The sequence below is a fragment of the Lepidochelys kempii genome, chromosome 21 (assembly GCF_965140285.1).
Source record: "Lepidochelys kempii isolate rLepKem1 chromosome 21, rLepKem1.hap1, whole genome shotgun sequence".
NCBI classification, from domain to species: domain Eukaryota; kingdom Metazoa; phylum Chordata; order Testudines; family Cheloniidae; genus Lepidochelys; species Lepidochelys kempii.
In genome coordinates, this window is record NC_136400.1 from 163247 (window position 1) to 235335 (window position 72089).

General features: G+C 46.3%; 1 long non-coding RNA gene across 2 annotated transcripts; it reads right to left on the reverse strand.

Moving 5' to 3' along the window:
- Positions 1 to 11319: 11319 nt before the first annotated feature.
- On the reverse strand, positions 11320 to 22383 carry LOC140901246 (uncharacterized). 2 transcript variants are annotated; one of them, XR_012155811.2, is made up of 3 exons: positions 22223 to 22383; positions 18736 to 19599; positions 11320 to 11761 (listed from the first exon to the last, which is right to left on the reverse strand). It is a non-coding gene; the product is annotated as an uncharacterized LOC140901246 (long non-coding RNA). The 2 variants fall into 2 exon arrangements; XR_012155813.2 differs by lacking the exon at positions 22223 to 22383 and having other exon boundaries at positions 18736 to 18876; positions 19334 to 20193.
- Positions 22384 to 72089: the final 49706 nt, after the last annotated feature.

The window sequence follows — 72089 nt, forward strand, 5'->3', positions numbered from 1 at the left end:
TTTTCCTCATAGAGCAACAGTGACGCTTTGTGCACTTCCAAGATAGCAAGGGATGTGAAGACTAACAAGAAGCATTTCTACAGATATGTTAGCAACAAGGTGGTGGTCACGGAAAATGTGGGACCGTTACAGAATGGGGGAGTCAACATAGTGACAGATGATGTGGAATACGTTGAAGTACTCAATGCTTTTTTTGCCTGTCTTCACAGACAAGGTCAGCTCCCAGACTGCTGCACTGGGCAACACAGTACAGGGAGGAGGTGAACAGACCTCAGTGGTGCAAAAACAGGTTAAGGACTATTTAGAAAAGTTGGATGTGCACAAGTTCGTGTGTCCAGATTTAATGCATCCAAGGGTGCTCAGGGAGTTGGCTGATGTGATTGCAGAGCCATTGGCCATTATATTTGAAAATTCATGGCAATCAGGGGAGGTCCCGGACGATTGGAAAAAGGCAAATATAATGCCCATATTTAACAAAGGGAAGGAAGAGAACCCGTGGAACTACAGACCGGTCAGCCTCACTTCAATCCCTGGCAAAATCATGGAGCAGGTCCTGAAGGAATCCATTTTGAAGCACTTGGAGAAGAGGAAGGTAATCAGGAATAGTCTACATGGATTCACCAAGGGCAAGGCATGCCTGACCAATCTGATTGCCTTCTGTGATGAGATAACTGGCTCTGTGGATATGGGGAAAGCGGTGGATGTAATAAATCTTGAATTATATACACACTCCGCAGCCCAAGATCTCAATGCTGCACACTGTCTTACGAGGCAAAAAGATATCATGGCCAGCAAGTCCAGCCCCCACCTCCAGGAGCAACTATACCTCCGAAAGCTTCTCTGCCAGACCGAGAGGAACCACCTGGCGAGTCTGCAGGCACAACAGAGGTCTGCCCCACAGAGAGTGAGGCAGGGGAAGATGACTGCATCTATCTCCAGTACCCAATCCCTACAGGCCTCCTCCTCTGCCCCTTCTGCTTCCCCTTCCGTGGAGTCCAGACCCTCAGGGACCTCAGCAAACACGTTCAGAAGGCCCACAACAAACGGATCGCCTTCCAATGTAGCTGCTGCGACCTACCCTTCGAGACTCAAAAGAAATGTTAAGTATCACCAAACCACATGCAAGCGATCCCTCACAATGGTGACAGTCAATCCCACTAACACCCTGCGGGTTCCAACCCTGACCCCCACCAACGCGCCGGCTTCAGCACCCAAGCCAGCGTCCCCAGAGCCACAGCACACAAGGGGGGGGGAGAACAACCGCAAACCGATGGAAGCACCACTCCCGCCTGGAGGACTGACCGACAAGATGACGCCACCAAAAGAACCAGCTCCGTCTTTAGAATCCCCACGCTGGACCCTGCCGTGAGGGGGATCACCGCCATCTCACAAGTCAGCAACTTCACCAGACGCCTCAGTGACCTCATAGAAACCATCTGGCACAACACGAATATGAGACAGGGCAGCGCTCCCCCACAGGTAACCTCATATCACCCTGCTGTAGGAGCAACTAGCACCCCCCACCCCAGACCGGCCCGGTGAGATCCAGCCAATGAAGGAGACTCCCACAGCCCCCAGATCCCACGACCAGATCCCGCCTCTGGGAGACCGAACACCTCGAACAGGGTTGGCCAGTGAGACCCTGACCGCCAAAAATCCCATGCCCCACCGAGGACCCCCCAGCAGGATACTGCCTGCAGGAGAACCAGAACCGTTCCCAGCGCTTCCAGACACGACCGCATCCCCCCAAAGTCCAACACCGGTGCTTCCAGAACCCCACTCCCTCCCAGAAGATCCAGCACTGTCTCGGAGACACTGACAGCTGCCCTCCCACTGCACCAGCAGCCCTGCCTCAAAATCCACTTGAGCACCGCTCTCCAGACTGAGAGACAACAATGCCACAGACCGTCCCCACAGCACCTGAACCTGCGAAGACAATGCAGCAGGAGGAGCGACGGCCACGAGCGAGGGTTGCCACGCCGTGGCAATCCACCTGGACGGAAGAGCTGGCAAAGGCTGACAACTTTGAGAACTTCGACACCCTGATGGACAGACTGACCGCATCATCCGGCGGCCGCATCTCGTATTCAGAAACTACACAGGACGAACCACCCAAAAGCCATGAGGGAGATCCTCAACAGGACGTCCTCCTACTGAGCCATCCAGTCCGAGAGGCTCTACTCCTACTTCAAAGATGTGTTTGATTGCGAGGCCCAGACCGACGTGCGACGCCTAGAGTGCCTTCTCCTGCTACCACAGATCAACCTCACGGAGGACCTGGAGTGAGATTTTTCCCTGCAGGAGGTGCTGGTGAGGCTGACGAGGACCAAAAACACCACCCCTGGAAAAGATGGCATCCACTACCACCTGCTGAAGAAGCAAGACCCTGGCTGCTTGGTGCTTGCCGCCATCTTTAACAAATGCAAGCAGTTCCGCTGCACTCCCTGCTCCTGGAGAATATCCATGACCGTGCCCATCCACAAAAAAGGTGAACGAGATGACTCTGGCAACTGGAGGCTCATCTCCCTCTGCTCCAATATCTACAAGCTGTAATGCTAGCTGCCTCGCAGCAAGGATCACGGACTGGTCAGTGTGCAGGGGTGCAGTCAGCTCAGCTACAGAAGGGCTTCATGTCCTGTGAGGGATGCTACGAGCACAACTTCCTTCTTCAGACGGCCACCCAGGCAGCCAGGAGGCAGCGCACCATAGCATGGCTCGACCTGACCAATGCTTTCAGGTCCATACCCCACCATCACATCTTCGCCACCCTGGGAGAGTTCGGGATGCCAGAGTCCTTAATCCAGATCCTCCGGGACCTCTACAAGGACTACACCACCACCATCCGCGCCACGGAGGGAGAGACGGACGCCATCCCCATCTGCTGCGGCGTGAAACAGGGCTACCCCCTCAGCCCCATCATCTTCAACCTGGCCATGGAATTACTCATCCGAGCCATCTCCAGCAGCCCGACCAGCTTCGACCTGCACAGCAAGAGAATCAGCATCCTGGCCTACGTGGATGATCTGGCCCTGGTTGCCGACAGCTCGGAAAGCCTCCAGCGGATGCTCGACATTGCCAGCCGAGATGCTGAGAGGATGGGCCTCTACTTCAACCCCAAAAAGTTTGCCTCTCCCCACGTCAATGGCAGTGCCAGGGCTCCCGTCTGGGCATCACTGTTCCTGATCCAGGGCGAGCCCATGGCCTCCCCTGAAGAGGGAGAGGTATACCAACACCTGGGCACACCCACAGGACTCCATGTCCGACAGACCCCCCACCATAAATATAAAGGGAAGGCCCTTTAAATCCCTCCTGGCCAGAGGAAAAACCCTTTCACCTGTAAAGGGTTAAGAAGCTAAGATAACCTCGCTGGCACCTGACCAAAATGACCAATGAGGAGACAAGATACTTTCAAAGCTGGGCGGGGAGAAACAAAGGTTCTCTCTGTCTGTGTGATGCTTTTGCCGAGACCAGAGCAGGAATGCAGGTCAGAACTCCTGTAAAAAAATTAGTAAGCGATCTAGTTAGATATGCGTTAGATTCTGTTTTGTTTAAATGGCTGATAAAATAAGTTGTGCTGAATGGAATGTATATTCCTGTTTTTGTCTCTTTTGTTAACTTAAGGTTTTGTCTAGAGGGATTCTCTATGTTTTGAATCTGATTACCCTGTAAGGTATTTACCATCCTGATTTTACAGAGGTGATTCTTTTTACTTTTTCTTCTATTAAAATTCTTCTTTTAAGAACCTGATTGTTTTTTTCATTGTTCTTGAGATCCAAGGATGTGGGTCTGTGTTCACCTATGCAAATTGGTGAGGATTTTTATCAAGCCTTCCCCAGGAAAGGGGGTGTAGGGTTTGGGGAGGATTTTGGGGGGAAAGACGTTTCCAAGCGGGCTCTTTCCCTGTTATATATCTGTTAGATGCTTGGTGGTGGCGGCAGCAATAAAGTCCAAGGGCAAAAGGTAAAACAGTTTGCACCTTGGAGAAGTTTTAACCTAGGCTGGTAAAAATAAGCTTGGGGGGTTTTTCATGCCAGTCCCCACATCTGTACCCTAGAGTTGAGAGTGGGGAAGGAACCTTGACACTTCCCCACTGCAACTTGAGACAACTGCTTCTTGTTCTGTTATCTGCCACCACTGAGAACAGCCTAGCTCCATCCTCTTTGGAACCCCCCTTAAGGTAGTTGAAGGCTGCCATCAAATCCCCCCTCACTCTTCTCTTCTTCAGACTAAATAACCTCCGTTCCCTCAGCCTTTCCTCCATAAGTTATGTGCCCCAGCTCTCCGCTGGCCTCTCTCCAATTCGTCCACATCCCTTCTGTAGTGGGGGGACCAAAACTGGATGCAGTACTCCAGGTGTGACCTCACCAGTGCCGAATAGAGGGGAATAATCACTTCCCTCTATCTGCTGGCAGTACTCCTACTAATACAGCCCAATGTGCTGTTGGTCTTCTTCGCTGCTGACTCATATCCAGGTTCTCGTCCACTAGCAGTCCTCAGGTCCTTTTCCGCAGAACTGCTGCTTAGTCAGTCTGTCCCCAGCCTGTAGTGGTGCACAGGATTCTTCCTTCCTAAGTACAGGACTCTGCACTTGTCCTTGTTGAACCTCATCAGATTTCTTTTGGCCCAATCCTCCAATTTGTTTAGGTCACTCTGAACACCTATCCCTACCCTTCAGCATATCTACCTCTCCCCCAGCTTAGCATCATCTGCGAACTTGCTGAGGGTGCATTTAATCCCATCATCCAGATCATTGATAAAGATGTTGAACAAAACCGACACCTGGGGCACTCCACTTGATACCAGCTGCCAACTACACATCGAGCCGTTGATCACCACCCATTGAGCCTGCTTTCTATCCACCTTATAATCCAGTCATCTAATCCATACTTTAACTTGCTGGCAAGAATACTGTGGGAGATCGTATCAAAAGCTTTGCTAAAGTCAAGATATAAAAATTTTATTAAAGTTAATGTTTAAAATCAAATTTACACAAGTTCAGAGGGAAGATACTGTACATCTGGTGTCAGGTTTGGGTTATAGGGGATTGCAAGTATCGGTTACAAGGTTCACGAGGTACATACATATCACATAACCAGCATAGATCCAGATTGGGGTGCAGGAGTTTTTAAAACGTCAATGGATTAGTAGGCTCAGGTGCACCACCCATGGAATGTATTAAGAGTCCAAGTCAGTAGTGGTGTAGAGAATAAGTACATGGGTGGGGTGTGTCCCTCGGATCATCACAGAAGGAAGTGGTTATTTCCCTAGTCAGTGGTCTTGGTTACTCGACCTGGTACTGGCGGTGTCCTGTGATGTTCCGTGTAAACGTCACGGGACCACCTGATTGTGTCGGACACCATGAGCCATCTCATGAACCAGAAGTAGCGTCAACCGACTCCACATGCTCTCAGTACTGGCTTGTTGTGGGGGTCCCATGTGCCCAGGGCTCCCACAATCAGGGCTTGGATCTGGACCTCATAGCCCCGGGCTCTCAGACTGTCGGCCAGTGGGGTGTACTTCAGCGCCTTCTTTGCTCAGGCCTCGTGGAAGGCCAGTGACCTGTTTTCAAATGGCACCGTGACGTCTACCATGAGGACCTTCTTCTTTTCTGCGTCGGTCACAACGATGTCGGGTCGCAGTCAGCTGCCCGTTCCGGGGATGGCGGAGTTGACAGTGATCTTCCCAGGGGTGGCGGGATGGCTTTCACCAGCCAGTTCTCGATGGTGGTGTGGCGGTGCAGCCAGGCTCTGGAGCAGTATTTGCATCCACACAAAATGTGGGACAGGGTCTCGTTGACGTAGCCGCACTTCCTGCGGTGCTTGTCCCGGTTGCCGTGGCAGATGGGTCCGTTGAGGGGAACGCAGTTGAGTCAGGCCCAGTGGACCAAGAGCCAGTCAGCGAACCTGGTGAAGCTGCCCCCGGGGAGGAAGTGGTTGCTGATGTCCCACTTGCTGGACACCTCCAACACCTTGCCCTGGTCCAGCTTCCACTTGAGGTTTTCGGCATAGTGGCAGCGGATGGCATCTTTCAGGGTCTTTTCCAGCATCATTCTGGCGGTCGGGGTGAGAATGGTGTGGTCCAGGGTCTTTAGGAGTGGCACCAATATTCCCAGCTCCCAGTGCTCCTCGCACCACTTCCAGTGGCAGCCGATCCTCTTTTCTAGGCATCTTGAGGCATTGCGGGCGTGGGACCAGAGAGAGGACAGGTCCCCCCCGCCCTCCTGAACTCAGCCTCCAGGGAGCCGCTGAGGTAAACGGCAATGTCCTGCTCATAGGGGGCCCTGATGATGCGTTTCCTGACCACGTCCTGTATGGCTTCCTCCATGATGCTCCTCACTGTCGGGTTCGGGCACATCAGGAGGCAGAAGGTTGCCCATCCGAGGTACATTGGTGCCGCCCTTCATGTGGGAAATGTAGATGATGTTGGTGCTGGCCTGTCACAGAGTGTTGGGGAGTCAGGGCCCTGCACCCCCCTCTTCCTGCAGTTCCCCGTGACTCTCAGCCAGTCAGTAAAACGGAAGGTTTATTAGATGGCAGGAACACAGTTCCAAACAAAGCTTATAGGTACAAACAGGCCCCCCTCAGTCAGGTCCCTCTGGGGGGAAGGGAGCTTAGACCCCAGCCTTGAGGCTCCCTCCATTTCCCCAGACTGCTCCAAACTGAAACCCCCTCCAGCAGTCTCACCCAGCCTCCCCCCGGCTCCTCTTCCAGCCTTTGTCGTTTCCTGGGCAAAGGTGTCACCTGGCCCCAACCCCCTCCTGGCTCAGGTTACAGGCTCCTGTATTATCCCTCAAGTGAAGCCACCCCCTGCTATCCCATCCCCAATGTAGACAGTCCCAGTAAAACTCCCCTGCAACATCCCCAGGTCAATCCTTCCTGCTCCATCACATGGCCCTCTGGGGAAGGTAGAGCCATTTCCTCACCAGCTACCTGATGGTGCTGTCAGCTTTGTTCAGGGGCACCTTGGTTATGGCCAGTCCCCTGAGGCCAAAGGAGATGCGGGTGATTAGGAAAGTATTGAGGGTGTTGATCTTTTGCTAGGGGGTGAGCAGGAAGGAGTCGATTTGGGCTGTGTCCCACAGGATCTCTGCAATGGTGTCTTCGGAGGTGTCAAGGTTCCTTCCCCACTCTGAACTCTAGGGTACAGAAGTGGGGACCTGCACGAAAGACGCCCTAAGCTTATTCTTACCAGCTTAGGTTAAAAGCTGCCACCACCAAAGTGTAACTCAAAAAACAGGGGAAGTGCCCACTTGGAGACATTCTCCCCCCACCCCCCCAAATATCCCCCCAAGCACTACACCCCCTTTCCTGGGGAAGGCTTGATAAAAATCCTCACCAATTTGCATAGGTGAACACAGACCCAAATCCTTGGATCTCAAGAACAATGAAAAAAACAATCAGGTTCTTAAAAGAAGAATTTTAATAGAAGTAAAAAGAATCACCTCTGTAAAATCAGGATGGTAAATACCTTACAAAGTAATCAGATTCAAAACATAGAGAATCCCTCTTGTATAAACCTTAAATTACAAAAAGACAAAGACAGGAATCTACATTCCATTCAGCACAGCTTATTTTCTCAGCCATTTAAAGAAAACAAAATCTAACGCATCTCTGGCTAGATTACTTACTAAGTTCTAAGACTTCATTCTTGTTCTGTTCCTGGCAAAAGCATCAGAGAGAGAGAGATTTTGTTTTTCCCTCCCTCCAGCTTTTGAAATTATCTTGTCTCCTCATTCATCATTTTGGTCAGGTGCCAGCAAGGTTATCTTAGCTTCTTAACCCTTTACAGGTGAAAGGGTTTTTCCTCTGGCCAGGAGGGATTTTAAAGGTGTTTACCCTTCCTTTTATATTTATGACAGGGAGGTTTAGGTTGGATATTAGGAAAAGCTTTTTCACTAGGAGGGTGGTGAAACACTGGCATGGGTTACCTAGGGAGGTGGTAGAATCTCCATCCTTAGAGGTTTTTAAGCCCGGCTTGACAAAGCCTTGGCTGGGATGATTTAGTTGGGGTTGGTCCTGCTTTGAGCAGGGGATTGGACTGGATGACCTCCTGAGGTCTCTTCCAACCCTAATATTCTATGAAGATGGAGAAATTCTCCCCCTGCACTCAGAATAAGCAGAAAACCTTTTATTAGAAACTAAGCTGCAGCTAGAGGGAAGCCGGAGTCTGTACTCAGCCTTTACCACACATTTATCTTAGAGGCCAGTCAGGGTAATGCACCGGTGTCCCCTGGAGCGGCAGTGACACCCAGTGGCCAGTCAGGATAATGACCAGACTGTTTCCCCAGGATCAGCTATGACAGTTGGTGGTCAGTCAGGGTAAATCATAGAATGAATCTGCCCTGGAGCAGCAGACACACCCGGTGGGTGACCAGTGAGGATAATGCACAGAGTGCATCTGCCTTGGAGCAGCAATGACACCAGAGGCCAGTCAGAGGTAATCCATGGAGTGTCTCTTCCATGGAGCAGAATTGACACCCAGTGGCCAGTCAGGATAATGCACAGAGTGTTTGTCAGAGAAGAACAGTAACATCCCCAGCAGCGCCAACCTCTTCCGGTGGTGGTTGGGGAGGGTGGGGGGGAATAGACAGAAAATTGTGGCAGCTGCAACCCCACTTGCCATGAGACTCTGCCCCTCCCTATGGCTCCACCCCTTGCTCCTCCACAGTGAAGTGCCAGCCCCCGTTCCAGGACCGGCTCTAGCTTGGGGCAGCACAATTCCAGGGGTGGCATTGTGGGTGGCACCCCCTCCCCCCCCTTTTTTTTTTGCTTGGGCAGTTGCACTCTTGGAGCAGCAAACTTTTTGCTTGGGGTGGCAAAAAACCTAGATCCGGCCCTGCCCCCTCCAAGGCCCTGGCCCATGGCTATGTCAGAGGCCAGAAACTAGAGTCGGGCAGGTGAGGCGGCTGCTGCATTAGCTGATGTCATGGTGCAGACAGCTGCAGAGCTTCCCCATTTTGTCCTCCTGCTGCTTGGGACCTGGTGCTGCGGCTGCTCCTCAGCTCCCTCCTGCCCTTTGACCGCTCACAGCCCATAAGAGCCGCCCAGGACCTGGCTGTGGGGCCAGCACAGCCCTCAGGGAGCAGAACCCAGGAGCCCGGGCCAGAGCACGTCAGTCCAGGATGCTGTGCTGAGCCCTGGACCCTCCACCTGCCCTGGGTGGTGCACCCTGGTGGTCAGAAACACATGCCAAGGGCTACTCTCGGGGCTCCCCCACTCACGTCCTCTGAAGCAAGCCAGAGTTGGTAGGGTGTGACCAGGGAAGCTCACCCAGTGATGTAGAAGGAACAGAGTTGAGGACTGAGTATCTCTGGTTACAGGGATGTTGCTCTCCATAAAGTTACCGTACTTCAGGAAGACTTCATAGCACTGGACAACTCCTTGAGAGGGCACAAAGGGCTCCCCCAAGCATATCATAGAATCATAGAATATCAGGGTTGGAAGGGACCCCAGAAGGTCATCTAGTCCAACCCCCTGCTCAAAGCAGGACCAATTCCCAGTTAAATCATCCCAGCCAGGGCTTTGTCAAGCCTGACCTTAAAAACCTCTAAGGAAGGAGATTCTACCACCTCCCTAGGTAACGCATTCCAGTGTTTCACCACCCTCTTAGTGAAAAAGTTTTTCCTAATATCCAATCTAAACCTCCCCCACTGCAACTTGAGACCATTACTCCTCGTTCTGTCATCTGCTACCATTGAGAACAGTCTAGAGCCATCCTCTTTGGAACCCCCTTTCAGGTAGTTGAAAGCAGCTATCAAATCCCCCCTCATTCTTCTCTTCTGCAGGCTAAACAATCCCAGCTCCCTCAGCCTCTCCTCATAACTCATGTGTTCCAGTCCTCTAATCATTTTTGTTGCCCTTCGCTGGACTCTCTCCAATTTATCCACATCCTTCTTGAAGTGTGGGGCCCAAAACTGGACACAGTACTCCAGATGAGGCCTCACCAATGTCGAATAGAGGGGAACGATCACGTCCCTCGATCTGCTCGCTATGCCCCTACTTATACATCCCAAAATGCCATTGGCCTTCTTGGCAACAAGGGCACACTGCTGACTCATATCCAGCTTCTCGTCCACTGTCACCCCTAGGTCCTTTTCCGCAGAACTGCTGCCTAGCCATTCGGTCCCTAGTCTGTAGCTGTGCATTGGGTTCTTCCGTCCTAAGTGCAGGACCCTGCACTTATCCTTATTGAACCTCATCAGATTTCTTTTGGCCCAATCCTCCAATTTGTCTAGGTCCTTCTGTATCCTATCCCTCCCCTCCAGCGTATCTACCACTCCTCCCAGTTTAGTATCATCCGCAAATTTGCTGAGAGTGCAATCCACACTATCCTCCAGATCATTTATGAAGATATTGAACAAAACCGGCCCCAGGACCGACCCTTGGGGCACTCCACTCGATACCGGCTGCCAACTAGACATGGAGCCATTGATCACTACCCGTTGAGCCCGACAATCTAGCCAGCTTTCTATCCACCTTATAGTGCATTCATCCAGCCCATACTTCCTTAACTTGCTGACAAGAATACTGTGGGAGACCGTGTCAAAAGCTTTGCTAAAGTCAAGAAACAATACATCCACTGCTTTCCCTTCATCCACAGAACCAGTAATCTCATCATAAAAGGCGATTAGATTAGTCAGGCATGACCTTCCCTTGGTGAATCCATGCTCACCTGGCTGTTCCTGATCACTTTCCTCTCATGCAAGTGCTTCAGGATTGATTCTTTGAGGACCTGCTCCATGATTTTTCCAGGGACTGAGGTGAGGCTGACTGGCCTGTAGTTCCCAGGATCCTCCTTCTTCCCTTTTTAAAAGATTGGCACTACATTAGCCTTTTTCCAGTCATCCGGGACTTCCCCGGTTCGCCACGAGTTTTCAAAGATAATGGCCAATGGTTCTGCAATCACAGCCGCCAATTCCTTCAGCACTCTCGGATGCAACTCGTCCGTCCCCATGGACTTGTGCACGTCCAACTTTTCTAAATAGTCCCTAACCACCTCTATCTCCACAGAGGGCTGGCCATCTCTTCCCCATGTTGTGATGCCCAGCGCAGCAGTTTGGGAGCTGACCTTGTTCGTGAAGACAGAGGCAAAAAAAGCATTGAGTACATTAGCTTTTTCCACATCCTCTGTCACTAGGTTGCCTCCCTCATTCAGTAAGGGGCCCACACATTCCTTGGCTTTCTTCTTGTTGCCAACATACCTGAAGTAACCCTTCTTGTTACTCTTGACATCTCTGGCTAGCTGCAGCTCCAGGTGCGATTTGGCCCTCCTGATAACATTCCTACATGCCCGAGCAATATTTTTATACTCTTCCCTGGTCATATGTCCAACCTTCCACTTCTTGTAAGCTTCTTTTTTATGTTTAAGATCCGCTAGGATTTCACCATTAAGCCAAGCTGGTCGCCTACCATATTTACTATTCTTTCGACTCATCGGGATGGTTTGTCCCTGTAACCTCAACAGGGATTCCTTGAAATACAGCCAGCTCTCCTGGACTCCTTTCCCCTTCAAGTTAGTCCCCCAGGGCATGCGATCTAGTAGCTTCCGTGAGCTGCCGGAAGAAATGTCCCAGAGAGATGCAAAGGCCTTTTCTCAGGGACCCACCCCATGCTGACAAGAGTTTTTGGAGCCCTCCCTCAATACTTAACTTAAGCAGATTTTTATTTGCTCTTCCTCCGTAGATCACTGTCTGGTTTCCATCTCCCTGGATGGTCTCAGCCACAGGTTGGTCATTCTCTCATCTACCCAAAATCAATAGGAACTGAAAAGAGAGAGAGAGAGACCACACTTGTAAGTTCGTCTTCCATTCACCAGTGCTTGCCTTAGACAGACAGACAGACACGTCACCTGGCTCTGCTCACTGGACCCCCTTCTCTATACCTCTCCAGCCTACCCAGGGCCTAAAATGCTCATCTCTCATAAGGAACTATAGCCACCCAGGTCTCTCCACACCCTCAGCCGACGACACCCATGCCTGCCAGGATGCTCTGGTTCTCTGAAGAAAGGAATGACTGAGTACTGAACTGACGAACAATGTGTTCTTCAGTGACTCACACCAAATGACATGGAAGGACAGACCAGAAACTACAGAGCATCTCTACTTGCACACAGGTCACCCTCCTTCACATTTAGTCATGGGGAGGAGGGGGACACTCTCAGACAATTATCAGCCGAAGACACTTCTACTATCTCCCTTCATTGGATATAGGCAGGTGTAGAAAGCTGTGGGGATGCAGACTTGAGTGTCAATAGCTCTGTGCCTAGATGGGTCATGTTAGCTATAGACTTACAGGTGGAGGGGGGTGGAAGGAAGTGACTTATTGTTGTTGCTGTCTCTAGACTAGTGGATGCAATCTAGAGCTGATGGGACTTGTCTGCTTCCCTGAAATTATGTATTATGTGCTTGGTTAGTCAGAGCCCTCTGAGAGCAGTGAGAGGCCATTTAAAGGGAGCGGATTTCTGTGTGTGGGCCCTTGCAGGGGGAGGTGGCAGAGGCCTTCCACCTGTGGTGTAATGGATCGGTTCCGTGGCTGCCTCTTGATCCTCAGGGACCAGGTCCTCATGAGCACTGGGTGTAGCCTCCACAGGCGGATGTGGGGCTGGGTCCAGGGGCTGAGAGTTGCCTCTGGGAGGCGAGATCCTGAATGGGAAGACGGAAGAACGCCAGGAGGGGCACCCTGGGCCTGATGGTATGCCCAAGGGGTCCAGAATTGCCACTGGGGTGCTGATACGTCCTGCCTTAGGCTCCACAGCCTTGATCTGGGTGCCTCAGACATCCCCGATGCCCTGCCTGATTGAGGGCGATCAAGAAGAACGGCCCGGGGGGGGGGGGGGGGAGAGGGGGCAGTGTGGGACTGCACAAGGGAGGCATCATCCTCCGACAGACGGGATGGGTGCTGTGAACGGTAGCGGGGTCTCGATGTTTATCTGTACCGCGGTGCAGGATGGTGTCGCTGTGGGGAGAGACTGTGGTGCGTGAAGTAGAGCGGTGCTGCAACGTGTAGCGGCGCCGGGATAAGGACTGGTGCCTCGATGTAGAGCAGTGCTGCAATTGAGGACAGTGTCGAAGCATGTGCCAGGAGTGGAAGCGGTGTCATGAGCGGGAATGGCGCTGCGTTGGGGAGCAGTGCCACAAGGTAGAGTGGTGCCAGGATGGGGTGCAGTGCCGTTATGTAGAGTGGTGTCGGTCCGTCGGGCGACGCCTGGAAGCTGCAGGCTGAGGCCCATGCTGAGAGCGCCGCGAGGTCACAGAGTGGAACCATGGCTTATCTGCGGACGAACACTTCGAGTGGGAGTGGCTCCGAGGGTCGGGGCTGCAAGACCAATGCCACAAGTCGGACTAGCGCAGGGCACAGGTGTGATGCCAGGACTCCGAGCGGCGCGGAGATCCTGGTTGGGGGGCAGACAGGCTGAACACGATCAGCTTGCCCCGTATGGTGCCGTGCCTCGAGGGAGTTGAGTCCTCGTAGTTGGAGACCTGGGCGCTGCTATCTCAATGAGCCCCCTAGCGGCTTTGAAGGTGTCTGGAGTCGAAGGCATCATGACCTCCCCCACATGCAGCCACGGTGAGTCCAGGAGCGCGGGTCTTCCTGGGGAGAGGGGCCCACGATGACTGTGCCCAGCCCGAGGGTCTGTCAGCCATAGGCCTGTTCCCTGCACTGTCCCCTTCCAGGGGTGCAGTGTCCGTGGCAGGCAGAAAAATCTCATTTTATGAGTGTCCCAATTTAAAATAAAGATTTCACGGAAGTCAAAACTCCAACTCCTCCCACCCCTGGACCCAGTGATGGGAAATTGTGGTGTAGCAAATGTGGCAGGACAGCCCCCGCCTTCCCCTCCCAAAAGTCTAGATGTCAGTAACTCCTAGTAGTAGGAAATTGGGACATTGAGCAGTTTGTGATGCTACAGCCCCGTCCCAGCTTTGCCCACCCCATTGAGACAGTTTTGTGCCCTGCAGGTAGTCACTATGGTGTAACAGTGCCATGGTGCTACAGAGAAGATGGTGGCACATTTCCCAGTCCTAAGACACCAGGGTGTCTCTGTGCTTCTTAGACTGCTCTGTGAACATGATGTGAGGAGGTTTGAGGGACCACCCTGGCCAGGGTCTTGCTGCCCAAGGAAGGTGAGACCTGCAGCAGGCTTTGGAGCAGGCGGTTCAGCAGCTGGGAAACCGCATGCTTGTACATCCCTGAGCAGCAGGTTGAGCACTGCATGTAGCACACGTATGGTGTGCAAGGCCAGGTTCTGCTGGGTGGATGTTGCAGGAAACAGGGGCCCAGAGGTGACAGAACCAGCAGCCATGAGCTGAATCCACCAAACTAGCAGCCTGTGACATCACCATCCATCCCTTCAGCCCTCTGTCCAACCCTTCAGTCCAACCCCCTGTATGTTATATACATCCCTCCATCCACATTCCTGACACACTCATCTCCATATGCATCCCTCTGTCTCTGATTGTCCATGCAATGCTCAGCACAATGAGACTTGGACCCTGAGCGAGGCTTTTGGGTGCTGCAGTAATGGAGCTGGGGGTGATAATATAGGTCTGGGCAGCACTAGTCCCAGCAGCACTTCTTCTAAGCCCAAACTCTCTACAAAGATGGGGGGTGGGAGGAGCGGCCCACTGAGCCTGGCAGGCAGTACACATCCTTCCCAGTACGGCAGAGACCATGCCCATGAGCAGATAGATCCTGCTCAGCCCCACGGGACACTGAAAGGACGCAGGGGAAGAGGGTGCATGCAACTGAGCATGGGAGCCTGCGGGGTCATTAGCCAGTACTTGGTTCTGTTGAAGGCTCTCCACATGATGTCCGCTTTCTCTGCCTTGGGTCTCCATGAGGAGTAGGGGCAGGCACCAGGTGTACAAGCATTTGGGGGTTCAGTGTCTGGGAGGGGTTTTGGGGAAGGATGCAGACACCTACACCTGGGCGGTAGGGGGGAGTTTCAGGGGGATTAGACAACAAACACACCCATACTGGGTCATACCAATGGTCCGTCTAGTCCAGTATTCCTGTCTATCATAGTGGCCAGTGCCAGACGCTTCTGGCAGTTGAAGGTTTAGGGACACTCCAAAGCATGAGGTTGCATCTCTGACCATCTTGTCTGAGAGCCGTTGATAGACCTATTCTCCAGGAATTTACCTAATTCTTTTTGAACCCAGTTATACTTTTGGCCTTCACAACATCCCCTGGCAATGAGCTCCACAGGTTGACTGTGTTGTGTGAAGAAGTACTTCCTTTAGCTTCATTTAAACCTGCTGCCTATTAATTTCATTGGGTGGCCCCCTGGTACTTATGTTACGAGAGGGGTAAAGAACACTTCCTTATTCACTTTCTCCCCACCATTGCTGATTTCATGGACCTCTGTCATAATCCCCCTTAATCATCTCTTTTCAAAGCTGACCAGTCCCAGTCTTTTTAATCTTTCCTCCTATGGAAGTGGTTCCAATGGTTCTGGTTGACGCCCTTCTCTGCACCTTTTCCAATGCTAATATATCTTTTGTGAGATGGGGTAACTAGAACTGTATGCAGTATTCAAGGTGTGGGCATATCAAAGATTTACATAGTGGCCTTATGGTATTTTCTGTTTTATTATTTTTCCCTTTCCTAATAGCTCCTAACATTCTGTTGGCTTTTCTGTGCTGCTGCACATTGAACAGCTGTTTGCAAGGAACTATCCACTATGACTCCAAGATTTTTTTCTTGCATGGGAACAGCTAATCAACACTGAACTTTATCTGTCATTTTGTTGCCCAGTCATCCAGTTTTCTGAGGTCCCTTTGTAACTCTTCGCTGTCAACTTTTTCAAGATAGTTAAGTCTCTTTCCAAAAGTTGATAGGTTGTGAGCAAGAACTGCTATGATGGGGCATAGTGGGAGAGTCCCTCTCTGTGATAATATATAGATCTCTTATAGAGCTGACTATACAAAAGTAGAGTTGGCTAGGCCAAAAAAGAATTTGAAAAGCAACTTGCAAAAGACAGAAAAACTAACTGCAAAATTATTTTAAGTACATCAGAAGCAGGAAGCCTGACAAACAATCAGCGGGGCTACTGGATGATCAAGGTGCTAAAGGAGCACTCCAGGAAGACAAGACCATTGCAGAGAAGCTAATTGAATTATTTGCATTGGTCTTCACTGCAGAGGATGTGATTCCCTCATCTGAGCCATTCCTGCTAGGTGACAAATCTGAACAACTATCCCAGACTGAGGTGTCCATAGAGGATGTTTTGGAACAAATTGATTAAATAGTAATAAGTCACCAGGATGTGAGGGTATTCACCCAAGAGTTCTGAAGGAACTCGTATACAAAATTGCATAACTACTAACTGTGGTATGTAACGGAAGGCCCTCATGTACTTTTTGGACTGCCACTGCACAGTGATCTAACAGAAGGTTAGGAACCATTAGTAAAGTAAACAAGACAGAAAATATCATAATGCAACTATATGAATCCATGGTACACCCACACACTGATTACTGCGGGCAGTTTTGGTCACCCTATCTCAAAACAGATGTATTAGAATTGGAAAAGGTGCAGAGAAGGGCAACAGCAATGATTATGGGTATGAAAAAACTTCCATAGGAGGAGAGATTAAAAATACTGGCACTGTTCAATTTAGAAAAGAGATGACTAAGAGTGATATGAGAGAGGTCTATACAATCATGAATAGCATGGAGGAAGTGAATAAGGAGTGGCTAGACTCTATAGTCCACCAATGCAAACTTTTTTTGGTTTTGAGTTTTTTGAACACCTACAAACACAACTACATCGTTACTCCCTGGAGAAAGCCTGCAACTGTGATGTGTTTGTTTCCCCATTTGTAAAATGTGGAGGATTATATCTTCTTTCCATTCAATTTCTGCATGAAAAACCCTCCGGAGCAGCTCACGTAGCCTGACTGACGTTATATAATGACCGCGCATTGGGGCAGTGAATGTCACTCCGCACACTTTCAAGGCTACTGCTCTTGCTACTCTTAAAAGCATCAAACACTAATTTAGTAACATTTCACGGGAAAACTTGTTTATACTGCAGTCTTTATAAACTGGAGTTTTTAAAAATGAGCTTGAAGAGAAAGTCGAACTCTGAAGCAAAGGTCTGTCCTTTATGTAACTGAGTCCATGGAGGGACTGGCCCATATCCTGCAGACACTTATGCATGTGCGTAACATTAGATGCATATCCTTTGAACATTTGCAGGCATAGACCCATCCCCAGCAATTACAGTAGAACCTCAGCGTTACAAATACCCCAGGAATAACTCTGAACAAAATGTTATGGCTGTTCTTTCGACTGAACATAGATTGAATACAACTTTAAAACTTTACTATGCAGAAGAAAAATGCTGCTTTTAACCATCTTAGTTTAAACGAAAACAAGCACAGAAACAGTTTCCTTACCTTTTCAAATCTTTTTTTAAAGCTTTCCCTTTTTTTAAAATCATTTACGTTTAATACACTACTGTACTCTATTTGCTTTTTTTTTTTAAAATAATCTCTGCTGCTGCTGATTACATATTTCCTGTTCCAAATGAGGTGTGTGTTTGACGTGTCGGTATGTAACTCTGGTGTTCGTAACTCTAGAGGTTCTACACACAAAATTCACTTAAAGTCAAGTATTCATTAAGCTAATTTTTCCTACTGGGGACTAGGCTGCTGCAACAGGGATGGGATGGGAGAAGCCTGGGTAACTCTAGGGAACAAATTTTTAGGCCTGACTAGGGTCATTGCAAAAGCAAAAAAGTTACCAAAAAAAAAAACAAAAACACACCCTACTGATCAATCACGGAACACACATCCAGCTGCACCAAGCAGTGCCCAGGTCACCACAATCTAGAAACACAGGCAAGAGAAGACAACTCCTCCCATGGGGAGCTGCACTAGAAATACACATTAGAATTTGCCAAGGAAGATCAGCAGCTCTCAAGATGGAGAAATCCTCCACCTGCCCCCAGAGCTAGTTGGGAACCTTTTATTGGAAATTAGCCCCAGCCAAAGGGAAGTACTCTCTAAAATCATCAGGGCTGTCACCACAGCCATTAGGAGACAAACACTTATCTTAGTGACAAGAACAGCTGCTTTGCTCCCCGCTGGTCTTGCCTGGCATCTGTCTTGAGGCCAGGCTAGTTTTGCTCTCTACCTCAGGACGGAGCTGAACTAATCCTCCACAAGTGTTCCCTTGCAGAAAACACAGCCCAAGAAAAACTTAGTGGCAGAGACAGCAATGGTATTTATCTCTGGCTCTTGCTATTCCAGAGGGATTTTTCCTACACTCCTCAAGACAGTAATGGCTAACTGAAGAGGTACCTGGCTGCTCTTGCACCCAAAGCAATCACACTGCACAGCAGACTACTGTCCCTTCCCCTTGCCTTTATCCCAAAGAGGTCTGTACCTAACCAGAATGCTCACGTCTTCTGAAGGAAGCTAGTCAGTACAGACAAGGAGCAGAGTGCAGTGACCAGTTATTCACACCCAGTGATGTGGAAGGAAGAGAGTTGAGGCCTGAGCCTCCTGGTTACAGGCAATTTACCTTCCTGGAAGATAACCATAATTCAGGAAAAACTAATACTTTCCCTTCCCGGGGCCCTGACAACTCCCTTAGTGGGAAACCGGGACTCCACCAACCTTCATGTGCCCCAGTTAGATTCAAGGACTTTTTTCTCATGGACCCACCCTATGCTAACATAACACGTTTCTCTCCATAGACAAGAGTGTTTAAAGCGCTCTTTCAATACTTACCTTAAGTAAATTTCTATTTGCACCTACTGCACAGCTCACCGTCTGGTTTCCATTCCGCTGAATGGTCTCAGAGTGGCTGCTCCTTCTCCTGGTCTCTCCTCCAGGTTGGCCTCTCTCTCATCTGCCCAACGCCATTAGGAACTGAAAAGAGAACGCAGGCCAGCACTGGGGCATGGAGGACAGACATGGGCAGTCGGGTCACTGGTTTCTGCTTCCTGGAGCCCCCTTCCCTAGTCCCCACCAGCCTAGCCAGCGCTTGAAGTGATCAGCCCTGGTAAGGGACAACAGTCCTGCAGGTCTCTCCCTACCCCTATCCCATCCCATGCCTGGCCAGGATGCTCAGGTCCTCTGAAGGAACAGAAGATGGTTTTCTTTGGCTGTACTCAATATTTTGTCCAGTGACTCACACCAGTGACTTGGAAGGACAGACCAGGAATGACAGAGTGTCCCTAGTTGCAGGCAGGTTTTCCTTCTTCACATTCAATCTTGGGGAGCAGGGTGATGCTCCTAGCCCATTAACAGCCAAATGCAGGGCTCCAACCTCCCCAGGACCCATCCCTTGCAAAGAAGAAGCAGCTCTCTGCTCTCAGGGAGGCACCTTGCTACTCAGACACTTGATAGAGAGACATCATTTCAGCAAAATACACAGCTGCTCCTCCTCCATCACCAGACAGAACTCTTGGGCTCCTCAGCTCCCGCCGAGTGGGATGTCCAGGCTGCTCAGGTCCTCATCTGGCTGGGCTGCTCTACTGGCCTGGACAAGTTCTCCGCAAGCACAGCAAATAAGCCAACAGCCATCGCTGCCCAAACCTGTGCCAGGGTGTGAGCTTCTGTCTTCTCTGTCTCAACTGCGCTAGAGCAGACCTATATTAAGAGAGAGAGTCAACAATGATTAAAGCTAAGATTATATCACGGAGGTCACAGAATCAAAGAATTCGTGACTTCCAGAGATCTCAGTGACATTTTCCACCTCAGCCCTGGGGCAGCAACACTGGAACTGTCAGCCAGTGGGGGCCCCGTAGTTATCAGCCACCACTGGCAGCAGGGGTCCCCTGCAGCTCCCAGCAGCCATGGGTGGCAGGAGAGCTCCCCCAGGCCCATGCCACAACAGATGGACTGCACAGCTCCCAGCTACTGTGAGCAGCGGGGGCCCCCCAGAACTCCCAGCTGCAGTGGGCAGACCCCAGAGCTCCCAGGCACCATATGTGAGAGGGGGACCCTGGAGCTCCCAGCTGCCACAGGCAGCCCCCAGTCGCTGCAGGCAGGTGGGGGACCCTATAGGTCCCAGCCACCATGGGAAGAACCTGGAATTCCCAGCAGCCACAGGTGACAGGAGGACCCCATAGACCTATGCCATTTTAGATGCACCCCTGTAGCTCCCAGCTGCTGCATGTGACAGAGGGACCCCAAATGTAGGGGGGCACAGCTTCCAGCTGCCACAGCCGCTGCAGGCAGACTCTGGAGTTCCACAGCCCCGTGCCATTGCAGATGGACCCTGTAGCTCCCAGCCACCACAGGTGGACCCCAGAACTCCCATTTGCCACATGTGGCAGAGGGACCCAGGAGCGCCCAGCCATTGTGGGCGGAGGCAGGGCCCCACAACTCCAGCCACTGCAGGGGAACCCCACAGCTCCCACAGGCAGACCCTGGAGCTCCCAGCGCCATGGGCGGCAGGACAGCCCTCACAGGTCCACACCACTGCATATGGACCCTGCAGCTCCCAGCTGCTGCATGTGGACCCAGGAGTTCCAAACAGCCATTGATGGTGTGGGGACCCCACAGACCCGCATAATTACAAATAGACCCCACAGCTTCGCAGACCCTGGAGCTCCCAGCAGCCATAGGTGGTGGGGGAGCTCCCACAGGCCCCTGCCACCGCAGATGGACCCTGCAGCTCCCAGCTGCTGCAAGCAGACCTGAGAGCTCTCTGCCACCATGGGTGGACACCAGAGCTCCCAGCCTCCACAGGCAGCCTTCAGCCACTGCAGGCAACAAAGGGAACCCCCAGCTCCCAACCACTGCAGGCAGATCCTGGAGTTCCCAGTCACCGTGGGCGGCAGGGTAAGCCGCAGCCTCATGCCATTGCAGATGGACTCCGCAGCTCCCAGCCACCACGGTTGGACACCAGAGTTCCCAGCTGAGCAATGTTGTGAAGGCCAAGACTATAATAGGGTTCAAAAAAGAACTAGATAAATTAATGGAGGCTAGGTCCACCAATGGCTATTAGCCAGGATGGGCAGGGATGCTGTCCCTAGCCTGTTTGCCAGAAGCTTGAATGAATTGTTTGAATGAGCGACAGGGAATGGATCACCTGATGATTACCCATTTTGTTCATTCCCTCTGGGTCACCTGGCATTGGCCACTGTCAGATATTGGGATAGGATATTGGGACAGATGGATCTCTGGTCTGATCCAGTATGGCCGTTCTCATGTTCTTAGGAACCCAGGAATTCCCGGACACCATGGGCAACAGGGGGACCCCACACCTCCCAGCTATCACCGGCAGACCCTGCAGCTCCCAGAAGCCACGAAGGACTCTGGAGCCACAGCCACGGGTGATGGGGGGAACACAGGAGCCACGAGAGAAGTGGTAGATGCCTCCTGCTTCCCCATTTTGTCAGTTATTTTTAGTAAAAGTCAGGGACAGGTCAGCGCTTCCATCAATTTTTGTTTAATGTCCATGACTTTTATCAAAAATAACCATGACAAAAATCTTAGCCTTAACTATGATGGGTCAACTTTAACCCTCTTCCCCAATACTTTTGCCCCCTGTAGCAAACATTACCCTTCCCCCCTCTCTAGGGTGCTACTGACACTAAAACGATCTAAACCCCCCTACTTATCAATCGCTATTGCTTGGCACCCCATTGCCACCCGTACTTCTATGCTGCTGATGGCCAAACCCTCCCCCCAAAATCTAAACCCCAAACCCCAAGATTTAACCCACCCTACACCCAGAACCCAACCTGAACCAATAATTGCTAACCCAGAACCCTATAACCTGGTCCCCAACCCTAACCCCCTTAACCAAAACCGCAGCCCCATCCTCACCCCCACCCTAACCTCTAGCTCTGAGCCCCGCCCCCCTAGGCCTCTCACCCAGAGCCCAGCTCCCCACTCCCGCCGCGCAACAACAGCGCAAGCCTCAGGCCGCCCGCGTACAGCGCCTTCGCTCACACGCACGGAACAGATTCTGCAGCTACGAACATCCCCCCACGCACCCGCCGCGACGCACGGAGTCCGGTCCGTCCGGTCCGGCCCCGCCCCGCCCGCGGACCTGCGGCTGACTCGCTGCCCGCAGGATCCTCGCGCCCCAGCCTGGCGATTTCCCGCCTTCCGCTCAGCGACTCCAAACTGTCCCGCGTCTTCGAGACGTTTCTAAGCCGCGGCACCTGCGGAGATCTCCGCCCCCAGGCGGTGACAGCCCATTGGCTGCCAGCTCCAGAAAACGTCACCTAGTGACAGCCCATTGGCTCTCAGAAAACACCTGCGCGCGCAAGCGGGCGCGACCAGCGAACATCCCCAGGGGCTGCGGCTTTTCGCCCGGCAGGACGGCAGCGCCCGCTGCTGTGGTCTCCGCTCCTCCGCCCAAGCAGCCGGAATCAGCGCCGCTCGGCCTCGAGCGGCTTCTCGCGGGCGTGCACCGAGCTCCGACTGCACAAGGCCCTGACGGCTCCGCCCACCATTGCTTTCAGAAAACGTCACCTAGCGACGGCCCAATGGGAGATTAGCTGTGTCTGAAAACGTCACTTAGTGAGGGCCCTATGGGAGATCAGCTTTCAGAAAACCTCACCTCACTACGCCCAATGGGAGATCAGCTCTTTTAGAAAACGTCACGTCACTAGGCCCAGTGGGAGAGCAGCTGTCAGAAAACGCGGGGCAGGCCCGAAGCGCGGCGCTTCCCAAGTCGCGAGACAGCGAGCGCCCCGCCCCCGTCGTGTAGCGGCTCTCCTCGCAATCACCAGCACGCGCTAACCGGCCCCACGCTGCCTTCCAGGCCAGGCACCGCCTCGCGCCCCAACGGCTCCCTGCTCGTTCCCCACGGCCGCTGTCAAGACAGCGCGCGTGATAACACGCCTCAGCCCACGAAGGGCCCCCGAAAGGCAGCGATCTAGTTTCAAAACCGCCGAGAAAACATAACCGTGCCAAAGCACCCACCCGTGCAACAGTCCTCCGAGGGCTCGCCCCGCTGCCCGGCCGCTGCCCGGCGCGCCTTCCCTACGGGCAACAGCCTTCCACGTGAGGGTGACCACACACCTAGTCAGCCGCAGTTCTGCCCAGGCAGGCTCCCAATAAGCCACACTAAAAATACGGGTCCCAACGCCAAAATTTACTCAAGTTTTACCCCAATGTCCCCAAACGGCCAGATTTTAATATGCAAATAAGATACTGCCTTGCTCAGTCAACTCTCTCTGCCCTTCGGTGGAGCCTGCCGCCAGAGAACAACCTTGATATTTAAATTAGCTAGTCCGTCGCTCGGTCAATTCCCTCTGCTCTCCAGCAGGTGACGTCGCAGAGCTCCCAGCTCGCTCACTTACCTTTCTCCCATCAGCTTCAGGCCTTATTGGGACCCAGAAAGTGGGCAGGCAAAGCCCGCCCACTGCTAAAGGATCCCCCCCCCCAGCCTAAGGGGTGGGGGGTCCACAGGACCTGGAAAACCAAGTAATTACGGGGGACAACTAATGAAATAACAGGGACGGGAGTGCGGTCAAAGGGTCAAACGAAGGGAACCGGACGGGGACACCGAGCAGAGGACCCCGGACAGCGCCCACTGCTCCTCAAAGGCGTCAAGGGAGTCAGTGGACGCTGTCCAATGGAACTCTGCCCGGAGACATGAACGGACGGAGGATCGGAAATAGGCCCCACAGTCACAGGAGATTCCATCGGCCAACCTCCTCACCCTGGTTTTGTAGATGGCCACTTTAGCCAGGGCCAGGAGGAGGTTGACTAGGAGGTCCCGCGACTTAGTGGGGCCATGGACAGGGAGTGCATAGATAAGGAGGTGAGGGGAAAAGTGCAACCAAAACCTTAACAAAATATTCGTGAGGAGCCAGAATAGGGGCTGCAACCTGGCGCACTCCAGGTAGACGTGTGCCAGGGTATCAGCTTCAGGCCCCAGGGTTTATAAATGCATAAACCGTGTGGGATTCTAGCAGAAGAATATCACTTATTCAGTTGGGTTAGCGGTTGAGGAATGTGAGCTGCTCTGAGGGGACATACTTGCATACGTGGGCTAGTATTGCAAAGATACCATTCGAATTTCTGTGAGACAATTTTAAGGGTAATTTATATTTGGTAAAAACCTTATTTAGTGAAAGAAATACCGGAGTGACAGCACGGTTACTCGGGCTACAAAAATGCTTTCCCCCCTGGGTGAAACAAGAAGTTCGAATTAGAAAACTACATAGCTTGTTCCAATGTCGGTACAGGTTTAATTTAGCTTACGTGCAGGTTTGTTTAAGGCTGACTGTTTTGGTTTATTGGTTTGGTTTCGGTTTTTTTTAGTTGAATTGGAGCTTTTAATTGATGTTTGCTGGATTGGAATGTCTGACATGCAATATCAGTTTTGACACAGTTCTGCATATTTTTATACAGATTTGACCAATATTCAACTATTCAATTGCTTTATAGGTGATTTTAATAGGAGGGCTTATTTATTTTGTTATTTTATCATCCTGTAGTAGCACTCTTTTTTGATAATTTATGACATTTGTTAATTTTTGTTTTTAAAAACAAAATAGTTTTTATTAATGTTTGGGTTTTAAATTAATCATTGGGTTCAGTTTCATATTTTGGTTTCTGATGGGATATTTACGAGGATTTCGGATTTAATACTAAAATTTGGACAGATTTAGATTATTTATATGGACTTGGACTAAATCCTGTTTACTATTTTATTTTAATAAAGGTTATATTGCTGTAAACCCTGGCCACGGGGGAGAGGAGATGAGCCTAGCCTTTAACTAAGGAGCAGAAGCATGGGCCGCATGAGGGGTGGAGCCAGGTGATGAGGGGGGCACAGCCCCTCAATTTTTTTATCTAGCCCACCTCACTGGTCACTGGGTGTGACTGCTGCTCCAAGGGCGACATACTCTCTGCATTACCCTGACTGGCCACCGGGTGTCACTGCTACTTCATGGGAGATACAGTCTGTGCATTACCCTGACTGGCCACTGGGCGTCACTGCTGCTCCAAGGGAAAGACCTTCTGTGCATTACCTCAGCTGGTCACCAGGTGTCACTGCTATGCCAAGGGAAACATGCTCTGTGCATTACCGTGACTGGCAACTGGATGACACTGCTCCTCCATGGGACCCCCCCCGTCGGTGCATTACCCCAACTGGCCACCTGGAGTCACTGCTGCTCCACGGGAAACACAACCTGTGCATTACCCTGACTGGCCACCGGGCGCCACTGCTGCTCCAAGAGTGACATAGTGTCTGCATTACCCTGACTGACCACCGGGTGTCACTGCTGCTTCATGGGAGATACACTCTGTGCATTACCCTGACTGGCCACTGGGTGTCACTGCTGCTCCAAGGGACTCACCTTCTGTGCACTACCCCAGTTGGCCATCGGGTGTCACTGCTGCTTCATGGGAGATACAGTCTGTGCATTACCCTGACTGGCCACTGGGGGTCACTGCTGCTCCAAGGGAAAGACCTTCTGTGCATTAGCTCAACTGGCTACTGGGTGACACTGCTCCACCATGGAAGACCCCTCCCCCCCACTCGCCGCATTACCCCAGCTGGCCACCTGGTGTCACTGCGCCTCCATGAGAAACACAATTTGTGTATTATTCTGACTGGCCATCAGGTGTCACTGCTGCGTCATGGGAGATACACTCTGTGCATTACCCCAGCTGGCCAGCAGGTGTCACTGCTGTGCCAAGGGAAACATGCTCTGTTCATTACCCAGGTTAGCCACTGGGAGTCACTGCTGTTCCAAAATTGCATCGGATGAAGTGAGCTGTAGCTCATGAAAGCTGATGCTCAAATAAATGTGTTAGTCTCTAATGTGCCACAAGCACTCCTTTTCTTTTTCCAAGGTAGACACACTGTGCATTACCCCAACTGGCCACTGGGTGTCACTGCTGCGCCATGGGAAACACAATTTGTGCATTACCCTTACAATTGCTCTAGGGAGACATACTCTCTGCATTACCCCAACTGGCCACTGGGTGTCACTGCTGCTTCCTGGGAGATACATTCTGCTCGTTTCAGTGCTGTAACGTGCCAGTACAGACAGTTCACCAGCTATGCCCCTTGTGGAGGTGTTTCTCTTAGAGTGCTGGAGAGCTCGATCGCAGTGCTGTGCCGCACCTACACACCTGGCAGCACATTAAAGGTGCCAGTGTAGACAAGCTCTTAGAGTTCTGTCCATAAGCAGCATGCCCCTACATGCCTTTGCCTTGCTGAGTCATAAAGTGTAGTCCCTGGCCCTTTCACTGGATTCATTGTACAGTTGAAACAACAAGGAGTCCTTGTTGCACCTTAGAGACTAAGCCCTGGTCTACACTACGAATTTAGGTCGAATTTAGCAGCGTTAGGTTGATTTAACTCTGCACCCGCAAGACGAAGCCATTTTGGTAGACTTAAAGGGCTCTTAAAATCGATTTTTGTACTCCTCCCTGACAAGGGGATTAGCGCTAAAATCGACATTGCTGTGTCGAATTTGGGGTAGTGTGGACGCAATTTGACGGTATTGGCCTCTGGGAGCTATCCCAGAGTGCTCCATTGTGACCCCTCTGGACAGCACTCTCAACTCAGATGCCCTAGTCCGGTAACCAGGAAAAGCCCCGGGAGCTTTTTAATTTCATTTCCTGTTTGGCCAGCATGGTGAGCTCATCAGCACAGGGGACCCTACAGTCCCAGAATCTCAAAAGAGCTCCAGCATGGACCAAAAGGGAGGAACAGGATCTGATCGCTGTATGGGGAGATGAATCCGTGCTATCAGAACTCTGTTCCAAAAGACATAATGCCAATATATATGCCAAAATCTCCAAGGGCAAATGCGAGGTGTTTACAATGCTTACAACTGCAGCAGTGATTGGAGTGGGCTCCCGCTTGCAGTGCTATGGTGTATGCGTGGGCAATCCAGGAAAAAGGGCGAGAAATGATTGTTTGCCGTTGCTTTCATGGAGGGAGGGGTCACTGATGACACGTACCCAAAATCACCAGCAGCTTCCTTATCCGTTATCTCAATTTTTTAAAATGAATAAAGAAAGAATGCATGGTTTCAAAACAATAGTTACTTTATTTCAAAGGGGGAAGGGTGGTTGGCTTACAGGGAATTAAAATCAACAAAGCGGGTGGGTTTGCATCAAAGAGAAACACACACAACTGTCACTCCGTAGCCTGGCCAGCCATGAAACTGGTGTTCAAAGTCTCTGTGATGCGCAGCGCGCCTTGCTGTGCTATTCTAATCGCCCTGGTGTCTGGCTGCTTAAAATCGGATGCCAGGCGATTTGCCTCAACCTCCCACCCCGCCATAAACGTCTCCCCCTTACTATCACAGATATTATGGAGCACACAGCAAGCAGCAATAACAATGGGAATGTTGGTTGTGCTGAGGTCTGACCAACAGTGCCAGGGAGCTTTTAAATGTCCAAAGGCACATTCTACCACCATTCTGCACTTGCTCAGTCTATAGCTGAACTGCTCCTTACTACTGTCCAGGCTTCATGAGCCATGGGAGAAAGGGGTAGGCTGGGGTAGGTGCGACTGCGCAGTGCTGCCAGCTGGGAAGGCAGCCTGAGGCAGAATCCTTCAGCTTGCAGGATAGAAGAGTTGCTGCAGAAGCGGTGGAGCAAGCAAAACACCACTGATGAGGATGGCTAGCAGTGCTATGGCATCTGCATGGTTAACCCAGGAAAAAAGCCACGAAAAGATTGTCTGCCGTTGCTTTCACGGAGGAAGGGGCGACTGACGACGTACCCAAAACCACCCGCGACAATGTTTCTGACCCATCAGGCATTGGGAGCTCAACCCAGAATTCCAATGAGCAGCACAGACTACGGGAACTGTGGGATAGCTACCCACAGTGCACCGCTCCAAAAGTCGACGCTAGCCATGGTACTGTGGATGCACTCTGCCGACTTAATACACTTAGTGGGGACACAATCAACTATATAAAATCGTTTCTGAAAAGTTGACTTCTATAAAATAGACCTAATTTCGTAGTGCAGACAAATTTATTTGGTCATAAGCTTTCGTGGGCTAGAACCCACTTCATCAGATGCATGGAGTGGAAAATACAGGAGCAGGTATAAATCAATGAAAAGGTGGGAGTTACCTTACCAAGTGTGAGGTCAGTCAAAAGACACAATTCAATTAACAGTAGGATACCAAGGGAGGAAAAATAACTTTTTAGTGGTAATGAGAGTGCCCATTTCAAACAGTTGAGAAGAAGGTGTGAGTAACAGTAGGGGGAAATTAATATGGGGGTGTGAGGGTGCACCCCCATAAGGCTTTATGGAAATATTCTTATGAATGTATCTATGACATAACTGGAATATGTTTTAGGCATTTGGTCAGCTTCTTTAGAAAGGAATTTGCAAGTTAAGTGCCCAATCAAGGAGAATTACCAAACAAAATAAAATAAAACTCGCAAGTCTATGCCTAATACAGTAAAACCTGACCCTCAGAGGTGTTCCAGTAAGTTTCCTTTTACAGACTAGTCTCCTTCTAGTCTGGGTCCAGCAATCACTCACACCCCCTGTGATTACTGTCCTTTGTTCCAGTTTCTTTCAGGTATCCTTTGGGGTGGAGAGGCTAACTCTTGAGCCAGCTGAAGACAAAATGGAGTGGTCTCCCAAGGGTTTAAATAAGACTTGCTCTTGTGGGTGGATACCCCTCCCTCCCCCTGTGTAGAATTCCAGCTACAAGATGGAGTTTTGGAGTCACATCATAGACTTTACGGACAGAAGGGACCATTATGATCATCTAGTCTGACCTCCTGCACAATGCAAGCCACAGAATCTCACTCACCCACTCCTGTAACAAACACATGGGCAAGTCACATGTCCATATGACTCAGAACTTACAGGTAGCAGTCATGGTTCACATGCTACCTTGAATGTCCTCATGTAGACTTCTTATGTGGATTGGAGCCTTCCAAGATGCATTGTCCATTAAGTGCTTCTTGATTGGGCACTTAACTTGCAAATTCCTTTCTAAAGAAGCTGACCAAATGCCTTACTAAGGTTATTCAAAATCAAACAAGTATACAGCCAATATTCATAACTTCGAATACAACAATGACACATGCATACAAATAAGATGAATATATTCAGTAGATCATAACCTTTACATAGATATGTTACATGGTATATGTAGCATAAAACATACTCCAGTTATGTCATATATACATTCATAAGCATATTTCCATAAAGCCTTATGGGGTGCACCGTCACAGGGGGAAATTAGGTTTAGGTTTTGTAATGACCCATCCACGCCCAGTCTTTATTCAGGCCTAATGTGATGGTGTCCAGTTTGCAAATTAATTCCAGTTCTGCAGTTTCACGTTGGAGTCTGTTTTTGAAGGTTTTTTTGTCGGAGATTTGCCACTTTTAGGTCTGCTATTGAGTGACCAGGGAGATTGAAGTGTTCTCTTTGTGGTTTTTGAATATTATAATTCCTGATGTCAGATTTGTGTCCATTTATTCTTTTGTGTAGAGACTGTCTGGTTTGGCCAATGTACGTGGCAGAGGGGCATTGCTGGCACATGAGGACATATATCACATTGGTAGATGTGCAGATGAACGAGCCCACTGGTGTGGCTGATGTGGTTAGGTCCTATGATGGTGTTCCCTGAATAGCTATGTGGACAGAGTTGGCACCGGGGTTTGTTGCAGGGTTTGGTTCCTGGGCTGGTGTTTTTGTTGTGTGGTGTGTAGTTGCTGGTGAGTATTTGCTTTAGGTTGGGGGGCTGTCTTAAGCGAGGATTGGCCTGTCTCCCAGGGTCTGTGATGTCCCTTAATGGGCCATCATGCAGGCTTGGCAGTGCTGATGCCAATCTGTCAGCACAAGTTTGGAAATACAGATATAACCTACGTACCTATAACTCATGACACAAAGGTGACACATTAGAGACTAACCAATTTATTTGAGCATAAGCTGTAGCTCACGAAAGCTCATGCTCAAATAAATTGGTTAGTCTCTAAGGTGCCACAAGTACTCCTTTTATTTTTGCAAATACAGACTAACACGGCTGTTACTCTGAAAGGTGACACAAACATATAAACAAGATTATCATACTTGGCCAATTGTACCATTTTTGCAGATACCTCACGTGGAATATCTGGTCAAATTCCTTGCAATTTTATAATATTGGTGTCAACAGTATCATAAAGTGTCCCACATATTCCACACAGTGTCACATGACATTAAAGAGTTAGCAGTGCCATGAGTCAGGCTGAGATGACATTTTGTTTCTAATTCATATTTTCAGCCATTTACAATTTTCAAAAAATGGAATGAGTTTTTCAAAAGCAGCCTTAGTCCAGAAATGACTGTTTTGACAAGAAGTTTAATAAAATATTTAATTATTTCAAAATTTTCTGACTATTTGTACAGTTAGGTAACTCAAAGATTCCTGAAATCAATGAAAGGTATCTGATAAAAATGTAAGTCATCCAGTTAAAGGTTCCTTATTCATGAAAAAAGAAGAATGATTGTAAATATTTATGCAGATAGAAACTTTGGGGGTTTATTCCTCTGTAATGTACTGAATATAATGCAAAAATTGCAAAGAATATGTACACATGAGGCTTATTTGTATGTAACTTCATGATAAACAGGCATCTTACTATTTGCATGCATTTTTGCACTGGGTAAGAGCCCACAATTCAGCTCAGGAAAACATTAGATCAATTTTGTATTTTTAACTGTACAAGATTTTAGAGAGCAGGCTTTGAGGAAATTTTAAAATCTTCAGCTTTACCAAAGGCACAAAAAAGCATTGTGATAGATGTAAAAATAAAAGGCAAATTATGACCGGACAACGTGTCCAATGAAGGACAAAGAATTCAGAAAGAAATAGCAATTTTTTAGAGGCTTTTCCCCCAAACAATTACTTCATTTTTCATCAAGCACAGACATCTAGCCTCAACAGCTAAACTCAACAAGCCTTTTTGTCTTTTGGGGTTCTTTTGTGACTACTGATAAAGCTTGTAGTGTTATGAGATTAAATTGCATTAGATTAATTGAACAGAGCGCATAAATCTGAACAAATTAGTTCCAACCATTAGAAGACAATGAGCATAATGATGTTATTCAATGGTGTCATTAGGGAATGGCAAAATGATGTGGAATAAAACCCTCCTATACTCCCATACAGCTTGGGAAAGACTTTCATTCCAGTTTATTATGAATTAGGAGATATTATTTTCTGTTTCTCCATGAAGAGTAAGCCCCCTACATTCTCTGTTTAATCATGCTACAATGGCTGGAGTAACAGTTAAAATATGGTGTCTTTGTAAAAAGCTCTAAATTTTGGTAGAAGGTAACCCATGAGAAGAAAAAAGGAGTACTTGTGGCACCTTAGAGACTAACAAATTTATTTGAGCATAAGTTCAAATAAATTCGTTAGTCTCTAAGGTGCCACAAGTACTCCTTTTCTTTTTGCGGATACAGACTAACACGGCTGCTACTCTGAAACCATGAGAAGAGGGAAATGAGACCAGATTGTTTCCTTTCCAATGAAAATTGTGAAAAAGGCCTAAGTGGTTGTTTCTTTTACACGTATGCATTCTCTTTCTTTAGCAATGCTATCACTGCTGCCATACTCTGGCAAGACAAGTACAATGACAAAGGCACAGAAGAAAGTGATTTACTCTGAGCTGAGGTTAGTGGTAACATGAAAACGTGAGCAATTCCTGTAGGTGGAACCACCACCTCCTCTTGCACTACATAGATTCATAGATTCTAAGGGCAGACGGGACCATTATAATCCTCAAGTCTGACCTCCCATATAACAGACCAGAGAATTTCTTGAAAACAACTCGTAGAAAAACATCTAACCTCGATTTAAAAACTGCCAATGATAGAGAATCCATCATGATGCTTGGTAAGTTGTTCCAATGGTTAATTACTCACACTGTTAAAAATTTACACCTTATTTCCTGTCTGAATTTATCCAACTTCAACTCTCAGTCACTGGATCATGTTATACCTTTGTGTGCTATATTGAAGATCACACAAATATTATTAAATATTTATTCCCCACATAGGTACTTATAGACTGTAATCAAGTCACTCAACGTTCTCCTTGTTAAGCTAAATAAATTGATTTCCTTAAGTTTATCAATATAAGCCAGGTTTTCTAATCTTTTAGTTATTCTCATGGCTCTTCTCTATATATTATGAACATTATTTTTGAATTGGGGGCACCAGAACCGGACACAGTATTCCAGCAGTGGTCACACCAATGCCAAATACAGAGGTAAAATAACCTCTCTGTTCCTATTTGAGATTCTCCTGTTTATGTATCCCAGGATCACATTAGCCCTTTTGGCCACAGCCTCGCACTGGGAGTTCATGTTCAGATCATTATCCGGTGCAACTCCCAAATCTTTTTGACAGCCACTGCTTCCAAGGTTAGAGTCCCCTATTGTGTAAGTATGGCCTCCATTCTTTGTTCCTAGATTTATACATTTACATTTAGCTGTATTAAATGTGTATCGTTTTCTTGCACCCAGTTTACCAAGAGATCCAGATCACTCTGAATGAATTACCTGTCTTCTTCATTATTTACCACTCCCACAATTTTTGTTGTCATCTGCAAATTTTATCAGTGATTATTTTTTATGTTTTCTTCCAGGTCATTAATAAAAATATGAACTAGTATAGGGCCAAGAACCAATGCCTGCAGGACCCCTATGGAAACACACCCACTTGATGATGATTCTCCATTTACAGTTACATTTTGACACCTATCCATTAGACAGTTTTTAATCCATTTAATATGTCATGTTAATTGTAAAGTGTTCTAGTTTTTTTAATCAAAATGTTGTGTGGTACCAAGTCAAAAGCCTTAGACTTGGTACACTATTACCTTTATCAATCAAACTTATTTTTTGAAGAGATTACAAATCAATTTGACAGGATCTATTTTCCATAAGACCATATTGATTTGCATTAATTACATTAGCCTCTGTTAATTCTTTATTAATGAAGTCACATATCGTTATCTTGCCTGGGATGGACATCAGATAGAGAGGTCTATAATTACACAGGTCATCCCATTTACTCTTTTTAAAAATTGGCACATTAGCTTTTGTCCAGTCTTCTGGAACTTCCCCAGTGCTCCAAGACTTACTGAAAATCAACATAAATGGTCCAGCGAGAACATCAGCCAGTTCTTTTAAAACTCCTGGATGCAAGTTATCTGGACCTGCTGATTTAAAAACGTCTAACCTTAGTAGCTACTTAGACATGTCTCTCTCCTATTTCAGTTCATTAAGTGGCTTCCACTTAACCTCTACATGGAGTTTGTGCTTCTAATCATCACCTCGAAGTCAGCGAACAACTTTTCTCTGCATATTTCACAGTTCTCATTTCTTCCTACACCAAGCACTTTCTCCCTCTGCTCTGCTACAGGCTTTAGAAAATCACTCCCTTTGTATCTTTTACCCACACCCATGTTGTGCCTTCTTCCATGCGGTCTCTTGTGCTGAGAACACTGTTCCACTTCTCGTGCACCTGGCAACCACACTCTCTATTAGAGTTGGGAGCATATTGCTGAAAAGATTCATGAGATTCTGTTCAAATGCAATCCACCACTTGCTTGGATGACACTTGTATGATCCCTTTGATTTGCATTTGATAAATTTTGTGCAAGAGAAAGGTGTGTGTGCACGCACATGTGTGGGGGAGGGTATGGAGAGGGGTTTTAGGAACAGATAACTTTTTCAAGTTCCTAACAGGAATGTTAACAGATTTCCCAACATTGTGTATCTGTGGTTTGTTATTATTTTGTGAATCAACTGTTACAATCTGTGATGACAGGTCTATACTCAATCCAAAGGAGTACTTTAGATATAATTTTGTATTAATTTTAAAAAATAAATACATAAGCTAAAAGGAAAGTCAATAGAATAAATGAACTGACTGATACAAGACTGAGAATGTAGGAACTCCTTTACACCTTTGTCCATCTATTATTTAATAGACAGCAGCATAGGGTCTTGAGCTCTGGGGCCAGTTTGTAAACTAAGCCCAAATATTTCTCATACAGGGTTCTCTTGTCACCTCACTTCCGCCATCACATCCTTCGGTGTGTATATGATGCTGATAGGGGAGTTAATAAGGAAACATGGAGTGTTATGCTTTCAGCTGCATTACAGTCAGAGTGCACAAGATTAGACAGAGTTGCGGTGTGGTCTGCATGCTGAAGTCATTTGTCCAGACTATAAAATCTGGTAATGCAATTGTGAAGTCTGGAAGTTGGAAAAGGTATAATTAAATCTCTCAGTTTGTTCTGAAAAGAAATTTGCTAAATTATATTGTGATTAATTTCCTTGTGCCAACTGGTGGATTCTAGTTGAAAGTGAATTCACGCTTGAAGTTTTCATAAATTAATGCAGGTTGACTATGCTACTATCATGTCTAGCTAATACATATGTTTTCAACCAACCTAAGGGAAGATTTCCCGATAATAAGGAAGGTATCCCATGTCATGTGACTTTGCTAAAAAGAAAACACAGAAAGAATCCCTTGCTTCTGACACCGAACAAGGAACTGTATTAGAATAAGGAAAGTGGCATTATCGCTAACCTTCCTTTGTCTTTATGTCTGCCTCACTGTAAAACTTCTACTTTGACTCTTCCTCAGCCCCACCCTGCTGTCACTGCAGAGGCCTTCAAAATAATTCATAATCTTTGGAACAGGAGTTAAATTTAACCTCACAATCATCTTGAGAGATAATACTATCCTATTTCTAGGGCTGTCAATTAATCACAGTTTAACTTAAGCAATTAACTAAAAGAAATTAACTGTGATTAAAAAAATTAATTGCGATTAATCACACTGTTAAACAACAGAATACCAACTGAAATTTATTAAATATTTTTGGATATTTTTCTACATTTTCAACTATATTGATTTATATTACAACGCAGAATACAAAAATGTACAGTGCTCACTTCATTTTTTATTACAAATACTTGCAGTGTAAAAATGATAAACAAAAATATTTTTCAATTCACCTCATACAAGAACTGTAGTGCAATTTCTTTATCGTGAAAGTGTAACTTACAGATATAGATTTTGTCTTGTCACATAACTGCACTCAAAAACAAAACAATGTATAACAAATCCATTTAGTCCTACTTCTTGTTCAGCCAATTGCTAAGACAAACAAGTTTATTTAAATATACAGGAGATACTGCTGCCCGGTTCTTATTTACAATGTCACCTGAAAGTGAGAACAGGTGTTCGCATGGCACTTTTATAGCCAGCGTTACAAGGTATTTACGTGCCAGATATGCTAAACATTCATATGCCCCTTCATGCTTCGGCCACCATTCCAGAGGACATGCTTCCATGCTGATGATGCTCATTAAAAAAATAATGCGTTAATTAAATTTGTGACTGAACTCCTTGGAGGAGAATTGTATGTCTCCTGCTCTGTTTCACCCACATGCTGCCATATATTTCATGTTAGAGCACTCTCGGATGATGACCCAGCACATGTTTGTTCTAAGAACACTTTCACAGCAGATTTGACAAAATGCCAATAAGGTACCAATGTGAGATTTCTAAGGAAAGATACAGAACTCCACCCAAGGTTTAAGAATCTGAAGAGCCTTCCAAAATCTGTGAGGAATGAGATGGGTAGCATGCTTTCAGATGTCTTAAAAGAACAACACTCCAATGTGGAAACTATAGAACCCGAACCACCAAAAAGGAAAATCAATCTTCTGCTGGTGGCATCTGACTCAGACGATGAAAATGAACATGCGTCCGTCCACTCTGCTTTGAATCGTTATTGAGCAGAACCCATCATCAGCATGGATGCAAGTCTTCTGGAATCATGGTTGAAGCATGAAGGGACTCACGAATCTTTAGCGCACCTAGCACGATGCCAGCTACAACAATGCCACGCGAATGCCTGTTCTCACTTTCAGGTGACATTGTAAACAAGATGTGGGCAGCATTATCTCCTGCAAATTGAAACTGAACTTGTTTGTCTGAGCGATTGGCTGAAGCAGGACTGAGTGGACTTGTAGGTTTTAAAGTTTTACATTGTTTTATTTTTGAATGCAGTTTTTTTGGTACATAATTCTACATTTGTAAATTCAACTTTCATTATAAAGAGATTGCACTACAGTACTTGTATTAGGTGAATTGAAAAATAATATTTTTATCATTTTTACAGTGCAAATATTTGTAATCAAAAATAAAGTGAGCACTGTACACTTTTTATTCTGTGTTGTAATTGAAATCAGTATATTTGAAAATGTAGAAAACATCAAAAATATTTAAATAAATGGTATTCTATTACAGTGAAATTAATCATGATTAATTTTTTAATCACGTGATTAATCACAATTACTTTTTTTAATCGCTTGACAGGCATAATTATTTCCCTCTCTGTTACAGATTCACACTGCAGTACATGTAGTAAAGATGCAAGCACCCAAGAGCAGTGGGGAACACGGCCCGCAACACTCAACTAGTGGTTCCAAGGGGACCTGAGATTTTGAAGCAGCAAGACTGGGGCACATTTGAGGTTAGATTAGCTTACCTGAATGGTTCAACGTCAGTACAGCTGGCTTGGATGGCATAGGTCTGTTTAGGGCAGGGTAAAGTTTTGCGAGCTCTGTGGGGCCTATGAGAAAGCTCATACGACACACAGAGCACCTCTGGTTAAACATGAGAATCACAATACTGGGTCAGACCAGTGGTCCACCTAGCCCAGTAACCAGTCTTCTGACAGTGGCTGGTATCAGATATTTCAGAGGGAATGAACAGAAAAGGGCAATTTATCAAGTGATCCATCCCATTGTCCAGTCACAGCTACTGGCGGTCAGAAGTTTTGGGACATGCAGAGCATGCGGTTGCATCCCTTACCATCTTGGCTAATAGCCATTGATGGACCAATTCTTCATGAACTCATCCAGTTCATTTATGAACCCAGTTATACTTTTGGCTTTCACACCATCTCTTGACTAGGAGTTCCACAAAATGACTGTGCATTGTGTGAAGAAACATTTCCTTATGTCTGTTTTAAACCTGCTGCCTATTGATTTCATTGAGTCATCCCCGGGTTCCTGCATTATGTGAAAGGGTAACTAACACTTTCTTATTCACTTTCTCCACAGCAATCATGATTTAATAGACCTCTATCATATCCTCCCTTAGTCGTCTCATTTCCAAGCCGAACAGTCCGACTCTTTTTAATCTCTCTTCCTATTGAAGCGGTTCCATAGCCTAATCATTTTTGTTGCTTTTCTCTGCACCTTTTCCAATTCTATCTATTGTGAGATGGGGAGTCCAGAACTGCATGCAGTATTCAAAGTCTGTGTGCACTATGGAGATATTATATATGTATATATATGGGGGGGGGGATTATGATATTTTCTGTTTTATTATCTATCCTTTTCCTAATGGTTCCTACCATTCTTTTAGCTTTTTTAACATTGGACATTGAGTACATGTTTTCATAGAACTATTCAAGATGACTCTAAGATCTCTTTCTTGAGGGTAACTGCTACTTTAGAACCCATCATTTTGTATGTATAGTTGGGATTGTTTTTCTTCCCCAATTTGCATTACTTTGGATTTATCAACATTGAATTTCATATGCCATTTTTTTGCCCAGTTTCTCAGTGTTGAGATCCCTTTGTAACTCTTTCTAGTCAGCTTTGGATTTACTATCTTGAATAATTTTGTATCATTTGCAAACTTTCCCACCTCATTGTTTACCTGTTTTTCCAGGTCATTTATTAATAGGTTGAACAGCACTAGTCTAAGGACAGATCCTTGGAAAACCCTGTTATTTACCTCACTCCGCTGTGAAAGACTGACCATTTATTCCTACCCTTTGTTTCCTATCTTTCAACCAGTTACTGATCCATGAGAGGACCTTCCCTCTTCTGCCAGGACTGCTTAGTTTGCTTGGGAGCCTTTGGTGAGGACCATCATCAAAGGCTCTCTGAAAGTCCAAGTACACTCTACCACTGGATCATGCTGGTTATTACCCAGATGAGCCACATTCTACAGAGGGTAGCTATGGATATTCTGGGATCTGTACCTGTCACTAAGCGAGACAGTCAGTATCTCCTTGTGATAGTAGATTACTTCTCCATGAGCAGAGGCTCATCCACTGCCTGCTCAAGGACTGAGTGTTGCTAAGGTAGATGTTGAGCAGTTTGTCTGCCAGAATAGCACACCTTGTTCCGACCTGCTTCAGATAGACGAGACCTGCACTACACCTTGCTGCCTGCCATCCGATGGGCTAGTGAAACATCTAAACTGTATGCTGGCAGCTATGTTGTCATCCTTTGTAGATGCCAGTCAGTAGAATTGAGACAGCTTGTTTCCCTATGTCATGATGGCCCGCAGGACTAGTGTGTAGTCTTCTACGGGGTACACACTGTGACATTCTGTACCTTGGAGGAGCACCCTGTAACCCCCCCCATAGTCCTCATCTGTGATCTTACATATAAAGCATGCCTTGTAAGGTATCAGGGGAAAGGTTATGATCTGCTGAAAGTCATTTCTCTATCCATATATGTATATCATTAATGCATATGAAGTTATGAGAATTATGTTGTATGGTTGTCACTAAAATATGTTGTAAATTGGGGAATCAGCCAGATATTACCTCCCAAGAGGCAACAGCAAGGAAAGTAACCAACACCCGGGTGAGATATCAATCAACCCATCAACAACCATTGTCCAGCAAGGGAGCTACTATGCAATGACTCACCTGCATGAGGCCACACCAGAGGAATTACTCAACTTTGCCTGGAGATTCAGCAACACACCCAGACATGCCTGGATTTGTGTTTTCCAAGTACATAGATGGAGGGTATAAAACAGACAGAGTGGCCATGGGCTGGGCACCTTCTCCTGCCGCCACCCACACTGCAAGCAACTAAGTCACTGAGAAGAAGACAAGACTCCAACAGAGGAGATTGGCCCAGGTTTAAGGAACAAACCTGTATATTAAGGACTTCAGTATCTAGTGGGGTGACAAAAACTGCTTAATCTAGATGTTACCCAGTCTAATAGGGATGAGCGTTTAGACTGCATGCTTATATTTTACTTCTTTTGGTAACTAACTCTGACTTTTTGCCTATCACTTAAAATCTATCTTTTATAGTCAATACATTTGTTTTACTGTTTATCTTTACCAGTGAGTTTGTATGAAGTGTGTGGCAAATCTGCTCAGGTTTGCAAAGGCTGGTGTATGTCCACTTTCCACTGATGAAGTGGTGAACCAATTAATAAATCTGCATTGCTCATCTTGAGCAGTGCAAGACGGTATATTCCTGAGGTACAGTGCTGGAAGGTGAGGGGATTTGGTTCATGCCTTTCTCTGTGTGATTCATGAGTGGCTCTGGGAGCATTCATGCAATATAGCTGGGTGTGGGGCTCCACATGCTGTTGTGCTGAGTGATCACAGTGCCCGGAGGGGTTTGCTGCTGGTCACTAGCAAGGCATTGTGAGAGACAGCCCAGGCTGGAGAGAGTTAAGGGTGCACAGCGGTCCCGCACTACCAGGCTGCACCCTGAGGGGATCCCATCACACACACCACTTATGGTGATGTTTGCTTGTGAGACTATCCTCCCAGTAGAATTGCTAGATGGGGCAGATGTGACAGAAGAGTATGCTAATCCCACAGAGTGACAGGCATCCTCAGCATTGAAAACCTGCCAGTAAAGCATCACCAGAGTATGGCCATCCAGAGTCAGAAGGAACAGTATGATTTATGGGTGTCTGCCCAGCTATATTAGGAGCTGGTTTGGGTAAGGGATCACAGAAGGAAGAAAGGTTTGAGTGCTAACTTGCAACAGAGGTACAAGGACCTGTACAGGATAGTCAACTGGGTGTCAAAATGTGCGCTATGAGCTATCCCCTATCCTGGGTGGGGAAAATTTTGTCCTACACTACAACAGGCTAAAACCCTATCTGACCCAACAAAATATTTTACCAGCTTGACCCAGCAAGATCAGAGGCATGGTTGAGAGAACATTGGCTGACTAGGAGGTTGAATCCCAAGGCATCAAAGAGGACCCTGTTGGCACCAAGACTTCAACACGGACTAGCACTGGATGAGAGGACGCACTCTTGTTAAGAGAGGAGGGCAATGTCATTGATCTATTAAGCAGGAGACTACAACTACCATCAGCCCTGTCCCTTCTGCAATTTTCTTTCCTCAGGGCAGGTAAAGGGAAATGTCCTGAAACAGGAAGTGGCTGGGCTCTCTTGAGAAGCAGCAGCCGCATAGGGAGCCAGAAGATGCAGAGAATTACAATGCAGGAAGGAGTCCCCAAGAATTGTATGCAGTGCCACATGTGGAACAGGCTGTGACTCTGGATGTGATTCTGTGTGGGACTTATAGAAGAGCAGCAGCAATTGTGCAGGGAGTCCTGCAGGGGTCCCATGAGAGACGCATCACTAAGTGAGTCTAGCCTGGAAACCTGCATGCCCCTGTTGGCTTGAATAGAGACCTGACAAGAAAGAGCAACCTGAAGATCTTTGACTCTCGATTTGATTGCCCCAGGGACCAAAAAGAATAAGCTCTGTTGCTCACTTTGAACTGTAATGGTTTAAGCCTTTGTACTGTGATAGACCCAGGCCAGTGGGGTACAGCACAGTAGCAGAATGCAGATACACTGGCCACTGGATTAACAGTTTTCTGTTGCCTGACTGACCAGAGCAGTGGCTGCTCCAGGCTAATGAGAACACCTGATTCCAATTAACCTGCAAAGAGCCAGGTGAGGCCATTAAGCTAATGTGACCACCTGACTCTAATTAAGGCCCTCTGATACTATAAAAGGGCTCACTCTAGTCAGGCAGAGGACAACCAGGGAGCCAGAGGAGAGGAAGTGTGGCTGAAGGGCTGGTTAATGAAGACACCCTCAAGCCACTGGTAAGGGAGCCCTAAGGTAAGGGTGAAGGAGAGAGAAGCGGGAGAGCTGTGGGGAAGCGGCCCAGGGAAATGGAGCAACTCTGGCAGTGAAAGGTCGGCTGCCAACAGCTGCTACCATTAGGGTCCCTGGGCCGGAATCCGGGGTAGAGGGTGGGCCCAGGTTCCCCCTAACCCACCACTACAGAAGCACCTCCTGGGAGGGGAAGACAGGCCCCTGTTGGGCCAGGAGGCTAAACTGTTTAGAAATAAGCCCATAGGGACAACAGAGACTGTGGGAGTTCTCTCACCAACCTCCTTGCTGGCTTATGGTGAAAAGGGCTCAGTAGACTGTAACCCTGGCCCTAGAGAGAGAAGGGGTACACGGAGGGTCACAGTGAGCCTCTGAGGCTAGCATAAATCACCTAGAAGCGCGGGATCCACAGGGACAAGGATGGAGCTCTGCCACAGTACCTAGAGTATTTGCAACCTTTCCTTTCCTGAAGCCCTAGTAAAATATCCTTTCACTTAGTCACATGTCTGAGTGGTTATTGGGACCCACTGGAAATGGAGGCTCAAGCCAAATTCTCATAAAACAGTCACTGCATTTCATCTTGATAACAGGAATGTTAACTGCACCCTGAAAGTGACCTTTGGCAACACTGTGTGACATTACCCCACTCTGACCTATCTCGGAGGGAAGCAGATCACACACTAACCTTCCATGACCACCTGAAGAAGACAAAAAGACAAGGGTCAACATGGTCCAGAAATTGGCAAGTACAAGCTGGGGAGCATCAGTGTCACAGATATCAGTGATAACCCTTGTGTGCTCTGTAGCCGAATACTGTGCAGCGGTATGGACCAGAAGTAGCCATTCTTGACTTGTTGATGTTCAACTGAACACTGCCATGTAGTGCATCACTGGAACCCTCAAGTCATCCCCAACACCTTGACTGCTGGTGCTGTTGCACATCTCTCCCCCATCCATTTGCAGCAACCCTTCGGGAATTCCAGAGGATCATGAAAAACTAACATTTTTCCATCCACCAGGACCTTAACAACATCCCTCACCATCACTTGAAGTCACATAAGCCCTTTTGGAGCCACACGTTTAACCTTCAACAATGCAACTTCAAACCTCGTGAAGCTTGGAAAGCCAAATGGAGTTTGCAAGAAGTTACAAATAAACACCTTGTAAAAGACCCGACGCAGAAGATCCCTGGTTTTGATCTCCCATGAAGCTCATCAGCAACCCTAAAGCGCATCCGCACAAACCATAGCAGATGTGGATACTTGCTACACAAATGGAGAATTAAAGACTCTCCAGTGTGCGATCGGTCACCCAGAACAGACCTGGAACAACTCAATGCCCGATTCACAAATATGAAAGAGGCATCACAGCAATACACTGCTACTCCAGACGCAATTATCTCGCTTAACCACCTGAATGTAAAATTAGTTATTGCTGTCCATTTACATCAGCCATAGGAAGAAGAAGGGGACCCACCAGGTCTCGTGCCTCCAGGGCTAGCTGCTGAAGTACCTACAGTGCTTGTCTGCAAGTAGCAGTACAGCTGGCATGCTACTGGTACCTGAGGGGTACTCCAGCACTGAGCAGCCCTAAGAATTACAGAAGCTGGACAAGTTTCAGAGTAACAGCCGTGTTAGTCTGTATTTGCAAAAAGAACAGGAGTACTTGTGGCACCTTGGAGACTAACCAATTTATTTGAGCATAAGCTTTCGTGAGCTACAGCTCACTTCAAATATTTTTTTTTAGAGAAAGAAAGGTAGTTTTGCTTACCACTTATCCTGTAAGGAGAGATTGAAAAGATTGGGATTTGAGAGGGGATAAATAAGAGGGGACATGATATCCATATGCATAATAACAAATTAGTTTAGAGAAGGTAGATCAGGAAAAGACAGTTACCTTTTCCGTAACTGGTGTTCTTCGAGATGTGTTGCTCAAGTGTATTCCACAATAGGTGTGCATGCTCACCACGTGCACCAGTGCTAGAAGTTTTTCCCCTAGCAGTACCCGTAGGGAGGAGTGCCCCCCCCATGACCTCTGGAGCGGCGTCTGCCTGGCGTGGTATAAGGGGGGCTGCGCTCCCCCCATGCTCAGTTCCTTCTTGCCAGACAGCTCCAACAGAGGGGAAGGAGGGTGGGATGTGGAATAGACATGAGCAACACATCTCGAAAAACAACAGTTATGGAAAAGGTAACTGGCTTTTCTTCTTCGAGTGATTGCTCATGTGTATTCAACAATAGGTGATTCCAAACTATATCTGTTGGAGGTGGGTAGGAGTTCACAAGTTCTCGGGACAGAGTACCACCCTGCCGAACACAGCATCATCCCTGGCCTGGGAAACGATCGCATAGTGCGAGGTGAACGTGTGAACCAAAGCCCATGTGGCAGCCCTACAAACGTCTTGGATGGGGACGTGGGCCATGAAGGCAGCTGATGAGGCCTGTGCCCGAGTCGAGTGTGCCCTCACAATGGGCGGCGGGGGAACCCCCACCAGCTCCTAACAGGAATGGATGCACAAAGTGATCCATTTAGAAAGCCGTTGAGTGGAAATCAGCTGACCCTTTGCACGCTCAGCCGAGGCAACAAACAGTTGTGAAGACTTTCCGAATGGCTTGGTCCGCTCAAGGTAGAAAGCCAGAACTCGCCTCACGTCGAGTGTGTGGAGATGGCATTCCTCATTAGTCGCATGAGGCTTGGGGCAGAGGACTGGCAGAAAAATGTTCTGACCCATGTGGCAGGCAGAGACCACCTTCGGGAGAAACACAGGGTATGGGCGGAGCTGGACCTTGTCCTTATGAAAAACCGTATATGGTGGTTCGGAGGTTAGGGTCCTGAGCTCCGAGTTGCACCCGGCCGACGTGATAGCTACCAGGAAGGCCACCTTCCATGAGAGGTGAGACCAGGAACACATGGCCAGTCGTTCAAATGGGGCTCCCGTGAGACAAGCCAGCACCAGGTTTAGGTCCCACTGTGGAACCAGGGGCTTGGAATATGGGTAGAGACGGTCCAAACCCTTAAGGAACTGGCTGGTCATAGCATGGGAAAATACAGTGTGCTCTTGCACGGGGGGATGAAAGGCCGATATGGCCGCCAAGTGTACCCTGACTAACGAGGGCGCCAGTCCCTGGGCCCCCAGGTGGAGGAGGTAATCAAGGATAAGCTGTATTGGGGCAGCCCTCAGGGAAACACCCTGGCCTGCCGCCCACCTCCAAAACTGAGACCACTTTGCCACATAGGAGCAGCGAGTGGAGGGCCATCTACTTTTGAACAGGACACGCTGAACCTGTTCCGAGCATGTCCTTTCCTCGCCACCTTGCCACTGAGCAGCCATGCCGTGAGGTGAAGCGTTGCTAGGTTGGGATGGAGGAGGTGGCCCTTGTCCTGAGAGAGCAGGTCCGGGCGGAGCGGCAACTGCCATGGCGGAGCTACCGCCAGCCCCGAGAGGGTCCCGTACCAGTGCTGCCTGGGCCACAACAGGGCAACGAGGAGGACCCTGGCTTTGTCCATCTTTATTTGGGGGAAAGGCGTAGAGGAGCTAGCCTGATCAGGACAGGGTAAAGGCATTGGAGATAGCATCCCTCCTAGGCCCCCCCGGAGCAGAACTGGGGGCATCGTTGGTTCTGCCGCGTTGCAAATAGGTCCACCTGGGGAGTACCCCACCTTCGGAAGATCTGGTGAGCCACTTCCAGGTGTAGAGACCACTCGTGCTGAGAGGACAAATCCCTGCTCAAGCGATCTGCCCTCACATTCCGGGTGCCCGGCAGGTGGAAGGCTTTTAGGTAGATGTTGTGGGCTATACAGAAGTCCCACAGACTGAGGGCTTTGTATCAGAGGGCAGAGGATCAGGCCCCGCCTTGCCTGTTATATAGAACATTGAAGGCGTGTTGTCCGTGAGGACCCTGACTACCTTGCCCTCCAGGTGTGAGTGGAAGGCCATACACGCCAGTCGCACCGCCCTGAGTTCCTTGACGTTTATATGAAGGGGTAGGTCTTGTAGAGACCACAGGCCTTGGGTCTGAAAGTTCCCCACATGGGCCCCCAACCCAGGTCTGACGCGTCGGACACCAGCTCCAACGACGGGACCCTGTCCCTGAACGGGACCCCTTGGAGCATGTCGTTTGGGGCGGACCACCATCGCAGGGAGGTGATCACAGAGTTCGGCACAGTGAGGACTTTGTCCATGCCGTCCGTGGCTGGGGAGAACGGTGAGGCCATCCAGAGCCGGAGGGGCCTCATTCTGAGTCTGGCGTGACGGACCGCATATGTGCGCGCAGACATGTGACCCAGCAGTTGCAGGCAAGCCCTGGCTGTCGTCACCGGGAACCTTGTGACCAAGTCCATGAGCCCTTTCAGGGTCTCGAACCTGTCCGGTGGGAGAGAGGCCCTGGCAGACGTTGCATCCAGTAGCGCCCCCATAAACTCTATGCGTTGGACTGGGACTATCGTGGACTTGGCATTGTTCATCAACAGGTCCAGGGAAGTACATGTGGCCAGGAGGAGAGCCACATGATCCCTCACCTGCGAGTGGGAGGTGCTTTTGACTACCCAGTTATCCAGATATGGGAATATTTGGACCCCTTGGAGTCTGAGGTAGGCCGCTACCACTGCCATACACTTTGTAAAGACCCTGGGGGCAGTGGACAGACCAAATGGTAGGACTGTGAATTGGTAGTGACTCTGTCCCACCACGAAATGGAGGAAGCACCTGTGCCCCTCAAATATGTGGATGTGGAAGTATACGTCCTGTAGATGGAGGGCAGCGTACCAGTCCCGGGATCCAGGGAGGAGATGGTGGAGGCCAGGGAAACCATGCGGAACTTGAGTTTCACCATGTAGTGGTTCAGGCCTCGCAGGTCCATGAGGGGCCTGAGCCCCCGTTTGGCCTTCGGGACAAGGAAATACTGGGAGTAATACCCTTGCCCAGGAACTCCTTGGGCACTGCCTCTATAGCTCTTCGGTCCAGGAGCCGCCCCATCTCCTGCTGGAGCCGAGCCTCATGAGATGGGTCCCCCAGGACTGACGGGGGCAGAGGGCGGCTGGGCGGGGAGGAGGTAAACCGAAGGGTGTAACCTTGGGAGATGGTGTTGAGGACCCATCAGTCAGAGGTGAGCCGCGACCATTCCGGGAGGAAAGCACACAATTGATTGGAGAAAGGGAGCTTTATTGGGGGTAGGTCCCTGCTGAGAACTTGGGGAGGAATTCCTAGAGGTTAAACTTGTAGCAACCCAGGAGAGCCTGATGATTGGCTACGCATTGCTGAAAGCTTGACGACAAATAAACTTTTCTCCCAAAAGTATCCAGCCTCCGAGAGTCTTTGCTTTGGGGGTCGGGGCTGGTTGCCCCTGCCACTCCCTGTGGTTGACCGACTCAACCACCAAGGAGTTGGGCGCCAGGTGGGTATACAGATACTTGTGTCCCTTCGTGGGTACAAAGTACTTGCACTCCACCTTTTTAGAGATGGGAGCCAACGAGGCTGGTGTTTGCCACAGGGAATTTGAAATTCTTGCCACCCCTTCATGGAGAGGCAAGGTCACCCTGCCCAGTGCTGACGAGGACAGCACATTGAACAGGGAGTCTGAGGGCTCTTCCATCTCCTCAGCCTGGAGGTGGAGGCTCGCTGCCACCCTTTTTAGGGTGTCTTGGTGGGCCCAGTAGTCCTCCTGCGGGACGGAGGGGGACGGGGCCACAATCAGCTCCTCCAGATAAGGCGAGGCCAGTGTGGTGCTTTGGATATCATCTGGCACTGGAGGATCCACCACCTGGTCAGACTCCAGGCACGGTACCGAGGACACAGGTCCTGCCGACCCTTTTTCTGGCGGTCTAAAGATGGAGGCCGACGGTGCTTCCAAGGCCCTGGCCACCGAGAGAGCCCCCACCAGGGGCTGCACCGGAGGCCACGGTGCCCACTGGTACCACTGGGCTGGCCATGACGTTGGTGTCATTGCGTTTGCTGTGGGGCCAGCTGTTCGGGCTGGCTACGTTGGCCTGTAGACGGGCGGCTGTGAGGGGAGGCTGGGCTGGCGTATGATCCACTGCCACCTCTGGACTGGGAGTATTGGTGGTGCCGGGATCTACGTTGGCCTCGGGACTGCGATCTCAACGCGGCGGAGCGGCACCGACGGTAGTAGCTGCTCTGCGAATGGCCTTGATGGGCAGACCTGCGTCGGTGAGACGCCGGTGATCGACGCCTGGGGCTACGGTGCCGTGGCGGAGACTTGGAACGGGAGTCTGAGCAGGAATGGCGTCAACTATCGTGCCAAGACCAACTGTGGTATCTCCTGAGAGACAAGGACCATTGGCGACGTCCACCACGGTCCCATTGATATTCGCTTCGCGAAGATGAGCGGTGCCAGGAGTCCTGATTGGACGGCACCCATCCGGACAGTCTGGCTGGCGTCAAGGGCGATTTACCTGGACTGAGCCCTGAATGGTCACTGGGCGGTAAGCGGTGTTGGGAATGTTTCCTCGACCGAGACCAGTACCGGGCCAGTGGTGCGCTGCTCCAGGGGTCGCTCCCCCCTATGGGTACTGCTAGGGAAAAAACTTCCAGCACTGGTGCACGTGGGGAGCACACACACCTATTGTGGAATACACATGAGCAATCACTCAAAGAACTTCTGTTCTCCATCTCATAACTCAAAACCAAGGTGACATTAAATGAAACCGAAAGGTCAGAAATTAAAAAAATGATCAGAAGAAACAGCTTTTCTACATAATCTATAATTAGACTGTAGGTCTCACTACCCCATTATGTCACTGAGGCCACAGTTTAGCAAGATTCAAAAAGGGAGAGGACATTTAAATAGAGAAGAAAAATACACAGATTTTTCATAATTCCTGATAAACATTTTAGAAGGGATATTAAATGTCATGCTTCAGTTCTTATGCCAACACCTACCTATTAGTCATCAGGCTAAGACCTAATGTGGAGGAGGCATATTATCTCACATCTTCCTACTGTGGGATTCTTACACTTTCCTGTGATGCATCTGGCACTGGCCATTCTCAGAGACAGGATCTCTCAGGTCTGATCCTGTCTGGCAATTCCTATATACCTATGTTGTCTACTAATCGTACTGCTTTGTAGGATGGGTAAAATAATTAGGGGTGAAACAAAAGGGAGTCTTCTCCAACAGCAGATAAATGAGTTAAGTGTAACTGAACCCTTTTAGTAAACAAATTGGTGATGAAAATTAAGCACATTGGACATAGAATCATAGAATATCAGGGTTGGACGGGACCTCAGGAGGTCATCTAGTCCAACCCCCTGCTCAAAAGCAGGACCCATCCCCAATTAAATCATCCCAGCCAGGGCTTTGTCAAGCCTGACCTTAAAAACTTCTAAGGAAGGAGATTCCACCACCTCCCTAGGCAACACATTCCAGTGTTTCACCACCCTCCTAGTGAAAAAGTTTTTCCTAATATCAAACCTAAACCTCCCCCACTGCAACTTGAGACCATTACTCCTTGTCCTGTCCTCTTCCACCACTGAGAATAGTCTAGAACCATCCTCTCTGGAACCACCTCTCAGGTAGTTGAAAGCAGCTATCAAATCCCCCTTCATTCTTCTCTTCCGCAGACTAAACAATCCCAGTTCCCTCAGCCTCTCCTCATAAGTCATGTGTTCCAGACCCCTAATCATTTTTGTTGCCCTTCGCTGGACTCTTTCCAAGTTATCCACATCCTTCTTGTAGTGTGGGGCCCAAAACTGGACACAGTACTCCAGATGAGGCCTCACCAATGTCGAATAGAGGGGGACGATCACGTCTCTCGATCTGCTCGCTATGCCCCTACTTATACATCCCAAAATGCCATTGGCCTTCTTGGCAACAAGGGCACACTGCTGACTCATATCCAGCTTCTCGTCCACTGTCACCCCTAGGTCCTTTTCCGCAGAACTGCTGCCTAGCCATTCGGTCCCTAGTCTGTAGCTGTGCATTGGGTTCTTCCGTCCTAAGTGCAGGACCCTGCACTTATCCTTATTGAACCTCATCAGAATTCTTTTGGCCCAATCCTCCAATTTGTCTAGGTCCCTCTGTATCCCATCCCTGCCCTCCAGCGTATCTACCACTCCTCCCAGTTTAGTATCAGCCGCAAATTTGCGGAGAGTGCAATCCACACCATCCTCCAGATCATTTATGAAGATATTGAACAAAACCGGTCCCAGGACCGACCCCTGGGGCACTCCACTTGACACCGGCTGCCAACTAGACATGGAGCCATTGATCACTACCCGTTGAGCCCGACAATCTAGCCAACTTTCTTACCCACCTTATAGTGCATTCATCCAGCCCACATTTCTTTAACTTGCTGACAAGAATACTGTGGGAGACCGTGTCAAAAGCTTTGCTAAAGTCAAGATACAATACATCCACTGCTTTCCCTTCATCCACAGAACCAGTAATCTCATCATAGAAGGCGATTAGATTAGTCAGGCATGACCTTCCCTTGGTGAATCCATGCTGACTGTTCCTGATCACTTTCCTCTCATGTAAGTGCTTCAGGATTGATTCTTTGAGGACCTGCTCCATGATTTTTCCGGGGACTGAAGTGAGGCTGACTGGCCTGTAGCTCCCAGGATCCTCCTTCTTCCCTTTTTTAAAGATTGGCACTACATTAGCCTTTTTCCAGTCATCTGGGACTTTCCCCGTTCGCCATGAGTTTTCAAAGATAATAGCCAATGGCTCTGCAATCACAGCCGCCAGTTCCTTTAGCACTCTCGGATGCAACTCGTCCGGCCCCATGGACTTGTGCACGTCCAGCTTTTCTAAATAGTCCCTAACCACCACTTTCTTCACAGAGGGCTGGCCATCTATTCCCCATGTTGTGATGCCCAGCGCAGCAGTCTGGGAGCTGACCTTGTTCGTGAAGACAGAGGCAAAAAAAGCATTGAGTACATTAGCTTTTTCCACATCCTCTGTCACTAGGTTGCCTCCCTCATTCATTAAGGGCCCACACTTTCCTTGGCTTTCTTCTTGTTGCCAACATACCTGAAGAAACCCTTCTCGTTACTCTTAACATCTCTCACTAGCTGCAGCTCCAGGTGCAATTTGGCCCTCCTAATTTCATTCCTACATGCCCGAGCAATATTTTTATACTCTTCCCTGGTCATATGTCCAACCTTCCACTTCTTGTAAGCTTCTTTTTTATGCTTAAGATCTGCTAGGATTTCACCGTGAATTTAAATGAATTTAAATCTTAAATGAACTTATGTGATACAGTCCCAGCTATCACATACTGACCTTTGAGCTACATTCCTCAAACAATTGTGGTGTCAGAGTAAGAGGGCTGTGGAGGAAGGGGAAAAATTTCTTAGATGTAAACAGACACAGAAAATTGCATTGGTAAGGAAGTGCTAAATCCCATTTCTCAGTGAGTGGGATCTAGTGGTGCCAACTCTCATGATCTTATTCTGAATTGCCCAATACAGAAGGCTAGACTCAAAGGAATTTAGGCATGGTGATGCTGAGCAACACCAAGCCTAACTTTTAAGCATCTGGAAAACCACTGGCATTCACGAAGCCTGAGTTCAGTGCCTAAGCTTCCTACACAATGAATGGGGAGAGACAGGCATTTGAGAATTGGATTCAAAGAAGCCAGAATGGAGGGCAGCTTCCTGCCTAAACTGGCCAGTGGGAAATGGCATGAAGAAGTGTGTGTCCTAAGCCCCCAACCCCTGTCAGGGAGATAGGAACCTAAATCCAGGCTGCAGGAAGATGCCTCCCTCAGCTTGAGATTCTCAGCAACAGGGGGAGGTTAAGAGGACTTCCCTCATATCTTTTAGCCCAATGGTCAGACTACTCACATGAGAGGTAGGATACTCCCAGTTCAAGTCTCCCTTCCACCTGAGAGAGAGAGAAGGGATTTGAATAGAGATCTGCCCCTTCTCAGGTGACTACCTAGTCATAACAACATAAGAATGGCCTTACTGGGTCAGACCAAAGGTCCATCTAGCCCAGTATCCTGTGATCCAGCAGTGGCCAGTGCCAGGTGCCCCAGAGGGAATGCGCAGAACAGGTAACCATCAAGTGATCCATCCCCTATTGCTCATTCCCAGCTTCTGGCAAACAGAGGCTAGGGACACCACTCCTGCCCATCCTCACTAATAGCCATTGATGGACCTATCCTCCATGAATTTATCTAGGTTTTTTTTTTTTTGAACCCTGTTATGGTCTTGGCCTTCACAACATCCTCTGGCAAGGAGTTCCACAGGTTGACTGTGTGTTGTGTGAAGAAATACTTCCTTTTGTTTGTTTTAAATCTGCTGCCTATTAATTTCCCTAGTTCTTCTGTTATGAGAAGTAGTGAACAGCACTTCCTTATGTACTTTCTCTACACCAGTCATGATTTTATAGACCTCTCCCCTTTATCTCCCCTTAGCCGTCTCTTTTCCAAGCTGAAAAGTCCCAGCCTTATTAATCTCTCCTCATTCGGAAGCCGTTCCATACCCCTAATAATTTTTCTTGCCCTTTTCTGAACCTTTTCCATTTCCAATAAATCTTTTTTGAGATGGGGTGACCACATCTGCACACATTATTCAAGATGTGGGTATACCATGGATTTATAGAGAGGCAACATGATATTTTCTGTCCTATTATCTATCCCTTTCTTAATTATTCCCAGCATTCTGTTCGCTTTTTTGACTGCCGCTGCACATTGAGTGGATGTTTTCAGAGAACTATCCACAATGACTCCAAGATCTCTTTCTTGAGTGGTAACAGCGAATATAGACCCCACTGTTTTATATGTATATTTGGGATTATGCCTTCCAATATCCTTTACTTTGCATTTATCAAATTAAATTTCATCCGCCATTTTGTTGCCCAGTTTTGAGAGATCCTTTTGTAGTTCTTCGCAGTCTGCCTGGGTCTTAACTATTTTGAGTAATTTTGTATCATCTGCAAATTTTGCCACCTCACTGTTTACTCCTTTTTCCAGATCATTTATGAATATGTTGAATAGGAGTGGTCCCAGAACAGAGCCCTGGGGGACACAACTATTTACCTCTCTCCATTCTGAAAACTGACCATTTATACCTACCCTTTGTTTCCTATCTTTTAACCAGTTACCAATCAATGACAGCACCTTCTCTCTTTATCCCGTGGCAGCTTACTTTGCATAAGAGCCTTTGGTGAGGGACCTTGTCAAAGGCTTTCTGAAAATCTAAGTACACTATATCCACTGGATCCCCTTGGTCCACATGCTTGTTGACCCCCTCAAAGAATTCTAGTAGACTGGTGAAGCATGATTTCCCTTTACTAAAACCATGTTGACTCTTCCTCAACAAATTATGTTCATCTATATGTCTGACAATATTGTTCTTTATTGTAGTTTCAACCAGTTTGCCCGGAACTGAAATCAGGCTTACAGGCCTGTAATTGCCAGGATCACTTCTGGAGCCCTTTTTAAAAATTGGGGTCACTTTAGCTATCCTCCAGTCATCTGGTACAGAAGCTGATTTAAATGATAGATTACAGACTAGACTACAGTTAAAAGAAAAGGAGTACTTGTGGCACCTTAGAGACTAACCAATTTACTTGAGCATGAGCTTTCGTGAGCTACAGCTCACTTCATCGGATGCATACCGTGGAAACTGCAGCAGACTTTATATACACACACAGAGAATATGAAACAATACCTCCTCCCACCCCACTGTCCTGCTGGTAATAGCTTATCTAAAGTGATCATCAAGTTGGGCCATTTCCAGCACAAATCCAGGTTTTCTCACCCTCCACCCTGGATTTGTGCTGGAAATGGCCCAACTTGATGATCACTTTAGATAAGCTATTACCAGCAGGACAGTGGGGTGGGAGGAGGTATTGTTTCATATTCTCTGTGTGTGTATATAAAGTCTGCTGCAGTTTCCACGGTATGCATCCGATGAAGTGAGCTGTAGCTCACGAAAGCTCATGCTCAAGTAAATTGGTTAGTCTCTAAGGTGCCACAAGTACTCCTTTTCTTTTTGCGAATACAGGCTAACACAGCTGTTACCCTAAAGACTACAGTTAGTAGTTCTTTAAATTCACATTTGAGTTCCTTCAGAACTCTTGGGTGAATACCATCTGGTCCTGGTGACTTATTGCTGTTTAATGTATCCATTTGTTCCGAAACCTCCTCTAATGATACCTCAATCTGGGACAGTTAATCGTAGAATCATGGAATATCATGGTTGGAAGGGACCTCTGGAGGTCATCTAGTCCAACCCCCTGCTCACAGCAGGACCAATCCCCAACTAAATCATCCCAGCCAGGACTTTGTCAAGCCTGACCTTAAAAACCTCTAAGGAAGGAGATTCCACCAGCTTCCTAGGTAACCCATTCCAGTGCTTCACCACCCTCCTAGTAAAAGTTTTTCCTAATATCCAACCTAAACCTCCCCCACTGCAACTTGAGACCATTACTCCTTGTTCTGTCATCTGCTATCACTGAGAACAGTCTAGATCCATCCTCTTTGGAACCCCCTTTCAGGTAGTTGAAAGCAGCTATCAAATTCCCCCTCATTCTTCTCTTCTGCAGACTAAATAATCCCAGTACTATCAGCATCTCCTCATAAATCATGTGCTCCAGCCCCCTAATCATTTTTGTTGCCCTCCACTGGACTCTTTCCTCAGATCTGTCACCTAAAAAGAATGGCTCAGGTTTGGGAATCTCCCTCACATCCTCAGTGAAGACAGATGCAAAAAATTTGTTTAGTTTCTCCGCAATGGCCTTATCATCGAGTGCTCCTTTAGCACCCCGATCGTCCAGTGGCCCCACTGGTTGTTTAGCAGGCTTCCTGCTTCTGATGTACTTAAAAAAAATTGCTATTACTTTTTGAGTCTTTGGCTAACTGTTCCTCAAATTCTTCTTTGGCCTTCCGAATCGTATTTTTACACTACACTTCACTTGCCAGTGTTTATGCTCCTTTCTATTTTCCTCACTAGAATTTAAACTTCTACTTTTTAAAGGATGCCTTTTTGCCTCTCAATGCTTCTTTTACTTTGTTGTTTAGCCACGGTGACTCTTTTTTGGTTCTCTTACTATGTTTTTTAATTTGGGGTATACATTTAAGTTGAGCCTCTGTTATGTTGTCTTTAAAAAGTTTCCATGCAACTTGCAGAGATTTCCCTTTTGGCACTGTACCCTTTAATTTCTGTTTAACCAACCTCCTCATTTTTGTGTAGCTGCCTTTTTTAAAAATAAATGCTACAGTGTTAAGCTGCTGTAGTGTTTTTCCTGCCACAGGGATATTAAATTCAATTATATTATGGTCACTATTACCAAGCGGTCCATCTACATTCACCTCTTGGACCAGATACTGTGCTTTACTTAGGACTAAATCAAGAATTACCTCTCCTCTGGTGGGTTCCAGGACCAGCTGCTCCAAGAAGCAGTCATTTAGGGTGTCAAGAAACTTTATCTCTGCATCCCGTCCCGAGGTGACATGTACCCAGCTAATATGGAGATAATTGAAATTGCCCATTATTATTATTATTGAGAGTTTTCTATTTTAATAGCCTCTCTAATCTCCCTGAGCATTTCACTGTCACTATCACCATCCTGGTCAGGTGGTCGGTAATATATCCCTACTGCTATATATTTATTATTAGAGCATGGAATTTCTATCCATAAAGATTCTGTGGTACAGTTTGATTCATTTACGATTTTTATTTCATTTGATTCTATGCTTTCTTTCACATACAATGCCACTCCCCCACCAGCACGACCTGTTCTGTCCTTCAGATATATTTTGTACCCTGGTATTACTGTATGCCATTGATTATCCTCGTTCCACCAAGTTTCTGTGATGCCTATTATATCAATATCCTCATTTAATACTAAGTAGTCTAGTTCACCCATTTTATTATTTAGACTTCTAGCATTGGTATATAAGCACTTTAAAAACTTGTCTCCTTTTAGCTATCTGCCATTACACGATGTAATTGAACGGGACTCTTTTTTATTTGACTGTTTCTGATCAGACCCTGCCTGTATTTTATCATTTTCCATCCTCTGGTCCTCACTAGGACATAGAGGTTCTCTATTAATAGATCCTCCCCTAACAGATGTCCGAACCAAGTGCTCCTCCACACCTGTCGGCTTTCCCCCAGCCCTTAGTTTAAAAACTGCTCTATGACCTTTTTAATGTTAAGTGCCAGCAAACTGGTTCCATTTTGGTTAGGTGGAGCCCATCCTTCCTGTATAGGCTCCCCCTTTCCCAAAAGTTTTCCCAGTTCCTAATAAATCTCAACCCCTCCTCCCTTCACCATTGTCTCATCCACGCATTGAGACTCTGCAGTCCCTGGGCTATGGGATATTCTGAGGTGGGACTCCCTCCGTTTCTCCTGTTGATAACAGTTTAGTATAAATTTATTAATGAAAATGTGCTTTTCTTTTTTGTATAGTACTACAGGCCACTTACTCTCTTCAGCCCGCCACCTCTCCTCCCGGTCATTTTGTGCTTTCCTGCACTCTGACATTGTCTGCCTCCACGCATTCGTCTGTGCTCTGTCAGTGTGGGAGGACAGCATGAGCTCAGAGAATATTTCATCACGAGTGAGTTTTCTGCGCCTTCTAATCTTCACTCGCCTCTGAGAAGGAGAAGATCCTGTGATCCTTGAACCACATGCAGCTGGTGGAGAGATAAAAAGGGACAATGGTATTTAAAAAGACATTTTCTAGAACAATGGGTACACTCTTTCACGGTAAGCCTTCCTATTAACATTACATACACAGCACATGTGCTTTCATTACAAGGTTGCATTTTGCCTCCCCCCAGCGCGTTGCTAGCCCCTCCCCCTTCCCCGTGGCTAACAGTGGGCAACATTTCTGTTCAGCCACAGGCAAACAGCCCAGCAGGAATGGGCACCTCTGAGTGTCCCCTGAAGAAAAGCACCCTATTTCAACCAGGTGACCATGAATGATATCTCACTCTCCTGAGGATAACACAGAAAGATAAAGAATGGATGTTGTTTGAATGCCAGCAAACATACCCTGCAATGCTTTGTTCTACAATGATTCCCGAGTACGTGCTACTGGCCTGGAGTGGTAAAGTGTCCTACCATGGTGGATGGAATAAGGCTGCCCTCCCCAGAAACCTTTTGCAAAGGCTTTGGGAGTACATCCAGGAGAGCCACAAATGCCAGGGCAAATTAATCATTAAACATGCTTGCTTTTAAACCATGTATAGTATTTTAAAAGGTATACTCACCAGAGGTCCCTTCTCTGCCTCGCAGGTCCAGGAGGCAGCCTTGGGTGGGTTCGTGAGGTACTGGCTCCAGGTCCAGGGTGAGAAACAGTTCCTGGCTGTCGGGAAAACCGGTTTCTCCCCTTGCTTGCTGTGAGCTATCTACAACCTCATCATCATCAACTTCCTCGTCCCCAAAACCTGCTTCCGGATTGCCTCCCTCTCCATTGAGGGAGTCAAACAACACGGCTGAGGTAGTGGTGGCTGAACCCCCTAAAATGGCATGCAGCTCATCATAGAAGCGACATGTTTGGGGCTTGGACCCGGAGTGGCCTTTTGCCTCTCTGGTTTTCTGGTAGGGCTTGCCTCAGCTCCTTAAGTTTCACGCGGCACTGCTTCGGGTCCCTGTTATGGCCTCTGTCCTTCATGCCCTGGGAGATTTTGACAAATGTTTTGGCATTTCGAAAACTGGAATGGAGTTCTGATAGCACAGATTCCTCTCCCCATACAGCGATCAGATCCCGTACCTCCCGTTCGGTCCGTGCTGGAGCTCTTTTGCGATTCTGGGACTCCATCATGGTCGCCTCTGCTGATGAGCTCTGCATGGTCACCTACAGCTTGCCATGCTGGCCAAACAGGAAATTGAAATTCAAAAGTTCATGGGCCTTTTCCTGTTTACCTGGCCAGTGCATCTGAGTTGAGAGTCCTGTCCAGAGCGGTCACAATGGAGCACTGTGGGATAGCTCCCGGAGGCCAATACCGTCTAATTGCGTCCACAGTACCCCAAATTTGACCCAGAAGGGCCGATTTCAGCACTAATCCCCTTGTCGGGGGTGGAGTAAGGAAATCAATTTTAAAAGCCCTTTAAGTTGGAAAAAAGGGCTTCGTCGTGTGGACGGGTGCAGCGTTAAATCGATTTAACGCTGCTAAATTCGACCTCAACTCCTAGCGTAGACCAGGGCTTAGTCTCAGAAATCAACTTGGGTATGATCCTTGAAGCAATACGGATATAACCTGATGTTTCAACATTTAGGGGTCATACTGAGCTCGCCCCTGTTAAACAGATGTGCCTTATTATTTGGGTGAATATCATAGGCCCATTTCAAACAGAATGGTCAGCTGACATTCATATCTAGATTTGTACAGCAGTTAACAGCTGCCTTTTTCAGAATGTTAGCACGGGATAAGTTGCATTCTGTATGTCAGCAGTGTGGACAGGAAGATAAAGAGCTATTAATTTGCTTCAGGCTTTTGGGATAGACTGGATGCAACTAAGTTTGGCATCCGTACAACATTGCATAATATGTATTTGTTTTAAGTTTAAATAGTGTCAATTAGTAGACAGTGTTGTGAAGATTGGTAATAGTGCATTGGAAACCTGTGTGCTGTACAGAGCAATTTTGCTTGTCTACTGTTTGAAGCCCTTTAAAGTTTTTTTCCCCCTGTATTGGTCTTAGTAGCAATCATAGAATTTGAAAATGTACAGGGGTTTGTCATCTTTACCAGTCTGGGGAAAACAAAGGATTCCCTCACCCAGTCCCCAAACTCTAACTCACGCCTCTAGACGATGCTATTTCATAAACACTGGCACACAGAAACGGTGATAAAGGATCAGATCACACTTCCTTCTAGTTTGATTTCATGTACCTTCTTCTGTGTCATTCGGTACTGGTCATTGTTGTTTTGGACCGGGTATTGGACTCGATGGACTATGTTCTAACCTGGTATGATAAATCCTATTTTCCTAATAACTACATGTCAAACTTACATAGCGCCCTCAATCTGAGAATCTCAACTTGCTTTATAAAGATCAGTTCATTTAACTACACAAGAGCATTGTGAGGCAGATTAATAACATCTCCATTATACAGATGGAGAAACTGAGGTACAGGGCACTCAAGTGATTTTCCCCCACGTCAAAGGAGGAGTCTGTGGCAGAACTAAGAACAGAACCCAGGTCTTCTGAATCCCCATCCTGTTCCCTAATCATATGGCAATCCTTCCTCTCTGGAAATGCAAAATGTTTGTGTTACTATTTTATCAGGGTGCAACGAAGGCTAGTTTCTGTGAGTAAGTAAATCTGTGGATGTGGAACCACACCCCAAACATCATGCAGAAGAGGCAATATTTGAATGCTATATAAATAAAATGTGATGATATGCAAAACAGCATGGGAATTACTTACTACATCTATATCTGGCTAACAGGAGCAGAGGGGTAAAGAGAACACACGTCTGCTAAGGGTATATCTTCACTGCAAAAAAAGGTTTGCTAACTTGGGTTTTAGTAACAGTCAAGACATGACAACTTGGCTTTTAATTCAGGTTAGCAATTGGAGTTCAATGCCAGGATGTGCATAGGCTTTAACTTGAGATGCTAACTTGAATTAAAAGCTGAATTGCTGTATGTTCATTGCTATTTTAACCCAGGTTAGCTAACCGCAGTTAAGAACACACTTTTTTTGCACTGGCAACAAAATAAGGAGTGACTTTTTTCAATACAGCATTAATACAACCGCATTAACAAAACGGTAATATACACAGATATTTCACATCTGCTGCGATAAAAGCAGCTCTCTCTGCCTCAGTTGGCTCTGTTTTGTTTCTCAGCAGCTGACAAACAAAGTAATGTATCCATGACATATTATGAAGATTATCATTCACTTTCTTTTGTTAAGTCAAAAGCTTGTCCTCCATTCTAGTTTAACTGTTAACTCTCATAATATCTTGGATATGTGTCTATAAATAAATTATATTTCCAATTTTTGAGATAATCTTTTAAGTACTGGGTTAGAATAATATGACAATTTTTCTTCAACATTACAACCCTAAATACATCCCTAAACATTACAACCCCACAACATACATCCCTAAATAATTGATGTATAATGTACAGTTTACAAAACAAAAGCTGTATGTCTGTTAGATGTTTTCATATTGAATCATATAGACCTAGGATTATTCATTGAACAGGCTGAGTAGACAGACAAAGATATTTTGAAAAGCATGAACATGATTCTCTCAGTGGAAATAAGAACATTTATCCCTGTAGGGAATATATTACAGGATACATGACCTATAGACTAAAAATGGGTCAGGGAATCCTGCAGTTATAATTTCTTTATCTTTGACCGAATATGGTAGAATGGAAGCAGACTATTTACCATGCCAGTGAAAAATCATATTCAAATTATTTTAGATTCTATTGAGGGCAAAACAGGAATATGCAGCAAAACGGTAACAGTCAGTCTCAAATGGTAAAAAATCATGTGATATGTTGATGGGAAGTGAGTGAATGGAAACGAGCAGCATTTTAAAACCTAGTTACAAAAATATATTTAAGGATATGTTTATTTAAAATTACATACCGTCGGACTTCCGGGAGTCACTAGGGGGATGGTGGCTGCATCCCTTCCCCACCTCCTAAAACCCATAACCATCAGCAACTGAGTCACGTTTTTTCCATCTAATATTCATCAGCTATTAGTCTACAACTCTTTTCTTTTAATTTAGTACCATTATGGACGCTGCTCCACCTTCAGACTCTACAAAATCCTAAAAAGCAGAAGCTGTTGGACAGCCCTCTTGTAGCTAAAATGGCTGACCAGGAAAAGGCTGCCCCTCTGAGATTAGATGGAGTTATGGACTGGCTAAAACAAATAATAAACAGGCAGACTATCTTGAGTAAAATATCTGAAGATATAACTGAGATCAAAAATGTTACTAGCACACACCAAGCTAATTTGCAAAGCTTGGCATCAAGACTACAGGAAGCTGAGAATAGAATAGACTTCCTAGAAGACACAGTGAGTACTAGGAATATAACCTCAGAGCAACAGGAAAGGACTATTAAAGCATTGCAGGAGAAGTACTTAATGATCTAGACAGAAGACCAAGGAGAGACAATTTGAGAATTGTGGGTCTCCCAGAGCAGATGGAAAACTGGAGGCCAGGGGAATATTTATTCACAATACTGCCAGAGCTTGTGTCTCTCCCCCAATCAGAACTTAGATATTGAGAGAGCCCACTGCTCTCTTACACCAAAGCCCTCTCCAAATGCAAAGCCCTGGGCCACAATTGTAAGACACTGAAAATATAGTATTAAGGAACTTGTTCTTTAAAAAGCCCATGAACCGGAAAATCTAACATGGAAAGGAGACAAGCTGATGAATGTTCCCAGATTACACCTAGGACATGGTGGAAAAGAGGGATAAATTCAATAGCTCAGGAGTGCTTGCCAAAGGATTGGGTTTGGACTACTTCATTTTCTTCTCTGCTACTGTCAAAGTTAAAAAGGAAGGCAAGATATTTCATTTTGTGAGAGCAAAAGAAGCTGAAAGGTATCTGACCTCACTACAGCAAAAGACCTCATGCAGAAGATAGGATGAATTAAAACAACTTTACCAGATCAGTCACTGCAGTGTTGGGGTTCAGCTCTCAGTCTAGCAACAAACAGTAGAGGGCAAATCCATCATAGAATCATAGGACTGGAAGGCACCTCGAGAGGTCTTCTAGTCCAGTCCCCTGCACTCCAGGCAGGACCAAGTATTATCTAGACCATCCCTGACAGGTTTTTGTCTAACCTGCTCTTAAAAATCTCCAATGACAGAGGTTCCACAGCCTCCCTTGGCAATTCATTCCAGCACTTAACTACCATGACAGTTAGAAAGATTTTCCTAATGTCCAACATACCCCCTTGCTGCAATTTAAGCCCACTGCTTCTTGTCCTATCCTCAGAGGTTAACAAGAACATTTTTTCTCCCTTCTCCTTGTAACCACCTTTTATGTACAGCAGAACCTCAGATTTGCAAACAACTCGGGAATGGAGGTTGTTCATAACTCTGAATACAACATTATGGTTGTTTTTTCAAAAGTTTATAACTGAACATTGACTCAATACAGTTTAGAAACTTTACTATGCAGAAGAAAAATGCTTCTTTTAACCATCTTCATTTAAATGAAACAAGCACAGAAACAGTTTTCTTACCTTGTCAAATCTTTAAAAATTTCCCTTTATTTTTTTCCCTAGTTTACATTTAGTAGTATTGTACTGTATTTGCTTTTTTTTTTTCTCTGCTGCTGTCTGATTGAATACTTCTCATTCCAAATGAGGCGTGTGGTTGACCAGTCAGTTCGTAACTCTGGTGTTTGTAACTCTGAGGATCTACTGTACTTAAACTTATCATTTCACTCATTCAATTATTTCACTCTAAGCATAGAAAGCCTTTGACAGACTGAGCTGGCAACATCTGTTTCTTACCCTGAATAAATTTGGGTTGGGGAAATCCTTTACTTCATGGATAAAGCTGTTATATTCCAATCCCAACACTCATATCCTAACAGATAGCACAATATCCCCCCCACCTTTGATCTGTTTCAGGGAGCTAGAGAGGGATGCCCCCTCTCCTTGCTCCAATTCAATTTAGCATTATAACCACTTGCAATACTAATTTTAGGGTACAGCAAGGTATTCAAGGGATCAAATCAGGGACTCAGGAGACAAAAATCCTTCTATATGCAGATGACATCCTCTTGTTCGTTGAAAATCCAGATCAATCTATTACATATATCCTACATACAATAGATAACTTTGGTAATTCTCTGGCTACAAGACAAATTGGGATAAGTTAGAAGCAATTAAGATCTTATTGGATTTAGCTGGAAGTTGCTCTCCTACTGGGATATTTAGATGGTAAGACAAACCTCAGATATCTTGGCATCCTGTTCCCTAAGGAAATTAAAAACTTAGTTCAGGTTAACCTAGCTCCATTAATTATGCAGTTGGCAAAATATTTAAATAGATGGCAGGCACTCTCTCCCCTTTTGAAGAAAAATAAACAGAACTAAAACCCTTCCCAGGATCCCCCCCTTTTTTTCCCCCTGAATTCCCGTCCTATCCATTTTCCTTCTTTAAATTTTACCGAAAATCTACAACATGTTCTGTTCCTTCTTGTGGGGTGCTGGTAACAACCCTAGAATTTCCTTAACACAGTTTACAGCTCCTATCAAAACACGTGGTTTTAGATTTCCCAACTTTAAACTTTTCCATCAAGCAATAATTCTTAGCCAAGCAGCACAGGGGCTCATTCTCCTGTGCTGTAGAACCGTGGACTGGCTCAAGGTGGAAAAAGAGTTGGTTGCTCCTTTCCCACTTTCCAATGTACTACACTTTACTACTGATTCCCTAACAAACAATTACGAACTATTGTGGCAGCCAGAAATGCTTGGCACACTCTCTCTACTAAAGTTAAAAATTACCTCCTTCTACATACCAAGGCCTCTCTATGGGGTAACTAGAAGCAGGCAACTCCATCATTTGCCTGGATTGGATTATGAAAGGAATTCTGACCAGTCAGTCAGTTTACTGAAAATGACACCTTCCCTCCATTTCACAATATTAAAAGAAAGGTTCAGTCTAGAGACAAAGGAGTGGCGGCGATACGTCCAACTTAAACATGCCATCTCCTATCTGGCCCCGATGCGTGCATTGCCCCAACCCACCTGAACTGCTTTCATTTCTCCACATATTACCAGATTGCCAAGACCTATGGCAATGCTATATGCACACCTGGCCAGCAAATTTGAATTGAAAATGGACATCCTAAAAAAGAAATGGGAGGAGGAACTATGGCAATTATTCTTTGCTAACCAATGGAAACAAGTTTTAGCACTGAACTGTCTCTTGGACCTCTGTTTAAGACTAATCCAGTGGAAAAATCATATGGAGCATGCATTGGACACCCCTCTTTGACTGTTCAAAATAGGTGCCACTAAGTCAGACAAATGTTGGTGCTGTGATTCAGCAGGTACTAGCTTAGCCCATAAGCTCTGGGAATGCTCCTATACCCACATGTTTTGGGCAGAACTTAATTGATGAGTTAATTTTTTTCCTAGAAAATAAAATTGCGCTACAAGTTGTCATAAATATAATGGGAAGGGTAACCACCTTTCTGTATACAGTGCTATAAAATCCCTCCTGGTCAGAGGCAAACCCCTTTCACCCGTAAAGCGTTAAGAAGCTAAAATAACCTCGCTGGCATCTGACCAAAATGACCAATATGGAGACAAGATACTTTCAAATATGGATGGGCGCGGGGGGGGGGCGGGGGCGGGGAGGAGAACAAAGGGTCCGTGTGTTGCTTTTGCCGGGAACAGATCAGGAATGCAGCCTTACAACTGTTAGTTAGTAAGTAATCTAGCTGGAAATGCGTTAGATTTCCTTTTGTGTAATAGATGGTAAAATAAGCTGTGCTGGATGGATGTGTTTTTGTGTCTTTTTGTAACTTAAGGTTTTGCCTAGAGGGATTCTCTATGCTTTGAATCTGACTACCCTGTAAGGTATTTACCATCTTGATTTTACAGAGGTGATTCTTTTACCTTTTCTTTAATTAAAATTCTTCTTCTAAGAACCTGATTGCTTTTTCATTGTTCTTAAGATCCAAGGGTTTGGGTCTGTGTTCACCTGTACCAATTGATAAGGATTCTTAGCAAGCCTTCCCCAGGAAAGGGGGTGTAGGGCTTGGGGGGATATTTTGGGGGAAGACGTCTCCAAGTGGGCTCTTTCCCTGGTCTTTCTGTAAGACGCTTGGTTGTGGCAGCATACAGTTCAAGGACAAGGCAAAGTTTGTACCTTGGGGAAGTTTTTAACCTAAGCTGGTAGGAATAAGCTTAGGGGGTCTTTCGTGCAGGTCCCCACATCCGTACCCTAGAGTTCAGAGTGGGAGAGGAACCTTAACACAAGTTAAACATAATTTTAAACCAAATGGATGTTAACCAGAAGCTGAATAAATTTGAAAAACTTTGGCTTAGAAGAGCACCAATAATTGCGAGAAGACTAGAACTACAAAAATAGAAATCCAAAAAGCAACCAACAATTGAAGACTGGAGCATAGACATTGTAAACTTGGCCACCATGGAAAGAAATCCATACTGTAACAGAAATACCCAAGAAAAATTCTCAGATATATGGGAGGCTTTCCTGGAAGTATCTGAATAATCATATTAAATGTATGCATTCCCCAACCTCTCTACCCACTTCCTTCCCTCCCTGTGTGTATCCCCCTCCTCTGAATTTTGCTTTATTTTTTAACTTATTTTAATAATTTTTTAAATAGTTGGATTTAGAGCTGTCAATTGATCACAGTTAACTCACACAATTAACTCAAAACAAATTAACTCAATTAATGGTGGAATGGTGGTTGAAGCATGAAGGAGCACACAAATGTTTAGCATATCTGACACATAAATATCTTCCAATGCCGGCTACAACAGTGCCTGCAAACACCTGTTCTCACTTTCAGGTGACATTGTAAATAAGAAGCGGGCAGCATTATCTCCTGTAAATGTAACAAACTTGTTTGTCTTCGCAATTGGCTGAACAAGAAGTAGGACTGAGTGGACATGTAGGCTTTAAAGTTTTACATAGTTTTATTTTTGAGTGCAGGCAGTTATGTAAAAAAATAATTCTATATTTGTAAGTTGCACTTTCACAATTAAGAGACTGCACTAAAGTACTTGTAAGAGGTGAATTGAAAAGTACTACCGGATATTTCTTTTGCTTATCTTTTTTACAGTGCAAATATCTGTAATAAAAATGATCATATAAAATAAGCACTGTATACTTTGTGTTGTGTGTTGTAACGGAAATCAATATATTTGAATATGTAGAAAACATCAAAAACTATTTAAATGGTATTCTATTATTGTAATTAAAACTACAATTAATCAGGATTTTTTTTAAATCTCATGATTAATTTTTTAATCATTTGACAGCCCTAGTTGTATTATTATAAACAAATTCTGTTTGTTTGTAAACGTTGTGATACAAATAATTGATTTACAGTTTAACCATTCATATTATATATAATTAAATGTTTCAAGTATAGCTAAGGTTAGGTAGCAAATGGTTAATATATTATGAGAAGTTTATTATATACACACACATATATATATAACTATAATAAAAAGTTAAAATAAATGAAATACTGCATAATATAGATAGTTATGCTGAGCCTGCTGTTTTGTATTTATATATGAAGCAACTAATTAGGAAGTCCTGTGGCTGAGAACATAGGAAATTAGGAGGGAAAGAACAAATGGACCATATAGTATAATTCCAGTAGGATAATATTGTATTTAGTGGCAGTATATTGAAAGATACAGATCTATCTGCTGTGTCACAATGTTAACTTTAGCCACTCAGATGCCACCATGAAGCACATGGTATAAGAATATGAACAGAACAGAACAGGCTTTTTTAAACAAGCATGTGATCTCTAAAAATTCCTTTTTTCTGAATTTTGCCAAAGCAACTTCACAACAATAAGAAAAGGTGACTCTCGGGAAATCATTTTCAAACTATCTAACAAAGGGTTATCAGTGCAGTGGGATGGAAGCACATTCAGTCAGCTTACACCACGGCTAAGGAAACTTTCTTATTTAATATTTTATAGAGAAATCATCAGACTAAACCCCTTTTTCTAGATATCCTGAATTTTGGGGCTCAGAATTTGGATCAGCCTCCTCTATAATTTACATATGCAGTATCAACGTGTATGGTGCTTTACAGATAATGACTGTGGAGACAGCCTGTGGTTTGCACAGGCAAATGTGAGCAGCTGATCAGGTCATGTGCATAACAGATGTGACTGTAGACCACTGACCCTGGTCATTGACTAGGGTCAATGGGGAGCCTGGGACTCAGGAAGCCTGCCCAGATGTTTTTGAAATCTCCTGAAAAATACTTATTTTAAAAAAGAATAAAATAAGCAAGTATTAATTCCTCAGTATCATTAGAGATTACACAGGTGCATCATTGCTATAAACACACCCAGGATTGTAAACGGGTAGGGTGAGTGCGGCAGCTGCCCAGGGAGGGCAAAAAGCTGCAGGGGTGGAAAAATGAAGGAGACACAAATATGCCTGCTTACCCCGGGCACTAAAGCGCATACTTAAGGGGCTGAATGAAACAGAATTTCCAGAGGGCTCAGAGGGGAAACAGTCCATAAAGACTTAAGTAGCTTACTCTTGCCAGAAAAAATCAGTGGAAGTGCTCAAACTGGATCTCCCTTGCCATAAAGGAAAAAGACCTGTTGGCAGGGTGCTTTTCTGCTAGAACTCCCAGGATTTGCAATTTACTTTCTTCTCCATGGTCTGAAATAACCCAGATTTGTTGACATTTTGGGCATGCTGCAAACCCAATCATTTTGGAAGGTTTTTAGGGTCTAGATTTTTCCTGGGATTCTGAGGGGCTGGGGGGGAGGGGTTTAAGAGGGGGGCTGAGATGGGGGATTTTTTTTTTTATATATTTTGGTGGATGTGCTCTTTTTGTGCAGAGAAAGGCTGTTGGTTTGGTTTGTTACTACTTGTTTTTGTATTAATATTCTGTATTATTCATTATAAAGCAGGGCAAAAAATACTTTAATATAAATATGCATGTATGGAAACATCAGGGCATTATAATCACAGAAACGTAGGGCAGGTAGGGACCTTCAGAGAGCATCTAGTCTGGGCCCCTGTGCTCAGGCCAAGTAAACCTAGACCTTCCCTGAAGTCAGAACATGTAGGGATAAAGTGAGACAGGCTAAAAGTCAAGTAGAGTTGGACCTTGCAAAGGGAATTAAAACCAATAGTAAAAGGTTCTATAGTCATATGAATAAGAAAACAAAGAAAGAAGAAGTGGGACCGCTAAACACTGAGGATGGAGTGAAGGTCAAGGATAATCCAGGCATGGCCCAATATCTAAAACAAATACTTTGCCTCAGTCTTTAATAAGATTAAAGAGGATCTTAGGGATAATGGTAGCATGACAAATGGGAATGAGGATATGGAGGTAGACATTACCATATTTGAGGTAGAAGCGAAACTCAAACAGCTTAATCGGACTAAATTGGGGGGCCCAGATAATCTTCATCCAAGAATATTAAAGGAATTGGCACAAGAAATTGCAAGCCCATTAGCAAGAATTTTTAATGAATCTGTAAACTCAGGGGTTGTACCGTATGATTGGAGAATTGCTAACACAGTTCCTATTTTTAAGAAAGGAAAAAAAGTGATCCGGGTAATTATAGGCCTGTTAGTTTGACATCTGTAGTATGCAAGGTCTTGGAAAAAATTTTGAAGGAGAAGGTAGTTAAGGACATTGAAGTCAATGGTAAATGGGACAAAATACAACATGGTTTTACAAAAGGTAGATCGTGCCAAACCAACCTGATCTCCTTCTTTGAGAAAGTAACAGATTTTTTAGACAAAGGAAACGCAGTGGATCTAATTTACTTAGATTTTAGTAAGGCATTTGATACTATGTCACATGGGGAATTATTAGTTAAATTGGATAAGATGGGGATCAATAGGAAAATTGGAAGGTGGATAAGGAATTGGTTAAAGGGGAGACTATAACGGGTCCTACTGAAAGGTGAACTGTCAGGCTGGAGGGAGGTTACCAGTGGAGTTCCTCAAGGATCGGTTTTGGGACCAATCTTTTTATTACTGACCTTGGCACAAAAAGTGGGAGTGTGCTAATAAAGTTTGTGGATGATACAAAGCTGGGAGGTATTGCCAATTTAGAGAAGGACAGGGATACCCTACAGGAGGATCTGGATGACCTTGTAAACTGGAGTAATATTAATAGGATGAAATTTAATAGTGAGAAGTGTAAGGTCATGCATTTAGGGATTAATAACAAGAATTTTAGTTATAATCTAGGGACGCATCAATTAGAAGTCACGGAAGAGGAAAAGGACCTTGGAGTATTGGTTGATCATAGGTTGACTATGAGCGCTAATGTGATATGGTTGTGAAAAAAGCTAATGCAGTCTTGGGATACATCAGGAGAGGTATTTCCAGTAGGGATAAGGAGGTTTTAGTACCGTTATACAAGGCACAGGTGAGACCTCACTTGGAATACTGTGTGCAGTTCTGGTCTCCCATGTTTAAGAAGGATGAATTCAAACTGGAACAGGTACAGAGAAGGGCTACTAGGATGATCCGAGGAATGGAAAACTTGTCTTATGAAAGGAGACTCAGGGAGCTTGGCTTGTTTAGCCTAACTAAAAGAAGGTTGAGGGGAGATATGATTGCTCTCTATAAATATATCAGAGGTATAAATACCGGAGAGGGAGAGGAATTATTTAAGCTCAGTACCAATGCGGACACAAGAACAAATGGATATAAACTAGCCACTAGGAAATTTAGACTAGAAATTAGACGAAGGTTTTTAAACCATCAGAGGAGTGAAGTTTTGGAATAGCCTTCCAAGGGAAGCAGTGGGGGCAAAAGATCTATCTTGCTTTAAGATTAAACTCGATAAGTTTATGGAGGAGATGGTATGATGGGATAACATGGGTTTGGTAATTAAATATTCATGGTAAATAGGCCCAATGGCCTGTGATGGACTATTAGACGGGGTGAGATCTGAGTTTCCCAAGAAAGAATTTTCTGTCGTATCTGGCTGATGAATCTTGCTCATATGCTCAGGGTTTAGCTGATTGCCATATTTGGGGTCGGGAAGGAATTTTCCTCCAGGGCAGATTTGAAGAGGCCCTGGAGGTTTTTTGCCTTCCTCTGTAGCATGGGGCACGGGTCACTTGCTGGAGGATTCTCTGCTCCTTGAAGTCTTTAAACTATGATTTGACGACTTCAATGGCACAGATATAGGTGTGAGGTTTTTTGTAGAAGTGGTGGGTGAAATTCTGTGGCCTGCGTTGTGCAGGAGGTCAGACTAGATGATCATAATGGTCCCTTCTAACCTAAATATCTATGAATCTATGGTGTTTGTTCAACTTGTTTTTAGAAACCTTCAACAATGGGGATGTAAGCAGCCTCCCTTGGAAGCCTATTCCAGAGCTTAACAACCCTCATAGTTAGAAAGTTTTCCCCTAATATCTAACCTCAATCTCCCTTGCTGCAGATTAAGCCCATTACTTCTTGCCCTCACTTCACTGGACACTGAGAACAATTGATCACTGTCTTCTTCCTAATAGCCCTTAACATATTATTGGGACCCCTTTCAGTCTTCTTTTCTCAAGATTAAATATGCCCATTTGTTTTAACTTTTCCTCATAAATCAGGTTTTCTAAATCTTTTATAATTTTTGTTGCTCTCCTCTGTATTCTTTCCAATTTATCCACATCTTCAAGGTTATTATTCATTGTGTTGATACTTTTAAGTGTTAAGAGAAACATGTCAGGTTTATGTTTAATTGATCATATGTTTGTTTTATATAATGTACTGATAATTAAGACTGTGAGTCTGTCACGGAGGTCACGGATTCTGTGACTTCTGTAGCTGCTGGTGCTGGCACTGGGCCAGCAGCAGCAGTTTGGGTGTGTGGGAGGGGGCTCAGGGCTAGGGGCAAGGGTTGGGGAGTGCAGGGGGGGCTTGGGGTGGAGGGCTCCCCGGCTCACATTGGCATGACCCCCCTGCAGCTCCTAGGCTGCGGAGGGGCGGGTCTCCATACCGCATTCTGCCTGTGCCCACAGACCCTGCCCTCGCATCTCCCATTGGCTGCGGTTCCTGGCCAAAAGGGAGCTGCAGCAGCCAGCGCTTGTGGTGGGAGCAGCAGAGCGCCTGCACTGGCCCCTGCCTCCACCGCCCAGGAGCTTCAGGGATGCAGAGCTGGATAGGAAGCCCCTGCCAGCCCCGCCAATCCACCCCCCACCTCCCCCAGCAGGGGTCCCGGGCCACACACCACAGCCTGGACCTCTTCCCCCCGCCCCAGTACCAGTGGGGGTCTCGGGCTGCCTTCCCCCCCCCGAGCACCCACAGCCCTCCATCCCAAGTTTTAATCAGGGCACGTATTTTTAGTAAGTCATGGATAGGTCGGGGCCTATGAATTTTTGTTTACAGCCCATGACCTATCCATGACTTTTACTAAAAATACGTGCCCTGATTAAAATACTAAAACACAGCCTTACTGATCATTCACTGGAATGTAGGAAAACTGTGACTTGGAAAAACTGCCATCTTGCCTGAATCTGTACCAGGAAAGTGTGAGGTACTGAGTCCGGCCTTTCTGGCCTTGTAGAATTCACCACTGGTGTATGTGACAGCAACTCCACCAAAGGCCATGAAGTTGTGCTTGCAGACGCCTGTGGTGAATTTGACCCTTGCTTTGGCAATTAGAAGTAAATTAGAAGTAAACATTAAATGGGTAGTTTGAAAGAGTTCAAATTGTAATGCAATTTTTTTATTTAATGCCTTTGATCCAAAGCACTGATTAAGTATAACGGAAGGACATAGCAATAAGATCAAACTCAAAAGCCAAATAGATCAACTATTATTAACAATAAAATATGGGGTTATAAGAAGAGATATCAAATCTGAAGTAGCAGCAACATTAGGAGGAGGAAAAGTGGAGTTTTTCCTGATGAAACATATCAGAAAAACTAAAAAAAGGTTACACAGTTTTGAAATATTTAGAAAGAGCAACAGAAGAATGGATCATGGTAAGAGGAATGTAAGACAGTGAATGAGCCCAGGAACAGGCTGATGTTAGGAAGCTCTGACTGAGGGAGAAATTTGCCAAACCAAAGAACATGGTGGCAGAGGCATGGCCTTCTGTCCTTTAAAATAATGATTTCCACCCCAACCGTCAAAGATGATAACTATCGAGAAAGTTCTTACATTTTGGGCTTCATTTATTTAGTTGGTTATGAAACAATCCTCAGCACTGGTGCTTTATACTCATTAAAACAAACAATAATTCATATCAAATTTCACCAAAACAGTCACTGAAATCCTTGCAATTAGGGCAAAGTTCCTTTGTTTTATAGCAGACACATTTGATATTTGTAAAACTCTTGTTTAGACAGAATCCCTCCCTTTGAGAGGTGCTCATTAATGCAGTTTGCCATATCACTTCTCACTTTGCATGAGGAAATTGTGATCATGTCCTTTTTTTTTTTTTGCGCATAAATGAAGTGTTTTCATCACCTATTTAGACACCAAAAGAAACAGTTTCTCTCTGAATCACTGAATCTACAACCCTGTCAGCAATAAAAGAATGAGTATTTGTCCAGCCATATTGTTACCTATACAGTCTATATTTGCAGTAGATTAGGCAGCTCACCACACTAATTTGCACTTTTTGAACAGCATCCAGTTTTGATTCACTATTTATTACAAATAGGGTGTTTTTGTGAGAAAACCACAGTATGTCCTGATGTGAAAGGCTCTCCACATTACAGCCTCCTGTTTCTTCCTCTGAAACAGGTGTGAGCTAAGTAATTCTGTACAAAGTATGTGATATTAATAGGTTTCAGAGTAACAGCCGTGTTAGTCTGTATTCGCAAAAAGAAAAGGAGTACTTGTGGCACCTTAGAGACTAACCAATTTATTTGAGCATAAGCTCAAATAAACCCTTCAAAGTAACCCTTCTGCCCATCAGAGTTGGCAGCAATAAGGGCCGGGTTCAGTATCTAGGGGTTGCATTCCAATAACACAATGCAAAACTGGCTCGAGTCCCCACCCAGTGACCTGGGACAAATACACACCACCCCTGCTGGGCACCTCCAAGAGGCGATACTTCCCCTCTCGCAAGCACAGAGTCTGAGTGTAGCAAAAAAAAGCCTTTTAATAACAGAGAGAAACAATGTGGCATTATGTTTGGGAAACACCACCAACAGGATTCATAACACAACCCATGAGCAAAAACCCACCCCAAGCAAATTGGGGCGTGTCCTTTCCCTTGGGTTCTTGAGTCCAGCAACCTGAAATCACCCAAAGTCCCAAAAGTCTCTGTCCCTGGTCAGGGCAGCCCCAGAGTTCAAAAGTTTATCTACAGAGTTTTACCTCCCAACCTGGGTGGAAATGGGGGGGTTGGGCAGGAAGAGGTAAGGGGCACCTTACATGATCTGAAGCTGACTGCCCCACAGGGCTCCGCTCCGCTCCACCAGCCAGTCCACAAACAGCTCCTGCCGTCCCATGAACTGCTCCACCAGCCGGTCCACAAGCCGCTCCAGCTGTCCCACAAACTGCTCCACAATATAGCTTCAGGCTTCCCCACTACTTAACACAACACTCAGTGATTTCAGCTCTTAGTCAGTCTTTAGCTCTTTTGTGATTTCAGCTTGTAGTAGGGGA